Source organism: Meles meles, chromosome 21 (genome assembly GCF_922984935.1).
Source record: "Meles meles chromosome 21, mMelMel3.1 paternal haplotype, whole genome shotgun sequence".
NCBI lineage: Eukaryota > Metazoa > Chordata > Mammalia > Carnivora > Mustelidae > Meles > Meles meles.
In genome coordinates, this window is record NC_060086.1 from 26,809,840 (window position 1) to 26,866,946 (window position 57,107).

General features: G+C 46.8%; 1 protein-coding gene and 1 long non-coding RNA gene across 7 annotated transcripts; one reads left to right on the plus strand and one right to left on the minus strand.

Annotated features, from left to right (window-relative positions):
- Positions 1–6,376: 6,376 nt before the first annotated feature.
- LOC123933820 (cytochrome b-c1 complex subunit 2, mitochondrial-like) lies at positions 6,377–16,466 on the minus strand. 6 transcript variants are annotated; one of them, XR_006816683.1, is made up of 7 exons: positions 16,323–16,466; positions 13,928–13,985; positions 10,909–11,004; positions 10,016–10,099; positions 9,769–9,917; positions 9,468–9,532; positions 6,377–7,060 (listed from the first exon to the last, which is right to left on the minus strand). XR_006816683.1 is itself a non-coding variant. In XM_045993454.1 (6 exons), exons 2-6 carry the CDS (start codon positions 13,944–13,946, stop codon positions 7,753–7,755), a joined length of 363 nt encoding a protein of 120 aa, XP_045849410.1. In that variant the 5' UTR covers positions 13,947–13,985; positions 16,323–16,466; the 3' UTR covers positions 7,738–7,752. The 6 variants fall into 6 exon arrangements, 1 of the variants encoding a protein (XP_045849410.1); XR_006816681.1 differs by lacking the exon at positions 6,377–7,060 and adding an exon at positions 7,268–7,716; XR_006816684.1 differs by lacking the exon at positions 6,377–7,060 and adding an exon at positions 7,268–7,719.
- Positions 16,467–40,918: 24,452 nt separating this feature from the next.
- Positions 40,919–43,390, plus strand: LOC123933821. Its single transcript, XR_006816685.1, has 3 exons — positions 40,919–41,052; positions 42,245–42,718; positions 42,925–43,390. It is a non-coding gene; the product is annotated as an uncharacterized LOC123933821 (long non-coding RNA).
- The last annotated feature ends 13,717 nt before the right edge of the window (positions 43,391–57,107 follow it).

A 57,107-nucleotide genomic window follows, 5' to 3' on the forward strand; every position in this document is an offset into this window, starting at 1 on the left:
TCTTTGAGGCTGGGGAGGCAAACAAAAAAGGAAGCCGGGGTGTCCTACCCTGAGTGGGCCTGGCATCCCCAGCGTCTGGGCTTCAAGGGTGTATACATCCTCTCCACCAGAGGCCTGCTGCTAGTACGTGTTTTTCTCAAGGTCATCTTTAAGCACGCTTGCGTGACCAGTACAGATTCTCATTACTTATGTTCTAAGCAGTATATGATTCTGAGGGACGGTTACACTTTGCCCACCTTGCTGCCAGCCCTCTGCCCACCCCGCACCTGCTTCTTTTCTCTGTTCCTGTCTCTGCCCCATCTGCTCTGCCCCATCTGCCCAGTTCACATCCGCCTCCCCTCTTGTCATCTTGTCTCTGGCCGCTTCCCGTCTCTTCCCTTCTCCGTCTCCGCTCCTCCTCCAACTCTTCTGCTCAACGCACATTCAAGCATCTTTGCCCCTTTCTCTGCCCTCCTCCTCCTCCTCACTCCTGTGCCTGTCCTCTCTCCTCCCTCTGTCTCTCATCCATTGGGAATAGTTTGTTGGTGGCTTTACTCAATTTCAAGCAGTAAAGACCTCTAGACCCCTACACACACCAGCCATTCATCTGGGGGAGCCCTGAAGTTACAGACCCAACCAGTCCCTGTGTGCAAGGGGCTCTTAGTGAATGAGTCACATTTCTGCAACTTAATAAAGCTCTTATTGCGTATGTAACTTCCATCTGCCTGTGGCTTTGGGTGCGGCCCCCTGTAGGGGAATGCCAGTGACCACCTCAGTCTGGATGACTGAGCCACAGAGTGAGAGGGAGGCGGGAGGCTGGACCCTCAGTGGGCAGAATGGGCGGGGGCATGTGCTGGGAGACAGGGTAGTGCCACCAAGGGGGCGGCACCTGCTCTTCGCCCCCTGGGAACTGGCCCTTAGCTGTTGGGTGGGTGGGGCTTGGCTTTGTCTTCACCTTCAAGGGGACAGTCCCATCACTTCTCCGTCATCTCCAGGCTATATTCAAGGACAGGTGTGCTCCATAATCGGTGTGGTCCAGACCCCATGATTCTACTTGGTGACTTCTCAAATAAACGACAAGACTCAGGGAGCCTGGGGGCCCGGAATGCTTTTGCCGGCTCGTTGTTCTGCATGTCGGTTTCCCTCCCGCACAACTCATTTGCTGTGCATCTGGATTGCAGGGAGTACGCCTGGGGAAATGACATGGTTTTGCTCCTGAGATTTGAGACTATCTTATTTCACTTGATCATCTCTTATTGATGAGCTCCTTCTTTTCTTATATTAAGGAGACTATCTCCAACTTGCTGTGACAGCTTTATCGGCCCTTTTGTGGCTGCGTTTCCAGCCAGCTAAGAGAACTGCAGTCACATTAATTCGGCATAAATAACAGGACGATCCACTGGCTGGGGATGTCCGCAAGCCCAGAAGGCTGGCTCTTCCTGAAGCTTCCTCCTGCGGTGGGTAGTGTGTGTGTATTTGCCAGATACTCTGAGATCCGGAGCCACTATGTCCAATGCTGACCTGGTGGGGACTTATAAAAGCCTTTTAGGCTCTGTGGGTTCAGACTCTCTATGCAGTAGGAGGTCCTTCCTTTTGAGCTTGTACGTGCTGTAGGACAGACAGAAGTTTTGGGGTCAGAGTCACCTGATTTGTGTCTTGCCTCTGTGCATAATAACTAGGAAGTTGCTGATGAGTGAAAGAAAAGTTTTAATGTGGTTATGCTATTCATTAAGCACCTGTAAACATTTTACATGTAGCAATCCATCTATTTTCACAATCACTATAAGAGATTTATTTTCTTCATGAAGAAACTGAGTCATATACACACACTCAGGTAGTCACTTTGGTTCAAGAACACATGCTTTTGACATGTTTTGATTACATTTCACAATTAAACATTAAAATCTCAAGGTTGGAAAGGCTGTATAATGTTTATGCTGAGTCAGATCCCTTGAGGGGCGGGAGTCACAGGGCTGCTATGTAGGGCCCTTCAAGTTGGGCACTGCACAACTCCAGGACGACCATTCACTCAGACCAGGGATCAGCAAACCGTGACCCTTGGGACAAATCTCGCCTGACTTCTGTTTTTGTAAATAAGGCTTTATAGGAACACGGAATGACATGTTCATTTATTAACTATCATCTGTGCTGGCTTTCATGCTACGTTGGCAGAGCTGAGTAGCTGCAACACAGTACAGCCCACAAAGTCTAAAGTGTGGGCGATCTGGCTCCTTACAGAAACACTGGGCTGACCATTCTCCCAGAGGACAGTTTAAACACCCTTGAGTGGTTCCGTGTGGCAGCCCTGGAGCCGGAGTCTAGCAGAGTTCTGAACGAGTCGGCTCTTCCTGCCATGCAGGTAACTAGGAGAACATAGGAGATAGCAATCTCTCTTTCACAACTATGTACACTGGGCCCAAAGACTCGGGACAAGGATGGTCATGGAAGCACTGTTTGCTACAGGAAGGTGTAAAGATAATCCGAAAATCCACCTGTAAGAGATTTGTCTAAATAAAGGCAGTGCATTTATGCAATGACAGATCACACAGACCCATGTGTGCTGAAATCTGTCGCTAGCAATTCACACAACCGTGCATCTCTGTAACTGTGGAAGTGCTGCGGCCGCTGTATTTTGTTACTCTAAAATGCCACTTCCTTTGAGATGCACCATGGTTTTATGTGCCACTAAGAAGGAAAGGAATTGGCCACCATACAATGCCTTTAATTGTAAGATGCATCCTTATTTCAGAGATTTCTTAATTTGAGAAAAAAAAAACCATCTGTATCCTAGAATAGATGAAATATGATTTCTTTATGTATTCCTGTAAGAATACATGTATTTATGAAAATGCACAGGAAAAAGTTTTTATGGATACACATGCAAGGATATAGAGATGATCTATCCCCAGGAATGTGAGTGAAATTGAGAGAAGGGGGCTGAAACAGAACTTTCGCTTTTTAATCTTTATGCCGCTGAATTGCCAAAAAACTTTACGAGTGTGTATTACTTATTTTTTTTACGTATGTAATTCCAAATAGTATATTTTAAAGGAAAAATGCTAATTAATTAGATAATACTATAAAGTACGTGGCACAAAATTGGAGGAGAAATAATTTCATTCTCTCTCTCCTCTCTGGTCATGCAGCAAGAAATTTGTGCACTTAAGAGAGACAAAATATTGGGGTGCCTGGGTGGCTCAGTGGGTTAAGCCTCTGCCTTCGGCTCAGGCCATGATCCCAGGGTTCTGGGATCAAGCCCCGCATCGGGTTCTCTGCTCAGCAGGGAGCCTGCTTCCCCCTCTCTCTCTGCCTACTGGTGATCTCTCTCTCTTTCAAATAAATAAATAAAACATTAAAAAAGAGAGAGAGACAAATATTGGGAATGTTTTCTGAACACAAGGTGTATTATAAATTTAAGACGTCATTGCTACTTATAAAAGGCTTCTGTTTACAGACAGATATTTGGTCGATTTTAAATTTTATTTATTTTTAAAAGATTTGATTTATTTATTTGACAGGCAGAGATCACAAGTAGGCAGAGAGGCGGGCAGAGAGAGGTGGAAGAAGCCTCCCTGCTCTCTCCCTGAGCAGAGAGCCCTATGCTGGGCTAAATCCCAGGACCCTGGGATCATGACCTGAGCCGAAGGCAGAGGCTTTTACCTACTCAGCCACCCAGGCGCCCCAAATTTTTAGTCTTCTATTTTCTGTTCTTCCAGAAAGACAGTTCCTCTGTTAATTATAGTTGATAATGAACTCTACAAATACCACACAATGTGAAGAGGTTTTGGGTTCTTAGCTTCCATGAAAAGCATATCGATGAGAGTTTTTCCATGTGCCTTTCCTGCACACAGAAAATTTAGGAAACAAGTGACTTGTTAGCCATAACCACAGGAACTACATTATTCATACCATTTCCAAGTGAATGTTTGTACACAGGCATTTTTTTCCCCATATTCCTTCTCCATACTGCTGAAGGAGAACGGGGACAGGCCTGTTCAGAATAATAAATAACCCCCACATCATCTGCAAAGTGGAAATTTAACTGGGAAACTCCCCACATCCCAACCAGAATGGGAACATTTCTACAACTCGCACTGTTGTATTTTCCTCATTTTGGAAGACAAACTGGCAACTTGTTAAGTCATGATGTGAGTAAAAAGACTTTTTTACACGGAAAGGGGACATTTATGTGAACAAAATCGGGATGATCGATTCCCAAGTTGTAAGACTTTGCGGGTCACTTGGTCCAGCCCACTGGTGTCCTGTACCACAGTCTCCATGGCTGGGGCTCAGCTTTGGCTTGTGCACCGTAGGTACTTCAAAGGACTCTGTGTTCAACCAAACAGTGAAAGCGCAGTGCAGTAATAACTGTGATAGCAGTGCCGGGGGATGGGACGGCTGCTGTGGTCTGTAGGTCCAGCAATACTTCCTAGAAATGGCAGACACTGTTGGTTGCTCTATCAGTTAAAATGGCTTATTTAGCTGCATGTAATATAGTACTTTAATATCGGCTAAGTAAGAAAGATAATGAACTGATACAACTAGGAACTTCGGAGAGTAGCAATCACAGAACTACTTTAGTGGTTCAAGGATGTAATTCAGGAGCCAGGTGCTTTTCATCATCATACTCCCCCCGTATCAGCTTATTAGTTTTTCATACTTAGGCTTATTGCCCCATGGTTGCAAGGTGGCTGCCAAAGCTCCAAGAATCATGTCCTCTCACCATCAAGTCTAACGACAAAAATCAGAAGGGTAACCAGAGACAGGGAGGGAGAGAGAGAGCTTGAGCTCATTTCATGTTATTATACTTTTATCAAGGAGGGCCAAGATGAAGCCCCTTAGAGGACTTCCCCTTCCATACAAACGTCTGGAAACAGAGCGCATGGCTCCCTAGCTGTAGGGGAAACTGGACAGTGAGCATCTTGTTTGTTTGGCCTTTATAACACAAGGTGGACGAAGGTGGAGTGCTGAGAAGGACTCTTGGGTTCACCGATTGTCTGACGTCATCACCCGCTGTGCCAGTTGCTCTCCGTTCCTTTCCGGATTTGTTCAGGAATGTGATTGGCGGGGAGGATGGGTCCTCTCCAGTCCCCAGTGATGACTGGGTTAAGAGATTCCGTTCCTCCTGGTGTCAGGAATGGATGGGGATGGAGTTCTGGCCGGCGACGTGTGAGAAGTTATCCCGCAGAACTCTGAGGAGCTTCTAGGAGACTGAACCCCTGTGTTAGGGGGGAAAGGGAAATGCCCTCTTCCCCTCTTTCAGAATTTCAACAATTTTGTTTGATGTTTTGGCACTCGGAGTTACTGCAGTCCTTTTAAACCAGGAAAGCATTAAGCGTGAAGACAAAACCGCAACACATCAAAACGGAAGATTGGAGAGATGGAAAGGGCACTTATCCATCTGAACTCTGGAACTTCCTACCTCTATACTTTTTGTTCTGCGTATCTTTGGTTTGCTCCTAAAAGCAGAATTCTGAGGGCAGAGGGCTAATATGCCCCTTGTTGGGTGGTGTGATATCAGAGAACACGTGAGGGGGACAGGGAGGAGGAAGAGCCCGTATGGGAAAGCATTATCAAGTTGGCGGCCCTGAAGTGTGACTGTCCCCTAAGAAGCCCTGTAAACTGCATGTCAGGCCAGTGCCTCTAGAGGGCTGGAGTGGGGGGATGCTTTCCCCACCAGCTCTCATCTTCCAACGGTCACAGGTTCTCCTGCGGTGTGCTGATTGCCTCGGACTTCTGAGTTTGCATGCCAGGGTACCAGCTCAAGTCCCACAGCGCCCAACAGCTTGGCACTAACAGGGAAGCCTTGGGGAGATGAGAAGTGTGGGGTCCAGGTGAAGGGGTGAGTTGGGGCGCAGTCTGAGGGCACCTGCTTCTCATGGCATCTCAGGGGTGGTAGGAGTCGGGTGAAGCGGTGTCTCACGTGGTCCGCCCCTTGCATCAACAAGAGTGCCCTGTTGACCTCCGCTTTTGCAAACAAGATGTCCTTCCTTCTTCCCGGAGAGAAAATGTACAAGTCTGATTAGTCACAGAGTCCGCATGCAGCTGGGAGCCAGCTAAATTCTCAGACAAGTCTCTCAAGGCGGGAGAGTTTGTAAAACTATGATCCCTGCTCCTGCGGTTGGTGCGGAGCTACTCGTTCCTACGCCTCACCTTCACCCTCCGCTACCCTGCGAAGTTTCTCTGAGCCCTTGCCCTTGTTGGACCATGGCTCCTGAAACTGCCGGTCTTCTGTTCACATGGGGCATGGGGGCAGCACAGGATGCTTCAGTGACTTCTCCCAGCCCCCATTCTGTGTCTGCGCCCCGAGTGCCTCATGTACTCAGAATCAGGGAAGCTCACTTGCACTTGTCCCTCGTTTCTTTGGCTCCTTGCCCACCGGCATGAGGAACCCAACGCACTGAGAGGATGACAGTGGCACCTAGGAGGTGTTGCATTCAACAGTACATAGCCTGTTGTTTAAGGGACTTGGCGGTGGAGTGCCCGCAGCGGTGACCCGGAAAGGCCAAGTTTGCCTCCTGCAGAGCACAGCACCTTCGGGCCTCGGGCACACCTGTTACAGAGTTTTGCCCAGGGCAAAGGGCGGGAGGTGGGGGAGGGCAGGGAAAGGCTCCGGTCCACTCCCCCAAGGGTGATGCTCTGTGGCCGGGCACAATGGGTGGAGGGTACCCACGCTGGGGCGTTCAGGTTCTCCCTCTTGTATAGGTTACATTCCATTGGGGGTTGTCAGGATCCCCACTGTGCCCCTGACATCAGGCCAATCAAGGCCGGGTGTTGGAGGGACTGCGGGCCCAGCACCGTGTCATACTGACGTGCAGAGCCAGTTCGTTCCAGAGCTCCTGCGTGGAGGCCACCGAGTCTACATTCTCTGGGGTGTAGGGGGGGCAGCGTAGTTTTCACAGACATGTATCACGTACCAGAAAGCAGGAGGCTGGAGTGCATTTTGTTCATTCCTTCATTCAGCAGAAATTGTTGAGGGTGTCCTTTGTGGTGGGCCCTTCCTTTTGGGTGGGTGGAGGGTGTTCAGTGATCGGGAACACATGATAAGCAGGACTGACAGGATGTCTGAGGTACTCACCACCTGGTGGAAAAGACAGGAAGCAAATAATGACCCATGAATCACGCAATTGCAGTTCTGTGTTGAGTGCCTAGATACAATGTGCACTAGTTTGTAATTTAGGCAGTCAGTTTATGCTGCGGACAGACGGCTCGGACAAATGGTCTTAGGGTGTGGGAGGGTGTTCCGTTAGAGCAGGGCAGGAGTGTGAACCATTAAAGGAACTGAGAGAATGTCCTTGAATGGGGCCACATAGGGGCCCCTATAGGGTCGGGAAAAAGAACGTTTGGGGTGAAGACTTGCACTTTTCATAGGTTCTTGGCGACTCAGCAGAGTGACTTAAAGCATGGGGTCCAGATCCAAGCGGATCATAGCTCTGCCTCTTATGAGCCACGTTCCTTAACCATTGTACGTGTCATTTCCTGATGTGAGCGATGGGGATGATGATAATCCCACTTCACAGATGACCGGAAAGATGAAACGATACTTGACATTAAAGAAACACTTAGGGCCATGTCGGACATGTAGTGGTGTCAGTGGTGGTTGCTTCAGTGAATAGACAAATACAGAAGTTTTGAAGACCTGGAGGCAGTCTGTGGTGACTTCTGTGAACGTAAATGGACTCCACCCAACTTCATGGGCTCTCCAGCTCTCAGGTGCTGCTGACCTCGTGTGTGGCACTGCTGAATTAGAAATGATTTTTGTCAGAGGAACTGCTATTTGCTAAGAGACTCTGAAGTGCCACTGCAACTATCAGAGAGAAAGGAAATAGTTTTTAGTTGCACATTACGATTTCATTTACTTAAAATTGTTGTTGGTATTGATTTAATATTCGTTGGTAACAGTTTGTGCAAACCTGCTAACTTAAATTCAAATTTAAATTCAATTTTAAATAAATTAAATTAAATTAAAATAAATAGAGTGAAGTGAAGTAAGTCTGTCTTGGAAGAACAAAGAACGTGATTCCACTTTCAGGACGAACCTAGAGAAGTCAAAATCATAAAACGTACAATGGCCACTGTAGGGGGTTGCAGGAAGAGAGTGGGGAGTTTCTGTTTAATAGCTAGAGTTTCGGTTGGGGAACATAAAAAAATATTGTGCAGAAGGATGGTAGTGAAGGTTTCTTAATGCCATTTCACGTCAAAGGCCTGTACACTTAAAGCAGTAAATTTCATGTACATTTTACAACTTAAAAAAATGGCAATTAAAGCTGAAGATGTCTTTGTACTCTTCTCCGGCTGAACTCACTCCCTCCTTCCCACTCTAGAGACAAGCATAATTATAAGCACTACCTTTTATTTTTTTTTTTTAAAGATTTTATTCACTTATTTGAGAGAGAGAGAGAAAGAGAGGGAACACAAGCAGGGGGAGAGGGATGAAGGAGAAGCAGGTTTCTGGCCAAGCAAGGAGCCCGATGTGGGGCTTGATCCCAGGATCCTAGGATCACGACCTGAGCATCCCAGGCACCCCCTGTTTTTTTTAAAGATAGCACTATGTTTTATTAAAAAGAAAAAAAAATTCATACCTTAAAAAACATCTTGTTTTTCCACAAAACATTTAACTGGAATAATCTAGTTCATCCCTTAACTGCTGTGTCCTAGTCTCATCACATCACTAGATCACACTTTACTTATCCCATTTCCCCGCAGATGGCATTTAAAGTATTTCCAGGCTTTACAAAATAAACAGTATCTTTGCCCAGGTGGATTAAAAACTCAATTTGCAATATATGCTCCTTTTCAATATGACTAGATTTCTCTTGATTCTTTTCTACGTAGTTGTATCAATTTATTCCACTCATCGTAGAAAAGATTCTCCCTCTTAACACCGCCAACACGATACATAAGTCTGTCGGGTAATAGCATCACATTGTGATTCCAAGTAAAGATCAGTGCTTCTGGCTTCTGCCTCTGGGAATAGACGGTTCCTATCCTTTGTCCATCCATTTTCTATTTGCTTGTCTTCTAATTTGTAATTCTTTATATTTTCCAGATAGTCTTCTCCATGTTATGTATGTTGCAAATCTTACTGCCAGTTACTTGAATTTTCACTTTAAGGCATAAAGATGTTTTACATTTTGATGTAATTAAAATTCAGTAGCCTTCTTTTTTTTTTTTAAAGACTTTATTTATTTATTTGACAGAGAGAGATCACAAAGAGGCAGAGAGGCAGGCAGAGAGAGGGGAAGGGAAGCAGGCTCCCTGCTTTGCAGAGAGCCCGATGCGGGGCTCGATCCCAGGACCTGGGATCATGACCTGAGCCGAACGTATAGGCTTTAACCCACAGAGCCACCCAGGCGCCCCCAGTAGCTTTCTTCTTGTATCTGTTTAACAAATCCTTAATTGCCTTGATAGGACAGGAAAGTTCCCTTATAATCGAATATTTTCCGGTATTTTCACTATTCATTTACTGTTACTTGTTTTTAACAAACCTTAATTTACCACCAACTGCTTCGATTCCACGGGTTATCGTGAAAGATGAACCTCCTTTAGTAGTCTGGAAAAAGAAAGAACACAATTGTGTTTTTAGGAATTTCTTATGCCAAATTGGCAAACATCACACTACATCACAATCTAATGTCTAACTGTCATTAGATTCAAAAGAACTTTACCTACACAGCGGATCTTTTTTAGTTTAAGTATTATAAAACAAAACACACAATAGCTTTTCTTTTCTGTACGATCAAGATACCGAAGCATTCCTGAACAGAGTGAGACAGTAAAGATGCTTACCAAACTGGATGCAAGACGAAGCACATGAGAGGTTCCTAAGTTGCTGGAGTCCTCAGATCTGCTGCCGGCTTTAATGAACAAACTTTTCTTGATGCAGGAGCATAGTTTTCCAGAGAAGCCATCACTAAGCCGTTTGGTAATTTGGTAAACTGTATTTAAAATAAAGTGAGAAGTGATCAACGCTTTTATATTACCAAAGACAGACAGGCCGTGTGTGGGTTCCAGTGAGCCACTCAGTGGGCCTGACCTCAAGGTCCTGAGGCTGTGAAGGCACTCCTGCAGGGGCGGCCGCGGCTGTCACTTTGGGAGCAACTGTCAGGGAGTAAAATCTCTAAACACAAAAAGACAGGTTACACACATTTCTCTCAAGAAAAGTGTCTTGTATTCTGGTGCGCCCACGCAACAGAAGGTGTTCAGGGATAAAATAACTTCATGGGACTGGGAGGATTTAGTTAACTTATTACTTCCCAGCCACTCTTAAATCTCTACTTATTTGTGATTTGTAGAATGTGAAGAAATACCTAACCCTACATGCTCATTTGTTTAGAATGGAAAAAACCACTGTATTTTCTTTTCCCTGTTAACTATCTTATTAAAGCTTCAGGTAGTTCTTTCTGGCTCCAAAATGCTTTGGAATTTTTTGAAAAATTGTAGGACTGCCACATCCGTACCCTTTCATAGATTTTAGCGTTACTAGTTTCCTTATCTGCCCAGAGTCTCATTTTAGTTTACTTCCCAAGTGAAATGACTTCATCTCTATAATCATTTTAGTGACCTTTAAAAAAGACAAAGTATACCAAGGAAAATTCCCCTAAGACCTCAATGTTTCGCACAGTATCTTCACTCTCTTGGGTGCTAGAGTAAGACCACACAACCAAGGCTTTTATTTCTCTAACTAATATACATGTTTATCACCCGGAGATTAACAACATTTCTGGGCCTGGTGCTCCCAGCATACCGTCTTGCTCTCCCCACAACACACACACAAACATGTTTAATACACAACACCGGAGCAATCTAATCCCTTCCTTCCACACGGAGTCTGTTTGGTGGTAAGTAATCAGGCCTGTCCTACTCCAATACACTACTGTGCTGGGACACATCCTTCTGATAAATCGGCCCTAACAACAAAATGCTTACCTCCACGGTATCTGGCCTTCGCACCAGGTAAACCAAGCCCACCCCTCCTGTTGAGAAACTGTTCTGCAACTTGCCTTAGGACACGGTGACTCACACCTATTTCAATAGAAACAAAACAGAGCTAGGACCATACTTTTTAAAATACAAATTGTAAAACATGTTTTAAAAATAATATATGGTTATACAATTCAAGTCATTACAAAACCAGTAAAGAAAACAAGAGTCCCCCCCGCCATGCTTCTCTCCCAGAGATTCCCTTTATAGTTCACTAATACACACTCATCTAGAACTTTTTTCGATACTTGTATTAGTATCATCCTCATTTTCTTATTTTTAAAATGCTGTTATTTTATTTATATTGTTTCTAACTTGTCTTTCGTAATTTATATCTGAGTGTTCTAGAGCAAACATTTAATGGCTATAAAGAATCCGTTACACGGGGGCGCCTGGGTGGCTCAGTGGGTTGAGCTGCTGCCTTCGGCTCGGGTCGTGATCTCAAGGTCCTGGGATCGAGTCCCGAATCGGGCTCTCCGCTCGGCGGCGAGCCTGCTTCCCTCTCTCTCTCTCTCTGCCTGCCTCTCTGTCTACTTGTGGTCTCTCTCTGTCAAATAAATAAATAAATAAATAAAAATCTTAAAAAAAAAAAAAATTCCGTTACACGGATGTACTATATCATTTACTTAATCAGTCCCTTCTTGATGGATATTAGCATGTTTCCAATCATTGGCTGTTAAAACAATACTGCACTGTGCATCAAAGAACACTTTTTTTTTTGCTAAACTTAAAACTCAATTAACATAGTGTATTATTAGTTCCAGAAGTAGTTGAGTGATTCATGAGTTACACGTAACACCCAGTGCTCATCACATCATGTGCCCTCCTGAAGGCCACCACCCAGTTACCCCATCCTCCTCTCCACTTCCCCTCCAGCAACCCTCCCTTTGTTTCCTACAGTTAAAGAGTCTCTTGTGGTTTGTCTCCCTCTCTGATTTTGTCTTTTCGTTTTCCTTCCCTTCCCCTATGTTCATCTGTTTTGTTTCTTAAATTCCACCTATGAGTGAAATCATTTGATAATTGCCTTTTTCTGACGGACTTATTTCACTTAGCATAATACCCTCTCGTTTCACCCACATTGTGGCAAATGGCAAGATTTCAGTCTTTTTTGATGACTGAGTAGTATCCACTATATGTAATATACACCACATCAAAGAACACTTTCAAGAGTGAAATGGACCTACAGACTGGGAAAAAAATGTTTGCAAATGATGTATCTGATGAGGATTTAGTATCCAAAGTACATAAAAAACTCTTACAACTCAAAAATAATAAAAAACCAACCCATGGAAAAATGGGCAAAGGACGTGAACAGACATTTCTCCAAAGAAGATATACAAATGCCCAAAAAGCACGAAAAGATGTTCAATGTTATTAGTTCTTAGGGAGACACAAAGGGAATGAAATGCCACTTCACAGACGCTAGGATGGCCATCACCAAAAAGACAGATAATAGTAAGTGTTGGTGATGAAGTGGAGATACTAGAACCCTTGTGCGTCGGGGGAGGGGGGATGTCAAATGCTTCAACTGCATCAGACAACAGTTACCACAGGTCCTGACAATTTTACTTATGATATACCCTGAAGAAGGAACAGGTTAGAACAGGTGGTTCTAACTAAAACTTATATGTGACTGCTTTTATTTACAACAGCCAAAAGTTGAAAACAACTCAAATGCCCAAGTGATGAACAGATGAACAAAAAGTGATCATGGAGTATTTTAGCCAGAAAAGGGAATGGAACACTGGCACGTGCTACAGTATGGATGGACTCTGAAAAGATGCCAAGTGAAAGAAGTCAGTTATAAAAGGCCGTATACTGCCGAATTCCACTTATTTGAAATGTTGGGAGAGTCACCTCTACAGAGACAGGAAGGAGATTGGTTGCCAGGGGCAAGGAGGAGGTGCAATAAGGAGTGACTATAATGAATACAGGGTTTTTGGGAGGGCTGATGAAAATGTTCTGAAATTAGATAGTGGTAATAGTTATAACACCCTCTGAATAGAATAAAACTCATGGAACCGTATACTTTAAAAAGGTGGATTTTATGGTATTTGAATTGTACCTCAATTATGTGGTTATTTACAAAACAAATGAACCAAAAAACAATACTGCAAAAAATATCTTGGTGAAATTATTTTCTAAACCTGACCAACTGTTTCTGTAAGATAAATCCTTAAAGATAAAATCACTGGGTCTAAATGTATCAATATTTAAAATTTGAATATACTTAAAGAGAACGCCAAAATATACGACTTTCTATTCCCACCAACAATTTTTGGGAATGCTTAATTTCTCCAACCCTGGTTAATACTGGGCAGTGTCAATCTTTTAATTTTTGCCAATCTTATGGGTTAAAATTTTAACTATTAGGCAAGGCTATCTTTTTTTTTTTTTTTTAAGATTTTTATTTATTTATTTGACAGACAGATCACAAGTAGGCAGAGAGGCAGGCAGAGAGAGAGGAAGGGAAGCAGGCCTCCCGTTGAGCAGAGAGCCCAATTCGGGGCTCGATCCCAGGACCCTGGGATCATGACTTGAGCTGAAGGCAGAGGCTTTAACCACTGAGCCACCCAGGTGCCCCAAGGCTAACTTTTCTAATAACTGCCTACACACATATACACACACATTTTTCCTACGAATTGTTTGTTCGTGCCCTTCACCTATTTTGAATTACATTTTACTTCTTGAAAACAAAAAACTTGTAAAACCACTTTGCTTAGAGAAATTTGCCCTTTATCATAGGTTTTTCAAATACTGTAATAAGTAGTTTACATAGTTAAATGTTGGATTCTGCTTACTAAAACAAACAACCTACCAGTTAAGATCCTATCACACAGTGCCCGTCTGACATCCACAGAGGACTGAGTTATTAAATATGGTTCAATCCTGTGCTCACATAACTACAGCTTAAAAAGGCTACTCTTAAAGAAACAGACTGACATGCAAGCAATTCCCAACTTACCAAGTCCAATCAAAGCCATTCTCGCACTTGTGAAATGGTTCTGGACAAAGTAAGGCACCTGAGAAAATTAAGAACATTCTGTGAGGTTATGTTGGTATAGATACAAAAAGCTGTAAAAAATTAAAACTGCGGAGCAACAGAAAATACTCAGGCTTAAAAGCTACTGTAGTGAGCTACAGACTATCTAGTGCTGAATTATACTGCTTTTATTTTTTAAACTATTGATTAAAAGAACGAAACGTAACGTGGTAATGGTTACATGACGGTGAATACAGTGAAAACTACTGAACTGTGTGCTGTACTTTTTTTTTTTTTAAAGATTTTCTTTATTTTACAGAGAGAGCGAGAGAGAGAGCGAGCAAGTGTGAGCATGCCCATGAGTTGGGAACGGAAGAGAGAGAATCTCAAGAAGGGTCCATATCCAGTGTGGAGCCTGACATGGGGCTCGATCTTATGACCCTGAGATCATGACTTGAGCTGAAACCAAGAGTCAGACACTCAACCGACTGAGCCACCCAGATGCCCCTGAATTATACACTTTATATAGGTGAACTTTATGACATGTGAATTGTATCTCAGTAAAGCTGTACTGGGGAAAAAAAAAAAAAAAAGGATTAAAAAATGACCTGAAGAGGCACCAGCCTGTCTCAGTGGGTTAAGCCTCTGCCTTCTGCTCAGGTCATGATCTTAAGGTCCTGGGATTGGGCCCGGCATCCGGCTCTCTACTCAGCAGGGAGCCTGCATCCCCCTCATTCCCTGCCTGCCTCTCTGCCCACTTGTGATCTCTATCTTTGTCAAATAAATAAATAAAATTGTAAAAAACAAACAAACAATAGGCCTGAAAAAAATTAGAGCACATACTGGCCTGAATTTGAAAAAAATGAGACTAAGCTTATGACTTTTATTATGTGATTTTAGCAGACGTGTAGCAGATTTCTTTTGTCTTTATATAGATTATTAAAAACAAAGTACTATGAACATTTAAAAAAAATTATTAACATTTTATAGTGGGCTTAAAACCTATCCTCAACAGGAGGACTATTGCTCCCAAGGAGTGAAAATTGGCCCTCGGGGGCAAGAAAAACATTTTACTCCTTTTATTTATAAAACAAATATATATACATGTACATATGCAAACAGAGACAGTGTCTCTGACATTAAAAATTCACTCTGAGCCAGAGTAGAAATAATCGGCTGAAAAGGTTCCTAGGGAATGGGTCATAATGTTGAGAATCGTTAGGCTAAGGTAATGTGACTGAATCAAGTTACCAGAATGTGTGCCCTAAAGCGAATGGTGCCCACATCTCTTGAGTCAGCGTGGAATCCCATTTTTCCCCTACTGAATGCTGCCATCACTCAAAGAATTCTAGTACCAATTTCTTTAGAATTTCCTTTAGACCAAAGACATGTTTAAAAATGCTAATAACTTTGAGGTAACCACGGTTAATATCTTAGTATCTTTCCAGGATGGATACACACACACCTTACTTTCTAAAAATCGAGACTCTGTGGTATATCCTGTTCCTAAATTATGTTTTCTATCCTGAAAATATGCACTGCAAGATATTTAGCAGCATTTCTGGACTCTAGCGGCCAGCTGCACTCCCTCACAGGTTGTTCCAACCAAAAATGTACTCAGATATTGCCAACTGTCCCCTGGGGAAACGGGCCCAGCTGAGATTCTTAAAAGTGCTCCTCACCTCCCCTCTTGGGAACCATCGCTCCACTGTGGTAGCACCCTGACATCTGAGGAATTTGCCGCAAGGAACAACTATGTTTCGCTTGGGCTTGGTGGAGTCGTCTTAAGCAGCTCCTGAGGGCCGGCCAAGAGGCCCTCCCAGACTTCTCTAACAAGACTTCAAGAAAAACACGTAATCCTGGCAGGACACCATAATAAAGTTCTAGAATAGTGACAAGCACTATACAGGCATTAGCTCATTTCTTCCTTAAGATTTTACTCATAAGCCCCCTTAACGGTCACGGAAACCGATGTTCCATGATACACTAAGCAGCAGAGGCCAGAGCTGACAGGGCGAGGGTGGAGGGCTAGGTCTACGCCGGCCCCTGGCCCCCAGAGCTCACGGTTTCCACCTCGGGCACGCAAGTGCAGCAGTGACCTTCAGAGGTTTCGCCACCGACTCGCTTCACCGCCGCTCTCAAGCCCTTTCCCTATTCTCTTCAGGTTTTCCGGCGTTAGGTCTCTTTTGCTCGTAGCACGACCCGGGCCTCCAATGCCCGACCCACCCGGCTTGCAGACCACATGGCCCGCAGAGTCCGTCTGAACGGCCGACGGAAGCTCAAGGCCCCGGAGCTCCAAACCAAGCACCTCCGGTCCGTATCACCCTGTTGAGAAACGGCTCCCCAACCTTGCCCCGTGCCCGCCGGCTGTGCTCACCGAGAGGGACCCGGGTCCGCTTCGTAGCTTCTCGGCTCAAGCTCGCTCTAATCCACGGTCACGGCCGGCTGGAAGGAAAGCAAGACGGTGGCCGACGAGTGGCGTTTCCCAGCTCCCCCCGCGCGCTCTTTCCCACGCCGGCGCCGTGAAGAGGACTCTCTAGGCGGACCGCGCTCTACTGCTCCCTGGAGGAGGTCGGGCCAGTCCAATTCCTCCAATTCGCAGTATAGGCCGACACAACGTTCTGTACGGAAATACTCAGAAGATTACTTATTTTGCCACTTTTTGAATTCTCGTCCTGGCGCGGATATCCTGTATCCTGCACTCTGTAATCCTGCTCTACGTCTAGGTCAGCCCATCACACCCCCCACCCCGCCACTTTGGAGTCTCCCGATCGGATTGTCCCCTGACACAGCCCCTTTGCCCCAGACTCCGCCTCAATCCGGCCCCCGAGCCCTGGCACCTGCCGCTCCCCGCAAGTCTGTAGAGGAGATTGGGCCCTGTAGAGAAGAGTCTCCGTATCTGTTTGCCTTTCTGAAGAGACCTGGATTTCGAAGCCGGGCATGACTGCTTCTTGCGTGCTGAAGTCCTCACTAGATCATTAGCCTAATGAGGGTAGAGACCTTGACCAATGAACTCGCTGCTCTGACTCCCGGCACCCGCGGGAGACACACATGGATGAATCCTGAAGTCCCGGTAGTCCTCCCCGCTAAGGTCTCTGCTCTCGTGAAATGCATATTCTAGGCTGGGGCTACGTAGGAGACAAAAACCTAACTATAATTGTCATATGAGAAAAAAGGTTTTGAAGAGTAGGGGGTGTGTGCCGGGGGTAACTTCTGAGCTGAAACCTGCCTATGGGGAGTCATGTCACTATCCGGAGGAGGAAAGTTCATTTTTTCCATGAGTATTAACTGTGAATTCGCCTTGTGTCAGACACAAGATTAAGGCGTGGTCTTTGTCCTTCAGGAACTTACAGTCTCTGCGACTGCAGCAAGGTTGGGAAACCAACAGCATCAATACCATTTGGAGTCAGAAATGCAGAATCTCCATACTGAGTCGAAATCTGCATTGTACAAGATTCATGGGCACATTAAAATTTCCGGAGCGCTGGTGATGCTGCAGACATTTACAAGGCATAGACAAACTTATGTCTAGCTCCTTGGCCTGTGGCTGATTTACTTCACTCCTACAACTGTCTAACAGGATTCCGGGTGACATCTAAGACCCGACCTGGCCATTGAGAATCTGGTGCAAATCCAATTTCTGTGCCTTCAGGGGGCACCCGTCTCAGTCCATAAGACACAGGAGAGTGACCCAAAGTATGGCTGACTTAACACGAATGGTGCATGAGAAGCTTTTAAGTTGTTCATAAATGAACACTATTCCATGTCAACAGTTGTTCTCTGATTTTGAATAGTATGGCAAGCAATGCTGGTAATGAGTTACCTCTTTAAGTACACTGGCAAAAAGAGTAAAAGTAGGTTTAAACAACATTGAGTAAACGATAGGTGATAGATATGGCACAAATCATGAAGGTGTTATACCAATGAGAGAGGCTGGGGAAACACCGCTCTGATCAAGTCGCCCACCTGCTCAAAATTTTTCAATGATTCCCCGTGTTTTTCAGGATAAAGTTCAAATTCATTGACATGGGACATAAACCTCTGTTTCCAGTACTTTTTAAGCATTACCCCCGAATTAGTTGTACCCCTGTGAGTCCAGTCATTGGAACTACATCCAACAGTTCAGCGTAGATGGGATACACAAACACACACCGCTATTTAGAAGGTTCCCTAATTCTTCAATTATACCACCACTCACACCTCAAAACATAACTATGACCCAAACGAAAAATTCTGTTCAAATGTGTCAGGAATTGAAATATAATTCACAACATCAGCTAGGTAAATAAAATTCTAAGTTTAAATGTATTTTGCACCACTGCAACATTTCCTATTAAGCTGTTCACGCCAACGTAGGACTGCATCTTGTGGACAGACCTGACACTTTTTTTTTTAAAGATTTTATTTATTTATTTGACAGAGAGAGATCACAGGTAGATAGAGAGGTAGGCAGAGAGAGAGAGAGGGAAGCAGGCTCCCTGCTGAGCAGAGAGCCCGCTGTGGGACTCGATCCCAGGACCTGAGATCATGACCTGAGCCGAAGGCAGTGGCTTAACCCACTGAGCCACCCAGGCGCCCCAGACCTGACACTTTTTATCAGTGTCCTACCTACCATGGTGACTGCTGCTTAAATGAGGAGGAAGCTGTGTGTGTAGTTGAGAAGGGATGCCATTCTTTCTTTTTTTTCTCCAAATAGAGATCACAAGTAGGCAGAGAGGCAGGCAGAGAGAGAGGAGGAAGCAGGCTCCCTGCTGAGCAGAGAGCCCGATGCGGGGCTCCATTCCAGGACCCTGGGATCATGACCCGAGCCAAAGGCAGAGGCTTCAACCCACTGAGCCACCCAGGCGCCCCGGGGATGCCATTCTTAACATGTGTGGCATTGGTAGGTGTTGTACATTTCCACCTTGTGCTTTTCTTCAGCTCCCAACCAGTCTTACAGCTAATTACATAATTATGGTGATAGAGGAGGCTGGATCCATGAGCTCCGATTCTCATCTTGTGTTTTCATTCCCTTTACCTTTTGAATAATTAATGCTTGGAGTAATAAGACCCCATAATGGAGGGAAGTAGTAAAAGAGCTGAGAATGGAAGACATGGAAGGAGAAAATGGGTGACCAAGAGGATACAAAACAAAGGAGAAAAGAGGGTGGGAAGAAGAACATTCCCTAGATGAGGCTCCAAATTGATTATATCTTCTTACTCATTACTGTTGCTTATTAAGTATATTTTAAAAAATCTCTTCCTCCTTTAGAATACCCATGACCCAGACTAGCATAAAACAAGAGGGTAGGTGACAGAAAACCTTGAAGTTTCTCTAGGCTGCCTTACCAGCTCATGGCATATTTCTGCCACAATGCTAGATGAGGTCCTTCAAACTGTTTCTGCACAGTAGACATTGCAAGCCCTGGGAGAGAAAATGAACAGTCAGGAAGACACTAGACCCAGAAGACTAGAGGAATACATTGCTGGAAAGCTATGTATTTTCATACTGTAGAGTCAAATCTGTCTCTATGGAGCCCATCTTCCTGCCTTGAGCTGCAGTTGGGTGGGTGCGGGGTTGTGAAGGTGGGTGGGGAGGAAAGTCAGAAGGAAGGAGACTTTAGTGGGGGCAAAACAGACTCCAGGAAAGTTTTTTTTTTTTTAATTATATTCATTTTTTTGAGAGAGAGAGAGAGAGAGAGCACAGGCAGGGTGAGTGGCAGGCAGAAGGAGAGGGAGATGCGGACTCCCCACTGAGCAAGGAGCTTGGGATCATGAACTAAGCCGAAGGGAGACACTTAACGACTGAACCACCAAGGTGCCCCAAGAATGTGGTTTGAACTTGGGAACATCACTTGCCATGTTGGTGCCAGAGGCATTAATCCTGGCTCCTCCTAATCCATTGTTCCAATAGTCAGCATTTCCTTCCTTGTTCCTCTCAGAATCCCTTTCAGGAAAATACCACTATTGTCTGGAGTTTTTTTCTCCCTTCTTGGAACTTTACTGTCTTTTACTGATAATTAATTTTTTTAAAGATTTTATTTATTTATTTGACAGAGAGAGATCACAAGTAGATAGAGAGGCAGGCAGAGAGAGAGAGGGAAGCAGGCTCCCTGCTGAGCAGAGAGCCCGAAGCGGGACTCGATCCCAGGACCCTGAGATCATGACCTGAGCCGAAGGCAGCGGCTTAACCCACTGAGCCACCCAGGCGCCCCTGATAATTAATTTCTTAAGTCATGTTTTAGCTTCCTTAACATCCTTAACTGGATGAAAGAAAAACCATTATTGGCATTTTCAGACAAACAGAAATTAAAGATATAGTATAATGGAATCCCATTTACCCAATGCCCAGTTTCAAACAGAATCAGTATTTTACCTTTCTTTGATTTTAAGCTCCTTAGTGGAGAGAGGTATGATTTATAAATGTTTAAGACGACTAGAATCATAATTGGGGGTGGCATGGTTATTTAAATTTTTTTTAAATAAACACTTTACATTTTCAAATCACTAATTTTTGAATTAGTGCACTAAATTGTGCGCAGCCAGGCGCATGATTATTTTGATACCTCACTTAAATGGTCAAAAATCTATAGTCAAAGCTGCTCTAGTTAATGTTTACTCTCCCATTATCTCTTCGATCTGTGCATTTTATTTTATTTTTTAAAGATGATTTATTTGTCAGAGAGAGACCACATGAACATAAGTGGGGGAGTGGCAGACAGAGGGAGAAGCAGGCTCCCTCCTGAGGAAGGAGCCTGAGGTGGGACCCTGGGATCATGACCTGAGCCAAAGGCAGGCGCTTAACCAACTGAGCCCCTAGGTGTCCCATGGATTTGTGCATTTTGTTAAACAGAAACACACATCCTTTTTGTCTTAAAAACTGCGTTTCACTTTCCTTTGAGTTGTGTGAGATCTGAGTTTGCTATGCACCTTTTTTGGTTGATATCAGATGAAAAGAGGGAGAACCCAAGTGACATCAGTTGGGTCATAGGATTGCAAAGACAAGAAAGGAAGAGACCTCGGGGATTAACACCTTCCTGAGAAAGTCTAGATGCCAGTGCTCTACGTCTGAGGACGTTCAGTTTAGACCTCATGATATCAATAAAAATCTGAAATTGTAGAAGCAAGTTAGGCTGATGTAGCTTCCTTTAAATTATTTTATGACACAAGTAGCCAAGAGAGTAAAAATGACTTCTTAGGTGTTAAAATTGCCTTAATTTGGGAACCCCCTGGAAGGCCTAGCCCATTTTTTGTTTCAAAGCCAAACGCATCAGAATCATGGGGAGTACTTGTTAGTGCAGATTCCTGGGTTCAACACTGCTCTGAGTGAATCAGAATCTACTGGGTCTGGACTCCAGGAATCTTCATTTTAAAAACATGTCCCCCAGGTGAATCTAGTGCATAGTCATAAAGTCTGGGAACACCAGCCTAGCCTCTCCCCTATGTAATAATTAGGGTATAGCAGGAGTATATACCTTTACCTTTTTGTTGCTCAAACATAAAGCACAAAGGACAAAAAACTTATATTCATTTTTATACACAGAGGGCTGGTGGAGAGGTGTCAGATGCTAGTTGGAAACACCGTTCAATTAGATTTATAATTTGGGAGTTTTTTGTTTGTTTCTTTCTGTTTGGGCAGGGCCAGGAATTCTTGCTCCAGTGTGATCTAATGAAATAAAATTTTTTTTTAAGATTTTGTTTGGGGCGCCTGGGTGGCTCAGTCATTAAGCATCTGCCTTCAGCTCAGGTCCTGATCCCAGGATCCTGGGATGGAGCCCCACATCAGGCTCCCTGCTCTGTGGGAAGCCTGCTTCTCCCTCTCCCACTCTCCCTGCTTGTATTCCTGCTCTCGCTCTCTCTCTCTCTGTCAAAGAAATAAATAAAATCTTAAAAAAAAAAGATTTTCTATGAAAGAGAGAGAGAGAATACAAATGGGGAGGAGCCGAGGGAGAGGGAGCAGACTCCCCACTGAGCGGGGAGCCTGACATGGGGCTGGATCCCAGGACTTCAGGATCATGACGCCAGCCAAAAGCAGACACTCAACCGACTGAGCCACCCAGCCGCCCCATGAAATAACTTTCTAATCCATATTCATCTTTGATTGACTTCTTATACCAAATACCTTCAAGGCAGCAGAAAAAATCACTATTATTAAAGGCCCTCAGAGGGATAGGTGAGGGAAAATGATGGGTTGATTAGAAGGGGGAAATGGCTCTGTTCACTCCCACCTTTCATGGACCTGGAGACTCCCTAGAAAGCTAATGAATCCCAGTTAGAGAGGAAAAGTTTTGCCCTTCTACTTTTATTAATGTCAGCTTTCCAAGATACTGTGAATTTATAAACCTCACACCTGCTGAAACAGAACTCATCTATGCCCTCGAATTACCAGTAACTCCTAAGAAGGCAAAATAATTTAGGCTTAAGCCGTGTTCTAGAAAACTACTATGGTATGAGTTGGAAAGAAACTATATTTGCTTTACACAGTACCCAAGAAAGGGAAAAATAGCAATGGTCTCTGACGGCCAGGTTTGTCTGAAATCTCTCAGATGCCTGAATTTCAATGCTTCATATTATCTACCAACTCTAAGGTCAAACGCTTCCTGTGGTTTTGGGAGGGCCTGGTACCACACTCACCTTTCTCTAGGTAACGTCCTTGCTAGGCATGTGGTAATGGACTGTCCCTTGGTGCTCATGCTCTAGGGAGCTGATAAAAGGGAAAGAGGCACTTTCTGTGAGGGATAACTTGAAACAACAGCCATTTCTGGGCACGTGTTTTTTTGTTTGTTTGGTTTTTTTTGTTTGTTTTTTTAAACCAAAGCAAAGGCTAGACTCAATTCGAAGGAGGGAATAAATCAAAGCTCCTAATTAAAAAGAAACAGACATGCTGTTTGCAGATTTATTTTTCTAGTCACATGTGATGTTGCTGACTACATCCCCCTGTCCCTGTTCTATAAAAATGCAAAGAAGTGGGAATAGGAAAACTGTAGCTGTACAGGTCAGTTTTGTGTCCCTGAATTTGCACCAGGGAGAAGTTTCAAGGCAAAAAGATGCTTCTCTCACTTTATTCTTCACTGTATTTTTTTTTCCCCTGCAATTAAAGATCTGCCCTTTAGGGATGCCTGGGTGGCTCAGTTGGTTGAGCTGCTGCCTTAAGCTCGGGTCGTGACCCCAGGGTCTTGGGAGCCTGCTTCTTTCTTCTGCTCTGCCTGATTGTGCCCTCCCCCCACTCTGACAAATAAAGAAAGAAAGAAATAAAATCTTTTTAAAAATTTTCCCTTATAGGGTGCCTGGGTGGCTCACTGGGTTAAAGCCTCTGCCTTTGGCTCAGATCATGATCCCGGACTCTGGGATCGAGCCCCGCATCCGGCTCTCTGCTCAGCGGGGAGCCTGCTTCCTCCTCTCTCTGCCTGCTTCTCTGTGATCTCTGTCTGTCAAATAAATGGATGGACTCTTCTAAAAAATTTTTTTTCCCTTATATATTACTTATGGAGGAAATAATCCTCTCAGCAAGGAGTTAGAGTACTAGGGTCCTGACAATTCCATCACAATTAAAATAAAAACTTTTTGCCAAGATGCCCTTCAACGGACGAATGCATAAAGAAGATATGGTCCATATACACAATGGAATATTATGCCTCCATCAGAAAGGATGAACACCCAACATTTGTATCATCATGGATGGGACTGGAGGAGATTATGCTGAGTGAAATAAGTCAAGCAGAGAGAGTCAATTATCATATGGTTTCACTTACTTGTGGAGCATAAGGAATAACACGCAGGACATTGGGAGATGGAGAGAAGTGAGTTGGGGGAAATTGGAGGGGGAGAAAAACCACGGGAGACTGTGGACTCTGAGAAACAAACTGAGGGTTTTGGAGGGGAGAGGGTGGGGGGGTTGGGTGAGCCTGATGGTGGGTATTATGGAGGGCACGTATTGCATGGAGCACTGGGTGTGGTGCATAAACGATGAAGTCTGGAACATGGAAAAGAAATAAAATAAAATTTTAAAAAAGAAATACAATTTTTAGAAGTATAAAAAATAAAAAATTTTTGGAGGGCAGAGGATTTTTTTTCGTTATTGTTCATTTTGAAATCTCTGAATTTCATCTCAGGAAAGCCAGATAGGAGCCAGACACCTGAACTTTCTTTTTTTTTTATCCCCTCCGTGACCTAATTTGATTGGCCAAACCCTAACATACTTCCATACTGGGTCAGGTTCCAATTTTCTTTCTACTCCAGGATATGGTCCTTGCCATAATGAAATTTGTAAGTGAGGAAGACAGCCAATTAGACCACTTACATAGAGTAAGGAAAAAAAAAAAAAAACTATGGTAAAACAAGTATGGGAACAGATAACCAAAACATATCACTAGTCTAAACTCTGAAGTTGAATTGGTCTTTCTTTCTTTTCTTTTTTTTTTTTAAGATTTTATTTATTCACAAGTTCTTCTTTTATTGGGGAACAGACACAGGGTTTCTTTCTTTTTTAAAAAAAATATTTTTTTTATTTATTTGACAGAGATCACAAGTAGGCAGAGAGGCAGGCAGAGAGAGGAGGAAGCAGGCTCCCCGTGGAGCAGAGAGCCCAATGTGGGGCTCGATCCCAGGACCCTGGAGGACCCTGGGATCATGACCTGAGCCAAAGGCAGAGGCCTTAACCCACTGAGCCACCCAGGCGCCCCTGAATTAATGCAAATCTTATGCAAATGCATAATCTTAATGCATTTGCATTAAGAAATGCCCCTTTCTTAATGCAAATCTGATTATGTCACCCTCTTGGTTTTCAGCAGAAGTTTACTGAATGCCTACTGTGTGCTTGGCACTGTGCAAAGTATGGGGATATGATTAACCACAGAGAGAAGACACAGGCATGGGGACATACAGGCTGGTTATCTCTGACTAACAGTGGCCTGTCATTTACATGGAGAGGACATCTGCACTGTGCACACGTTTGTTTGTTGGTTATGGATATAGTTACATCCCTCACACAAACCAATTCTACCTGAAAAATGAGAAGAGTGCTGTTAGTTAGCATTTTTTAAAAAGGTTTTATTTATTTATTTAACAGAGATCACAAGTAGGCAGAGGGGCAGGCAGAGAGGGGCGGGGGAAGCAGGCTCCCTGCCATGCAGAGAGCCCGATCCGGAGCTCGATCCCAGGACCCTGAGATTGTGACCTGAGCTGAAGGCAGAGGCTTAAGCCACTGAGTCACCCAGGAGCCACAGCATTTCTTTTTTAAACATTGTTAAAAACACATGTTTTGCTATAGTCTATGATAAATAAGTCAGCTGAGGGTCCATTCTGCCACAGATTCGTCTGAGAAGAGCCCCGTGCATTCAACTGATGAACATCTGCACGATGTCCCTTCTCTATCCCAGCCAGAGCACACGCCTTCCATGTTGTTCCTGTCCATTGATTGCTTCCAAATCCAGACAACCCTTATTTCCAATGTTAGCTCAAAACAGTTGGTTCAGGCGTTCCAGGATCTGCAACCCCGCCCTTGAATCCCAGGTCAATCACAAGAGGCATAAAGTCCCAGCAGATGGCAGACTGGCTGCTCTCAAGGAGCTGCAGCTTCTGCTTGGCCTCATGTTGTGCCCTACTTGGTGTTTCTTGAACGTGCCTTGACTAAGGTATCCAGGAGAAATCTTAAATATTGGAATGGATAATTAGTACATAAGTTAATTACTTCGTAGCTAGGAAGAAGAATCTTGTAGACTGTCTTTAGAATCCCAGGGAGAAGAAAGCACTGTAATGGCATAATGACATAGAGGGGCCGAGGGCCTTACTAATGTCTTCATCAATGGGATGAAAAGTTTGGAAAACATCAGCGCTCAACAGAAGCTTCATTGAGAGGGTCATGCCTAAGGTTTAGTATCTGCAAAGTTGTTTCAATGAATATCTTCAGCTTTTGCACCTCTTTTACCGGCTTATTTGTCTTGATTTTAGCCTGTAGAATACATGCACTTTCCATGCTTACTCTTCGGATCCTTGTCTGGATTGCCGAGGGTTCCCTTTCTCTGCATCCTCACCGAAATCTGTCATTTCCTGACTTGTTAATGTTAGCCACTCTGACTGGTGTGAGGTGGTGAGATCTTTTTTTGTGTACATCAGAATGATTGGCATACACAATCTCGGTAAGATCAATCTGAATCCTTCTAGTCCTTGTCTGATTTGAGTGGGACAAAATCTTCTCTGATGGTAAAATGTAATGAGGTGAGTCTAGGCAAGCTTGTCTACTAAAGGTTCTAAAGATGTGTGAAGATCATATCATGGGCATGATGGGTTTAAATGGCTTCCTAAAACAAGTCTGTGCACTTAAAAAGAGAATTCCCCCATTCTGCAAACATTTGTTAAATGTCTACAATGTGTCAGATACAATGCTTGGTCCTAGAGGTATAAAGACAATTAGATCTCTCAGACAGATGCTTTATTCTCTATTTAACACTTAATATATTTTGTTCCGAACCATTTAAACTTTATGTCCCCAAACAAAAAAATTATGTCCTTTGTCAAAACTGTTGGTTTTCAAAAACCGTTTAAAAAAAAAAACTAGAAAAAAACTAAAGGCTGCCAGATTCCTTAAAATCTTAAAGCATTTTAAAACTCCATTTTAGGTCGCCAGGTTGGCTCAGTCATTAAGCGTCTGCCTTCTGCCCAGTGTCCTGGAATCCAGTCCCCGCATGGGCTTCCTGCTGGGGCGGGGGTTGCCTGCTTCTCCCTTTCCCACTCCCCCTGCTCCTGTTCCCTCTCTTGCTCTCTCTCGTTCAAATAAATAATAAAAATCATTTTAAAAAATCCGTTTTAAATACAAGTTTTTGAAAATAAGCTTACTTATTTTGTAGTTATTGCACGCACACACTATATTTTAACACTGAACATACACAGGACAATTTCAAGTAGAAATCAAATTAGATGACACTGAGTGACTTCAGTCCTGTACCCGGTAAAGGGGGGAAAGAGTCATTTCCAATTTTCCTCAGCATTTCAGGAATCCACCTAAATTTTCCAGAATTTTTACAAAGCTAGGGGACACTTTTGCATATCACTCTGGATCTCGGGGTTTCAGCAAGGTGGGGTGTGCCCCAAGGAGAAAAGGACGGGGTGGACAGGTGGGAAGGAGCTACAGGCAGGGAGCCTGCGGGCACTCACCTAACAGCTCCGGGTCTCCCCGGCGGCGACCACCAGGGCTGCCTCACTCCAAGAACTGCACAAGGCGCTTGCCTCACTCCAAGAACTGCAGGAGGCGCTCGCTCCTCTCTTGGTCCCACACCCGTCACCACCCCCACCTCCGAGCGGTGTGCTACGCTCCCCGCCAGCAGAGCCCCAGCCCACGGCAAACCCCACCCAAGACAGCACGCTCCCTCGGCTCCCGCGGCTCTCAAAACTCTCTGCGCCGCTTCTTTCCCCAAAAGGCGGGAGGGAACCAGACGCCCCTGCGCGTGCCCCGCGCGCTCTCACCCCCAGACCCCGAATCCCATTCACCCGCCTCTCTGCGCGTGCACCCCCCTCGCCCCAAGCGAGCGCCCCCTGCCTCGCCGCCGCGAGTGCGCCCCGCTCCTTCAGCCCCAGCGCGGGCATCCCGCTCCTCCGCCCCTCTGCGGTGCATTCCACCTTCTGAACCCCCGGCGCTCGCGCCCGCCTCTTCATGTCGGAGTGCTGGCGTCCGATCCTCTTCAGCTTCCCGCAGTGCCTCCCGTCCCCCTCAACCCTTGCCGGTACGCCTGGACCATTCGGCCTTTAGCCTATATACCCCTACCTCCTTCCGCTTTTCTGTAGCAAGTTCTATCCCTGTCCGTGCGCCCTACACCTTTGGTCTCCCGCCGTTTTAGTCTGCCTTTCTACTGACTTGTTCTCTATTTCCTACAACAGGTCCTCTTCTTGGGAGGTCCTCCTGCGCCATGCCCTCTTTATCCATTTACACGGGTTAGCACTACCCATCCTTGATTAATGTATGCCCTTAAGGTTATTACCTACCCATGCTTCAGAGATTGAATGCATTTCTGTGTCCCTGTCTGTATTTTTTTCTTTAGTTTAAACTTTGAGTCTTTGGATTCTGGAAGACCTGGTGTTTCTCTTCCCTAAAATGAATGGAATGAAAATAAACCTCTAATGAAAGAAAAAAAGGCAAGGGTCATGAATGGATTAAGGATATCAAAGATCTGAAGAGGGAAACACAACGGTAGTGTGTTTTCAAAAAAAAGAAACTGGATACACTAGATCTGGGTACAGATTTTCTCAGTGGAGTCCTGGAGAGGCCCAGTGTTTGGAGATGGCATGTGATTTGGAGATCTTAAAAATATGGGGGAGGAGAATATATAGAGAGTACCTATACATTACATTATATTACATTTATATATGTGCAATATACAATATGTATACACTATATATATGACATCATGTATGTATATGCTGATATATATGTATGACACCAGCATAAATATATACAATATTTACATTATATGTAAATTACCTATACTAGGGAAGGCAGGGAAGGCTCAGGTGCAGTCCCCCCCAGGGCGATGCGGGGCGGGGCCAGGACAGAGGGCGGCGGGAACCCACGCAGGGGGCGTCCCCGAGGGCCGACCCACCAAGGGGCTCCTCTGGGACTCAGGCGGCGCCCCGGAGCTGGGCTCCAGTCTGTGGCGTGGCGCAGTGCCGGGCCAGGACCCCCTGTGCCTGGTGCGTGGTGGCGGCAGGGGACGGGAGCACGCCCCCAAGAGAGCAGCCAGCCCTCCTGTTCCGACCCCGGACCGCACCCCGCGCAATCGCAGCGGCGGGAATGGGCACATTTCCCTGCCAGGGTCTGGTTGGTTAGCTGCGGCTTCAGCATGACGACGGCGGCGGGCAGCGGGGCTCTGGCGGGGCCGCTGCGGGAGCGGTTCCTAACCATCACCAGTGGACTAGCGCCAGGCCGGGACCCCGCGGGGCGGACTCGGGCCTCTGCCGCCCCACACCTGGGCCACTCTGTGCAGAGCGGAGGACCCCCGGACCAGGCACCTCCACCGGCCTGCGCAACCGCCTGCCTGGTCTAGGCGCACAACCTCGGGAAGCGACAGAGGCGCGGGGCAGGCAGCGTCCAGTGAGCCGCCAAACCAAGGTGCGGGCGAAGTTGTCCCTGCAGGACTGACGGGGCAAGCAGGGACAGGATACTCTGGAGTCTCTGGAGGCTGGAAATACCCAAAGTCTCCGTGAGGTCCGTTCTCTGCGCTGGTGTAGACATCTGTGAAATGCACAGACGATCCTCTCTCCTAGCTGGATGGTTGCCTGTGACTGTACTTTTCACCTCAATGAAAAAGACACTATTGCATGGGAAGCGCACCGCCAAGGGACTTTGTGTACTGTGATCCCACTTAGGTGGAAGTGGAGGGCCAGGTGCATTTTCTGGCGGCAGGCACCAGGGGGCAGTCAGGCAGGAGCATGCACTAGGGGCCCCCCAGGACAGCCAGCAAAGCAGGGGAAGGAGGGTAAGGGCACAGGCCTGGCGCGGGAAGTTGCAGGGAGGAGTGGTTGGGACCCAGACCAGTGGCCAGAGGACCTTAGCTGTTTGGAACTACCTGAGCAGCAGTGGCGTGTGGGAGCGCGGGAGCGCGGGAGCGCGGGAGCGCGGGAGCGCGGGAGCGCGGGAGCGCGGGAGCGCGGGAGCGCGGGAGCGCGGGAGCGCGGGAGCGCGGGAGCGCGGGAGCGCGGGAGCGCGGGAGCGCGCGCGAGGAGGGGTAAGGGAGGGGCACGCAGGCGCTGCCTGGAAACGCCAGTTGGCTTTGGATTCTTAGCCTCGCGCAGGCAGGGGTTCTGTGACACTTGGCGGGGTAGTCCGACTGGACTGGACGCTTTCCCACGGCGGACCAGGGCAGTTGTAGGACCGTCAGATGTTCTCCTGGGCTGGTCGCCTGGGCTGTGGCCTAGGCCGTTCCCTAGGGGCCGTGGACAACAACAGCCAGACCTCTTTGACCAGGGACATCTCTGATATTAACAGACATGTGCTGGGGAAAGGGACTTTCCCTGGGGACGCCATGGATTTGCCTGATGTCATCTCATCCCAGACCCAGATCAATAGACGCCTCCGTGAGATCGAAACACTAGAGGCTGAAGTGACTCATTGGATGACGTTGTGGCCGTGTTCCACCCAGGGACCCAATACCATGGACCCAGAAACTGTGTGGAAACTGAAGAGCCACATCAGAGACCTAGAGCAGCGGCTGATGCGGGAGATAGACGAACATCAGCTGGAAGTGGCGGTGTTGCAAAACGTCCACCAGCAGAAGCTAGCAGACCTCACTGACCGGCACCGCCAACAACTAATGGACTATCAACGACAGCTGGAAGACTTGCAGAACCGAGACGCTGCCAGGAACGTGAACGAGGACCTTCTTCAGAAAAGGGAAGTGGAGCTCAGAAGGTTAAAGCAACAACTTACACAAATGCAGCGAATGAACGACAGTTTGAACAACCTTGCTTCGGATCTCCGAGCAGAAAAGCAAAAGTTGGTTCTCGAGCTCCAAGATGCAAGACATCAGCTAGAGGAATCCGTTCTGCGCAACAACGAGGATTCTCTGAAGAACAACATTGCCGTGAGGGCTTTAAAAATCGAGAAAGGACGGTTGGTGGCAAAATTGTGTCGGGCCGAAAAGAAGCTGTTACAAGAGAAGTCTGAGCGAAGTCTCAAAGACTGCTTACCAGTAGATAATTCACATTTCTCTCAACTCGGTCAAGAGAAAGACCTGGAGATACTACATCTCCGAAAGAGGATCGAGCAGATGGACGCTGACCATCAGGAAACGAAGGAACTGCTGTCCTTTGCTTTGGAGGAGCAGAAGCAGTTGACAGAATGCATCAGAGAACAAGACGAGTACATCAAAGAACTTAGAGAAAGGCCAGAGCTTCAGGAGGAATTCGGTAAGTCGAACGAAACCTTGAGAAACCATGCCATTTTACCCCCATCCGTGGAGGACAAAGACATGTGTCTCCCATCCATGACAGACCAACATCCTCATGTGGACCAAGACCTGGAGCGCCTAACACAACAGAGTCGCGCTGTCCCTCTGGTTGACCCTAAAATCCTAGAGGAGATGGTAGAACTAGAAGGTGAGGTCTTCCAGCTCAACAGGTTAAAAGATGGTCTCGAGGAGGAAATAAAAGAACAACAGAAGATCATTCACAACCAGCAGCAGGGGAAGAGAGCACTGCTTCAGTCCTTACAGGAGCAGAAGGAGAAAGTGGACCGTCTTCAACACCGGCAGGAGGAGATGAACACTGAACACGCTCAGCTCCTTGCAGCGAAAGACGAGACGATTCGGATTCTGCAAGTCACACTGGAAGAGCTGAAAGCCCAGTTGCCCGACAAAAGCCCACAAATTCCAAGAGAACCCTGTGAGGATGAGGAAGTGCGAGCGAGCCAGCCTCTCCCCAGAGAAAACGGAAGTGAAGAGCGTGATCCATCTAAAGCCGAAATTCAAAGATTAGTCCAAGGAATCAAAGAACAGGAACTGGAGGTGAAGCTTCTCACTGAGCAGAACATCCGACTGACCGAGCAGGTGGATCGGCTCTCCAAAGAAGAGATCGGGAACCTCACTCGGATTATCCAGCAAAAGGATGTGGAGATTCAGGGTCTTTCCAGCAGCCTCTCTGCGGCTTCTCACAGCCAAAACAGGCAAGTGGAACAACTTCAGCGGCAGTTGCAAGAGTGTGCTTTGAAAAGCGAACAGGTCTTGGCCATCCTAAATGAGAAGACAAGGGAGAAGAGCGATCTGAAAAGGGACTATCAGGAAATGACCCATCGACTTGCTGCCAAAGAAGCAGACCTCCAGAGGATGCAGGAAAAGGCAGCTGTGTGTCAACGGGAGAGAGATGAGGTGGTGTTGGCTCTGACACAGAAAGAAACGGAAACCTGTGCCCTCCAGAAGGAGGTTCACCAGTTACGTGAGAGAGAATTGTTCCTAAGCCAGGAGCTGGAGAGAGCGCGGCACCTCGCTGCAGAAGCTGAAGATTCTGGTCGCCGGGAAGCCTTGGCCTCAGAAGACCAAGTGGCTCAGCTAAGAGAGGAAGTGACGGTCTTGCAGGGAAAACTCCTTTTGTCTTCCGCTGCCATGGAAGAGGCCAGCCACGGAGCCAGTCTGCAGGCAGAGTCGCTGCGGGAGCAGTTGCACGTGGTCACCGAGCAGAAGGAGGAAGCTGAGCTGCGGCTTGCTGCCTCCCAGGAAGAGGGAAGGCGCTATGAGCGAAGACTAGCGAACCTGAAGCTGGAACTGGCCGAATGGATGGAAAAGGCAGACGCCCTCGAAGGAAAACTGAAGTCGTTACAGGGACGATTGCATCAAACAAATGCCGACTTGGAGGTGAAGGAAGACCAACTCCAAGAGTTCAAGAAACAGAATGAGGTCCAGCAGGAAATACTGGAGGACACACAGAAGAAACTGATGACCTTAGTAAGTCAGTCCGAAGGAATGGTGGACAAAACCCTCCTAAGGAGACTCTTCGTGGGATCTTTCCAGGCAGCTGATGCGGAACGGCAGGAAGCGTTGAGGTTGATGGCAAGCACGCTGGGGATCCGAGAAGACCAGCTGCGGCAGCCGCACAGCCAGGAGCCCGCGGGTGTGCCCAGCGGGGTGACTGGGGGGCCTGGATCCCAAAGCGCCCCCAACACACCTGCGAAACCAAATCACCAGGCTGTGGCCAAACATTCCTTTTCAGAACTTTTTGTCCAGTTTCTAGAAGCAGAATCTCATTCAGCTTTTCCACCACCAAAATCCTCTGGTTGTGACGTGAAGCCCCCAGATTCAGGAGGAAGGGGAAAACTGCCTAAGAAACAAGGCCCACCACGACTGAACGCTACCTTGGGATCCACACCCCCCAAAAAAGATGTCAAGCCCCGCACCACAGCTGTGTCTCTTATTAACCCACCGGGACCGGAAATGGGTGGATCGCAGCACCTTCTTCTGAGTGCTGTCCCTGATGCTTTACCCACGTACACACCGCATGTCCTGTCACCGGCCAGGAAGGTTGGAAAGGCGGCCGAAGACCTCTCAACGAAATAGACGATTGTCAAGCCAGAGACGAGACCACGCTTTGAAGATCGCAAGTCACTCTGTGTGTCTACCTTATCCCCTAATGTCCTTTTTCAAAATTTCAAATGTTCACGGTTTTGCTTTCAGCTTAGGAAACATATTCTTTTTTGATTTAACAAAAAAGGGGTCTCTTAATGACTGCAGAAGTATTTGCCAAAGTGAAAACCCTGGTGACTCCTTTTTTTAAAAAGATTTTATTAAATTTTTTGATAGAAATTGAGGGCACACATACAGGGGGAGCATCAGAGGGAGAGAGAGAAGCAGGCTCCCCATGGAGCAGGGATCCTGACCTGTGACCTGATCCTAGGACCCCGGGATCAGGACACGAGGCAAAGGCAGACAGTTAATAGACTGAGCCACCCAGATGCCACAACAGTGCTGACTTTTGTAGGAGAGTCGACACTGATGGGCCTGGAGGCTGTGGTCCAAGGATTCTTCCAACAATGTTTGTAATGCTTAAGGTTTTCACAAGGGCTAGGTGTCTAGGTATACCTTATGTAGAGAACACATCAACTTGTTTTAGTGTTCCCCAAATTTATCAGATACACGAGCACACACTCCTTATATGGGAAACGAGGTGAATAGCACAAAAGCACAAGATGAATATAAGGTAAAAAAAAAAAAAATGGAAGTTCGCCTTTCCCAGGTAAGTCTCATTTCTCTCCGTTTATTTTTTATTTTCTAATTTTTAAAAATCATTTCCTTTTCTGTTGTCTGCAAAAGCACACTATGCATAACCTGATTTCTCTCGGGCCTTATGTATGTTGGCCTGTTTAGGAGTATACTATTCTATGACTTGCTTTCCCCCCACCCCCAAATCACTGTCATAGAGACCATTTGAAATGGGAATGAATTCCATCTTATTCTTTAATTGAAAACCCAGAAGCTTATGGTTCTACCCTAAATTATATAAGTAGCTCCTCTTGATCAGCCTTTAAGTGGTTTTTACCTGGAATGTCCATGGTCAGCTCCCTTCTTCATTTCTTTAAAAGCCCCTTCAAATCTTCATTTGTCCTTCAAGGCGAATTGCTCCATTTTACCTTGGAAAGGATCCATTCAGATCTCTTTAACGTCCTCATTCCATTAATTTTCCATTCTGCTGTCTCTTCAGCCTGCCAAATACGGTAATTCCTTCCCTGCCTTCCTGTTGTCAGTGCTCTGATTCACCCACTTCTGTCTCAGACTGGTGCAGTCAACTACCTACCGATCTTGCTGGTTCCACGCTTGGCCTCCCTTGAGTCCATTCTGCACACCGCTGTTAGGGTGGACTGAGATGACAATGTGATGTTCCTTCCCTGCTGTAATTACTGGAGGGTTCCCCCACTGCCTGGAGTTTGACATTTAAGAGACCATCCAAGCCCTTACCTTCGCGGTCTTCCTTCCTCTTCATCATTCACATAAAGGCTGCCCTTTAGCTCCAGCTGAATTCTTGCAAGCCCCCAATACATTACTATCCCAATCACTTCAAGCCCATGAGCCTCATCATTGTGCCTTGACAAAGGTACAAGTGAGAAAGATTTCTTTCTCTTCTTCACCTGTTGGTAAAGGGAGGGATTCCCACCCTACAGTTTTGGGATGTCCAGAGGCTGCACAGCTGAGCTCCATCGTAATTAATTCAGGGCCTATCATATGGTTATAGGAAAGGAGGGACACACACACCATGCAGGGCCACGGGGGATGTTGCATCTTGGAACGTAATGAACAAAGTCTGTGGGTGCAGACTATGTAGTACCAGGAGAGCAAAGATGAGCCCTACTTCCTGCAGGAGGGACTGATTGCCTTGCTGGATCATTGCACAGGCTGTCAGGGAACTGGAGCTTACTTGGGAAGAAACCGTGCCTGGTTCCTGTGCTAAGAAGGGCTTGTTGGCCAGGAGATCTGATCTGTGGGAGCAGAGTGGGAAGGGAACATGGAGTGAGGCCATTTGAGGCCCTCCAAAGTTCCCGGATGCCAAGACAACACTTGCTATTGAATCTTCATCTCAGGCTTTCCATCACAGTGGACTCTGATGTATGGACATCACTTTCAACCTGAGAGTCTTAAGGCTTAGGACAGGAGCTTCTCTAGGACGTGAAGTTGTCACGTGAGCAGGAGGGAGATATGGTCATCAAGCCCCAAATGTAATAACTTCCATTGATGTTCAAGCAGTTGATCCCAAGGGAATCCCTGGGTGGCCAAGGCGTAGAAGGAAGAGCTGACGTCCTCCAGCACCATGGAGTCAGGCAGTGACTGTGGACAGAAGCCGTCACCTCCACCTGCAGGTAGGATGTGCAGACTTTGGCTTCAGCCTGTAGCAAGTAGGCCTTGGTGACACTATGGAGCTGGTGGGGGTGCCATGCCCCAGAGAATAATAGACAGCTGGATAGGAAGGCTCAGAGTCTGTGGGAGACTGTGTTTCCAGGAGAGCGCAGTGCATGGCCAGCAATTGCTGCTTTCATGGTCTCTAACCAGGGCCAGGGAGGGCCGTTTCTTGCATTGGGTGCCCATGGACAATTGACAGATAGCATGGGTGGTCCAGGGACTCCAGGAAGTGAGATAGGCGGCTGCTACAGCTTTTTCACCTGGGCACGAACAGGTGGTTTTTTCGAAAGCTTTTATTTATGTAGTTAAGAGAGAGCTCTGGCTGGAAGAGGGGGTGAAAGGGAGAGGGAGAAGCAGGCTCCCCACCGAGCAGGGAACCCCCTGCCAGGCTCTATCTCAGGATCCCCAGATCAGGACCTGAGACAAAGGCAGACGTTTCATCAACTGAGCCACCCAGTCACCCCCAACAGGTAATTTTTACTTGCACAGATCCTAGAACCTTTTGTTGAGGGGAGACCCTCCCCACTCAACGTGGGCTCAGTGACAGGTAACAGCTGAAATGGGCTTCCGTAAAATTTGTAAACAAGGACTATGTTGCCTCCAGAACCCAAAAAGTACTGAAAGAGGTTGGACTTCTATATCCTGTTTTCTTTTTAAGGATTTTATTTAGTGACTTGATAGAACACGAGAGAGAGAGAGAGAAACAGAGAGAGTACGAGGGGCTGGTAGGGGCAGAGGCAGAGGGAGAAGCAGCCTTCCCGCTGATCAGGGAGTCTGATGCAGGGCTTCTTGCCAGCACCCTGAGATCAGGACCTGAGCCCAAGGCAGACACTTAACCGACAGAGCCACCCAGGAAGCCCCGCATTTGTAGGTCCTTAACAAGTTTGCCAAACAAATATCCTCACAGTAGGATGTCCTAAATGTGACGTCCCATCTATGTTCCTGGAGAAAGCTGGGTGCAGTAAGGTCCTGCCCACAGTTTGCCTGCGATAGCAGAGCGGCTTGGGTGCCCTGTGCATAACGAGGGAAATCCTGTCTCCTTCAAGGTCAAGGCACGTGTGACTGAGAGAATGTTGAAACAGGCACTGAACAGGACATATTGGCCAAATATATAATAGCAAAATATTCACCATCTTTAAATTGTTGGGCTGCCTCATGGTTTTTTATAATGACTTTGTTTCTTTATTTTAAGGAGAGAGAGAGAGAGATAGCAAGGAGCAGGGGCAGGGGTGGTGGTGGGGAAGGAAGGGCAGAGGGAGAGAAAATCCCAAGCGGACTCACCCTGAGCACATAGCAGGACATGGGACCCGATCCTATGACCCTGAGATCCTGACCTGAGCCAAAAGCTCAACCCGCTCAGCCTCCCAGGTGTCTCAAGTGTTTTAAGGGTACAGGGGTTTATTTAACCAGGTATGGTAAGACAAGCAGATATACAAGTAACTCTCACAATGCAAGAAGCATTTGTAGGCTCACTGATCCCGAGAAAGGAGGTCCTGAGAGCCATGGCGGGCCACCCAGGGAAGCACCAGTGTCGGTCAGGAGAAAGAGGGAGTGAAGGGACAGACAATACGGGCAAGACCCTTTATTGTGGTTTCCATGGCAAGGGGCAGGTGAGCCCAGGTAAGCATGTTTAAGACTGCCTAGTTTGTGTCATCTCAGGGGGTTCCGGGACACAGTGGTGTCTGTCTGGAGTAGTCTATCCCTGGCCCTGGGGTGATCAGGGCAGGGGATAGTGGCCCAGAGTAAGAGTTTCTTACAAGAGGTGGTTGGGGGTAAAGGCTCTGAATTGGTTGGTTTACATGTGAAAGCTTTGCCAGTAGGCAAGCTGTTGACCATCTCTAGGAATTAAGTCAGCCTGCCAGGGACAGTCCCTCCAAAGTCAGCAAGGCCTGAGATGTCAAAGCATTAAATACAGAAGGTAGAATCTATGGTTATTATACTTGCTTTAAACAGATTTTGAATTAAGTCCGTGAAGGTTAGCCAACCGGTGCATCTTAGCAACATTAGAGTTCATTCAGAACCTATGTTGTAGAGGCACAGAAGGCAATCGGCCTCCTTTTAATTTTGCCAATTAAATTATTTTAGTAAATTTTGGATTTCCTTTTTATTTTTTATTTTTTAGAGATTTTATGTATTCATTTGAGAGAGAGAGAGAGAGAGAGAGAGCAAGCAAGTGTGACAGAGCAGGACCCAGGGGGAGCAGCAGGGAGAGGTAGAGGGAGAAGGAGACTGACTCCTTGTCCAGCAGGGAGCTTGACATGGGGCTCTATTCCAGGATCCCGGGATCAAGACCCGAGCTGAAGTCAGAAGACTAACCATGTGAGCCACCCAGGTGCCCTTGTAAAGGCTGGATTTACAATTGGGTCAAATTTCAACCTATGTTGAATTAGTTGGTGGGGGGGGGGCAGGTTTTGCCTCCTGTATTCAGTTTTCTCTCTTCCACTCCTCCTTTGCTTGGGTTTGTGTCTTTCTGGATATACATGTGGGGCGGGGAGTGTCTTTTTGCCCTGCTCCTCTTTCTCGTTTTTTTTCTTCCAGAGAGTCTCAAATCAGCATCATCAACCTTGGAGCTTCTGTTGTGGCGATGGCTGTATGATTTCAAGTGGCATAAGTCAAGGTGGGAATTGATCCCCTCACTGTGCCACAGGGGTCCCCCGTATATCCCCCCCAACCCGGAGGATCAGGATCTTGTGCCAAACAGGTTCAGGCAATGGAGTGGTCAGTGGAAGTGCACGGGACCCACAGCCTATTCGCTGATGAAGCAAACCCATCTTCTGCTACAGCCCTACCTTCTCTCGGTGTGGACTGTTTTCCCTGCCGCCTTTTCCCCCTCTACAGATTCCCTCAGGAATCTATCTTTCTAGCCACATAAAGTCACGAGTTTTTGTTTCTGTCCCCATCTAATCACACAGGGTGAACACGTTCTGGGTGTTTATGGGGAAGGGGACTGGGTGGGTCAGCCCACAGGTGGCTGTCCTCTTCCTGTGGGAATGCCAGTCCATCTCCCCAGTGTTGGAGTCCACAGCCAGCAAAATCATTCTCTCCATGGCCAGAGTCAGAGCCTCAAGCCCCTGGATCACCAGAGGAGTCTATCAACGAGTTGGGGAGCAACAAAACTACGAGAAAGGCAAGTGTGCTGGGGAGGGGTTTGGCACTGGGAGAGAAGTGGAACACCAAACGCCCCCCTTCCACTCTTCTGTTTTTCATTAGCTCGTGGTCCCTGGGTTGCCATGGATGTGCACCTCAAAACCCTGAGGGCTCAGGAAGACACATGGTAACCGGGAGAGGAGCGGCAGCTCAGGAGACGGGCAAGGCCACTCCCATCGCCAGAACCACAGTGACTCAGGAGGCAGCCAGGGAGCCATTTTTACTTTTCCCTGGGGTTGGGGCCTCCCTCCTTTCCACCCACAACACAGAGGGTCACCCCCAGGACTGTGCTTGGGGTGTGCTTTCCCCCATAGGATCTGGACGTCAGCGTCAAGCAGTGGCCCAACACCCAGTCCCTGGAACTCAAGCACACCAGGCAGCATGTCCTGCGGTTGCCAACCTCAGGGGGGAGACTTGGAGACCAATACAGGCCACATGCAGGTCACATAGGTGACACCTCCCTCCTAGATACAGTCAATTCTCATTCATTCTCACCTTGTTGGCAAGGATGGGACATTAGTTTGGAGGTGGATGGCGACTTCCATGTGAGATAACAGAACACGAGCCAACACACAAGCTGGCCAGCGATGGCCTGTTCCCTCCCAGATCGTGAATTCTCACCACTGAAGGCAGTTAGTTAGCGAAGGAGCAGGTCAAGCTGACCTCCGTGTCCTCATTTAACATAGGGACATCTTGTTTTTGATACCACTTCTTGTAATCACCTTCTGAGGAGAGAGAGAGATTCCTGCTCCAGATTTGTGGGGATCCCCTGACACCTGACACATGTGATTGACAACAGTTTACTAGTCACATATACTCACACTTCAGGGCAGGAGGATACCACACACCACGCAGGACTGCACAGAGATCACACTTGAGAACTGAGAGAACCAGTAGGCCTTGGAAGGCAAGACTTGCTTGAAACAAGAGGGTGTGGCAAGTCCTGGTTGCCATGGGAGGGTGTGAGTGCCTTGCTTGAGGAATTCAGTGGGTTTCTAGGGAACTGAACGCTGCTCCCCCAAAACCAATAGGCACGATGTCTAGTGCCTGTGATGAGAAGAGTTTTTGGTTAAGAGACCTCCCCTGTGAGGGAAGAGGGAGAGGAGAGCATGCATGATGCCATTTGAGTCTCTCCTTGATCTTGCAGGTGTCAGGACAGCCCTTAATACGGAATCTGAATTTCAGGCCTTATGCCACAAGAGGGTATGACAGTTCTTCTTAGAACTAGTAATGGAATTTCACTGTGAAACAGTATACAGGATAAACATGTAAAGGTAAATTGTATTGCTCTATGTTAGCGATGAATATGTAGGCTCCACAATCAAACACACATTCACAATTACTCGTTTAAAGAAATTACTACGGGATAAATCTAGCACTACCTGTCCTGGCATCACATGCTGAAAGCTATTTAGCACTGATATAGCAAATGAAAGATATAAATAAATGGAGAGATACACCATGTTCGTAATTTGGAAGACTAAGCGTTGTAAAGATGTCATTTGTTCCAGATTGCTGGAGAGATTTAATGCCATTCCTATCAAAATCCTGTCAGCTTCATTCGTTTTTGCAGAGATTGAAAAAAAATTCTAAAATATTCTAAAATGAAAGACAAAGGAATTAGAGTAGTTTCAAAAAGAATTTTGAAAATAATACTAAGGTGGGAACACAGTCTACGGAGTTTCAGAATTTATTAGTAGTTATAATCAGGAAGACTGTGTGGTATTTGCAGCAGGACAGACACATAGAACAGAACAGAGCAAAGAACCCAGAAATAGTCCCCACAAATATGCTCATCTGATTTTTGAAAAGGGTGCTAAAGAAATTCCATGGGAGAAAGCTGGGTTTTGTACTGACTCCAACCATCTAAAGCTTGTGATGAACTCAGAGAGGCCAAACTCAGAAAACAGCAGCAGCAGAGAAGGAGGACGGTGGTGGGACTGAGGGCCTACCAGGTGGGAATGGGAAAGGAGAGAGCGTGTGCGCCCAGGGTTGTGTGGGCGGGGCCCAAAGAGCTGTCCAATGATGCTTTCCGAAGGCCGAGGGAGCGGGGAAATTGTCCAACCAGCGTGTGGGCATAGCACCAATGAGCGGGAAGGATAGCTGACGTGGGCGGGTCACTGAGACCAACTGCCATTTTGCAGCCTTCTGTGAGCCTTGCCTGGCACCTCTGGGTCCTGCTTCTTGGCCCCGTGGGCGCAGCACCTCAGAACCTCCAGACCCATGGCCACTGGATGACGACGCCCTCTTTCACCTCCCGTACTTCCTCCTCAAGGTCGACACAGAGGAGGAGGGAGTGAGCGGCCCTTGGGAAGATGCTTCTCTGCACGGAGGTACCTGTAGGGCCTGGTGTCAGGGCCTGTGTCCCCGGGGGCTGGGGCCTCGCTGGGAGGCGGGCCTGTGTCTCAGGAATACACTGGTTTGCCAAAAGGTCGCTGTCAGCTTGTGCGCCCCTCATTTCACAACTGTGAAGAGCCCAGAACGGGGACTCATTTACGGAGCTGCTAATTATGTGCCCGGCCTGGAGACAGCGAGAGTGGAAATGCGGCCGAACCAGGCAGATGAGGTTTCAACCTTGTTTGGCTCAAGTCCTGCTACAAGACCGACTTGAAGCCAGTAAGTGTAGTGTTGATGGGGGAGAAGTTCCGTTCTCCTTCTTGAGTAGGTTACATTCCACTATGGGGTGTCAGGATCCCCACCGTGCACCGAGATCAGGCCAGTCAGGGTGTGTGTGTGTGTCTGTGTCTGTGTGTGTGTGTGTGTGTGTGTGTGTGTGTGTGTGTAGGGGGAATGGCCTTCTTTTTGGGTGGGTTGTGGGTATCAGTGATTGGAATACATGATAAATAGGACTGACAGGATGTGTGAGGGACTCACCACCTGGCTGGAAAAGACAGGAAGGAAATAATGACCTGTGATATTCGTCATTACTGTTTTGCATTGAGTGCTGAGAAGTACAGGGTGCATCAGAGTTTGTAATTTCCTGAGTAATCTTTAAGCTGAGACCAGGAGGCTAAGAAATGAAGGCAGATGTGGGAAGGTGTTAAGTTAGAGCCGAGAAGGATGTGGACTGTTCAAGGAATTGAGAGAACGTCCTTGAAGCTCGGGGCATGTGGGGACTGTAGGACGGGGAAAATCAAGGTTTGGGATGAAGACTTGGACTTTTTGTAGGGTCTTGGAAACTAATCATAGTGACTGAAAACATGGGGTCCAGACCCAAGCAGATCCTAGCTCTGCCTCTTATGAGCCGTGTTGCTAAAGCACTGTACGTCTCAGTTTCCTGATGGGAGAAATGGGGATGATGATAATCCCACTTCATAGATGATCGTGAAGATGAAGTGATATTTAACATGAATAAAACACTTAGCGCCATGTCTGACAGGTAGTAGGGGTCAGTGGTGGTTGGTTCCAGAAATAAATAAACACATGGATAAGTTTTGAAGACTCGGAGGCAGTCCGCGGTGACATTTGTGAACAGCTTTCAGGTGCTGCTGACCACGTGTGTCACACTGTTGAACTAGAAGTAATTTTTCTCAAATGGACAGTTATTTGCCCAGAGAATCTGCAGTGCCATTGAAATGACGAGAGGGAAATAAAATGCTTTTCAGAACCATGTCCCAATTAGGTGTCCTTAAAATTTCCTGATAAATTGATTTAGTATTTGTTGGTAACCATTTGTGCAAACTTGCTTAAAGTAAATTGCTGTAGAGTAACTGAGACACAGAATAAGGTCAGAGAAGTAGTATAACTAGAGCTTGGCTTTTCTTGACTCTCTATGGGATAGGTGTTTTCTGTTTTGTTTTTGTTTCAGGTAGGAAACATCGTTATTATTGGCCTTGATTCATTCATCATATAGTGTCCAACATGGATTCCGTATCCAGATAATCTGCCTGGTGCATTACTATGCTGTCCCCTCTAGTTCAGACACCAGGCCAACCCCACCAGCCCCAAAAGTTCATGCTTGGGGTGCTGATTGCCAGACTGTCCCAGGAATGGGCCCCTCGGTCCCTGGCCTCTATTCTGGCCAGGAGTTCTGGGGAGAACAAGGCTGGAGCCTGACACTCTCTTTGGTTTTGTGATCATTTAAAAAAAACCCAAAAAAACAGAGGAGACAAATGTTTCACAGTCTTTAAAAAAAATAGGAGTCTGAGGAGAGAAGCCAAGGTCCTCCGCTTGGGAGCCCCGTGGGAGGCCGAAGCATCCGTGTCCCTTGAGGTGTGCTGACCCAGCTGTGGCGTGGCCGTCCTGGCGAAGTCACTGGCCAGAGCCGTAGGGCCAATTGAAGGTACTTGCTGACAGCAGCATGTCTCGGATCAGCGTCTCGGTGGGTGTCTTGCCCACCAGGCGCATGAAGAACAGCTGGGAGTTGAGGGAGGCTGGGAGGGCGCGCAGGGCCGGGAGCCGCAGCAGCGGACGCCCGAGGTGCTGGGGCTGGGACGGGGAGTGGGCCCGCACATGCTCCGTGAGGGCCACCTGCGCCTTCTCCTGCAGGTGTTCCTCGTGCGCTGGTCGGAGAGGCCACAGGGGTCAGGCGTGAAGAGCGGGATGGCTTTGAGGCAACCAAGTGGACCTGCAGGTGCCCCAGCTTGTCCACCTGCTCCTGGAAGACGCGCACCTGGTCCGTGAAGGGCACGGCATGCAAGCGGGCAGCCCTCAGGCAGGGCCCCAGATCGCTAGCCACCGCCACAGCCGCCCACTCTGGGATCTGGCCTCGTGCTGCAGCCGGTTTTCTCTGGGATAGTTTTTATAATTTCTCTGTTCTTCTCTGTCTCAGTTTCCAATGCCTTCCTGTGTCTGCAGCCTAAACATTGTAGGGGAAGTTTGGGTTTGGAATTGCAGAGACTAATTAGTTGTACCCAACCCAGTGCAAACCAGAAAAGCATGAAGGACTTTTTTTTTCTTTTTTTTTTTTTTTAAAGAGTTTGTTCATTTGACAGTGAGAGATCACAAGTAGGCAGAGAGGCAGGCAGAGAGAGGGGGAAGCAGGCTCCCTGCTGAGCAGAGAGCGGGATGCAGTGTTGGATCCGAGGACCCTGAGACCATGACCCTAGTGGAAAGCAGAGGCCTTAACCCACTGAGCCACCCAAGCGCCCCTTGTGGGGATTTTTTAAAGAAAAGATATTTGCTTAGGTCCTACTTTAGACTCACAGAGTCAGAGCCCTCCGGGATAGGCCCCAGGGTACAAGGACCAAGCATGTTTACCATCTAGACGCGTTTCATGACAGCTCTTTTGGCACTGGGCTTTCCATTATCTGAAAAAACATTCAGCGAGATTGGGAGAACCCATAAACTGACGTTCGATGACATTTAGCAGGGCTCTGCCCTTCAGGGTCTGGGATATCGTGATCTGCATGTTTGGTGTAATGTGTTACACCCTTAGCTCTTGTCAGAATGTTATGGATTGGGGTGCCTGGGTGTCTCAGTGGGTTAAAGCCTCTGCCTTCGGCTCAGGTCATGATCCCAGGGTTCTGGGATTGAGCCCCGCATCGGGCTCTCTGCTCAGCAGGAAGCCTGCTTCCTCCTCTCTCTCTGCCTGCCTCCCTGCCTACTTGTGATCTCTCTCTGTCAAATAAATAAATTTTTAAAAAATAAAATAAAATAAATTTAAAATTTTTTAAAAAAGTTATGGACTGTTTTTTCTTTTGTTTTTTTTTTCTTTTGTTTTGTTTTGTTTATAAATTTTATGCATTTAACAGAGAACGAGCCAAAGAGTATAAGCAGGGGGAACAGCAGAGAGAGAGGGAGAAGCAGGCTCCCCGCTGAGCAGGGAGCCCAAAAAGAGGCTGGATCCCAGGACCCTGAGATCATGACCCGAGCTGATACCAAGAGTTAGATGCTTAGCCAAACTGAGCCACCCAGGCACCCTTACAGGACCTGATGTCTTAGGAAAATAAGTTGCAAGGCTAAAGAAAGAGAAGGGAGAAAGCGAGGACTTAATTAAAAGAGGCTTGTGAGACCTCTTAACCAATGGCAAGGTATGGGTCTTATTCTCACTCAGGAGAGTATTACACTCACTCTGTATTAACAAATACAGAGAGTCAAAATATTTATGAGATAATCAGATCAATTTGAACTGTGACTTGACATGTCATGATATTGAGAAATTATTTTGAAATGTTTAAAGAGTGATGATAATTTTGTGGGTATATCTATGTGTGTGTCCATCAAGGGCAGTTTTGTTCCCTGGGAGATGTTCAGCAACGTCTAGGACATATTCGGTGGTCAGAAACAGGAGTGAGGAAGACACTCTCCACATCTGGTGTGTGGAGACCAGGGGTGCTGCTAAGCATCATAGTAAGCTCAGCACAGGGCCCTCAGCAAAGAATGATGGGGCCCAAGATGTGGGGAATGCCAAGGTTGGGAACCCCTGTTCTGGAGACACATGTTGAAGCAGCCATGGGTCAAATGATAGGATGAAGATATTTGCTTCAAGGGGCGCCTGGGTGGTTCAGTGGGTTGAGCCGCTGCCTTTGGCTTGGGTCATGATCTCGGGGTCCTGGGGTCGAGTCCCTCGTCGGGCTCTCTGCTCGGCAGGGAGCCTGCTTCCCTGTCTCTCTCTCTCTCTGCCTGCCTCCTTGCCTACTTGTGATCTCTCTCTGTCAAATAAACAAATAAAATCTTAAAAAAAGAAAGATATTTGTTTCAAAATGTTATGGGGGCTGTGGGGATGGGCCGTGTGTTGAGAATTATTTAAGTTAGTGATGGGAGTTCCTTATACCATTTTCTCTACTTGGGAGTGTGTATGTGTATCTGTCCATATGGTTTTTTTTTTTTTAATATTTTATTTATCTGACAGACAGAGATCACAAGTAGGCAGAGAGGCAGAGAGAGAGGAGGGGAAGCAGGCTCCCTGCCGAGCAGAGAGCCTGATGCGGGGCTCCATCCCAGGACCTTGGGACCACGATCTGAGCTGAAGGCAGAGGCTTTAACCCACTGAGCCACCCAGGCACCCCTGTCTGTATGTTAATATCGTGTGTGTGTGCACGTGTGCATATAGTATGTATGTGTATTATATACGATTGTAAATTTCCATAACAGAAGCTCACAAGCTTGCTACAGGTGACATAGAGACTGCTCACGTGGGGCCTGGGGCCAGCAGGTGGGGAGGGTGGACAAGCTGAGACGGTGGGTTCGCAGGAGCAGCAGCAGTGGTGTCCTTACTGGGCTCGGTCTACAGGCGTCCCGCCAAACAGAGAGCCCGATATGGGGCTCGATCCCAGGACTTTGAGACCATGAACTGAGCCAAAGGCAGAGGCTGAACCCACTGAGCCACTCTGGCGCCCCCCCATTTCTTTAAATAAGAAATTCTCCTTCCTACTTAAATAAATGCAAGTGGACTTCTGTCCCCTACAACCCGGAGAAGCTCGGCATAGTTTAGATGATGCTGTGCTCACCTAACCACCTTTTTGCTATACCTGCTCTTGCTCACTGCTGTGCAGAGGTTCCACAAACGTCTGTTTCATGGGCACATGATTGTCATTTGGCTCCAGACAAGGAACGAATGTGCTGTTCATGGCAGCAGAGGCACTCTGGTCTTCTTGGTCTTTCAAATAATAATTGTAAGTGGACATACTTATTGAGAGTTCTTTCTGTCGTACGTGTCCGTCTTTCATAAGTTTTGCCAGCAACCTTCAGTCTCTGAACACCACTGACTGTAGGGTCCTCGGTACTTGGGTTTGTGAGGCACGAGGAATGAATGAATCCAGCGGGGCCCCTTGAGAGACGCCTGCTGGACTCTCCTTGTGGGTCCTATACCGATGGACACAGGCCATTCCAGCTTCATTGAGGAAGGTGGCATCTAAGGTGGGAGCGTGTACAGGCAGGGTAGCCTGGGTTTTCTGAGAACAGGCTTTGAGGCCAATAGCCTTAGACTATCACCTGAACTCTGCCCCGTGCTCCTGTGCTTCCTTAGGCTTGTTACCTAACCTCTCTATGCCTCGGTTTCCTCATCTGTAAAATGGACTGTTTTACAGATTAAATGTAAAAAATGTGTTTACATACATAACTTCACAGAGAAGATGGCTCATGGGGAACACTCGAGAAGTGGTATTTTTATTGTTACTCAACACTGTGGTTAATATTATCATAGGGAAGTTCTTCTGGTGTAAAGAGCACAAAGCAGGAGATGCTCCGTGTAGAGGATAGTCAACCTTTTGGCCCCTTCCAGGCCCTGCGGTTGCCGTGATGCCATTTACCCATCAGCTCAGTGATCTCATGCTTGGGTGACCCCTTCTGGGCCAGCACATTAATTATGCAGCCTTGGTAGCTTGCAGAGGCCTGGTCTGGTGGAGAGGGTTTGTGTGTTTGAGCGCTTGGGTCCTGGCTACCTGGACTCTACCACCTTCTACATGTGTGACACTCGGGACCTAATCACCCCGTGACAGGAAAGCAATTGGGCTATCCCATAGGGTTGTTGGTGACCATTAGATGGAAGGACACATACAAAATGCCTGGCACATGCCACGAAATGTTTTACCTCATTGCATTTTCTTATTTTTTTACTAGCTCCCAGAACAACCCATTTCTGCCCGTTTCTGTGTCAGAGAGGTGAGGTGATTCGCTGCAGGGCTTACTGTTAGGCGAGTAAGTTGAGAAAAAGACCTTGCAGGTGTAGGAAAGAGCATGAGTAAAAGCAGGGAAGTGAGAACCCGCTGTGAAGCTGCAGGTAACCCGGCATGGCTAGAGAGCCAGATGTGGGTGAGGGAAGGGCGCGGGATGAGTTTAGGAAGGACTTTGGATGCTCTGTGCTGAAGGATAGTGGATCTCTGTGGGATATTTAAGTTGGAGTGACCCCGTTTAATTTGCATTTTCAGAGCATTGAAGAGGGGAGGTTGGAGGAGGAGCCAGAGAGACAGAGTGACTCAGGAAGAGGATCTTCTCTTGTGGATCAGGGCAGCAGTGCAGAGGGTTTGAAGCAGGACACTTTCCTTAAGAAAGGCACAGCCCACTGGGGAAGAAGAGGCCTGCACGGGAGGGAAAATGACATAGTACAGTGCCCAACACAGATGCCAAGAGCCTCTAGCCTGGAACTGCCCGTCACCCAGGTATACAGTACCAGGCCCCATACACACGGAGCAGTGTATTCAGATCAGATGGGATCGGAGCAACAGATGCTCCCAGTTCTGTCTTGGTCAACAGAACTCAGGAGTTAGCTTCCTCACGTCCTGCTTTACTATGGCTGGGACCAACATCTTAGTCAATGATCCAGGAGAGAAAACTTATTTTCATTTGTGAGCTGCTACCTGCCTCCAGCCTGCAGAAAAGAGTGCAGCATTTTTTGTCATCACGTACATGTGACTTCAAGTACACACCCTGCCACGTCACTGTAGGACCGTGTGAAGCTCACCTCATTTCTGTGTCCTTGGTTTCCTGATATAGACAATGGGGGTATTATGCTGTCTTCTTCCTGGAGTTGTTGTAAAGATGAGATAGTGCATGGGTATACGTTATCCCAGAACATAGCGTGAAGTGCAAAACGAACATCAAGCACTGTTTCTTGCCTTGTCATTTGCAGCCTTATTCCCAGGTAGGATAGTTTGGGTTCCCATCCTGACATCAAGTCGTGAGAGCCATTTCATTCTCTATATGGATTTCAGTGACTACAAGAGAGTCTGAATACATGACCACACGCACTTGAACTGTCCTCAGTGGTTGGAGCCTCTGATTTCTAGAAATGGTTCAAGGCTCCCCATTGGGGCATAGCCCACGTGGAAATTGCTGGGGAGCTTTCTGGGACTTGGTGACCCTTCTCACTGTGATAATGGCACAGCTGAATTTCCCAGCAGGGATCATTAATGACAGCAGCCACTGATCCCACAAAGGATGGAGCTGAGCTCTTTGCCAGGCCTCCAGGACAATTACGATTCTTGCTTATGATTCTTCATTTCAATCCCCTAGGGGGAGGAAAAGCAAACTCCCCCTTTTCCATGGAGTGGGTCATGGGTAGATATAGACCATGGATTAGCTTCCAACTTCCTTTACCTCTAAAACTCAGCCCTTGCTTCCTTGCAGCCTGCCCCCCAAATCATAACAAATGCTGACCTGCTGGGATATATGATGGGGTTGAGAGGGAGGAAAGGCAAAAGGGGAACAAGGATATATCCCATATCTTCTCACATATTCACCGTATGTGAATTCCAGGTTTTCCTCTTCTCACATATTCACCGTATGTGAATTCCAGGTTTTCCCATAGATTCCTCACCACGCTATGTGGTAGGCACTGTCATTCCCATTCCCACTGTAATTTTAGGTGAAGAAAGTACAGGGGAGAAAGGGGAAGAGGTAAAGTGCCCCTGACACCCAGCTACTAAGAGAGTCAGTGGTACATATCGTCCTTCTTCCTGTTGGTTCTTGCAGTTGTTTCACGATTGCATTTAAACAGGTGGGGAAACAGGCTCGAGGATACTCAAGGAGCCTCAGTGAAAAAGAGGTAGCGATGGATTTTGACCTCAGGTCTGTGGTCTTTAACCCTCGGCTACCTCCAGTACAAACAGCATCCTTGTTACTCCGAGTGTGAACCTGCAGCATCTGCCATCACCTGAAAATTGTTAGACGTGGCTTCCTAGGACCCACTTAGATCCACTGAGTTGGAGCTGCATTGCCACACAACCTCCAGGGGATTCCGGGTACTCTGATGTTTGAGAAGCAGCGGTCTGCATAGTTTATCCCGGCTGTGAAGGACGCTTGTTACGGGCAGAGGCACTGTGACAGCCCGTCTCCCACGCTGGCCCCAGCCGTCCCTTCCCTCTCCCTGTGTATGTGACACTCCTCACACCAAGGGACGGAACTTGTGTCCCTTGAATCTGTACTATACCGTGACTGGCTTTAGCCCTCAGAAGGCACCGAAAGAGATGTCCCGGGATTTCTAAGCAGTTTCTGCTTCTTACCTCTCAGATTCCAGATGCCATGCTGTGAGAAGCTCAGGCTGCACTGAAAAGACACGGGGCTGAGACATGAGGCACTCCACTGGACAGTCCCATCCGAGCATCCACCTGACCCCAGCTGCTGGCCAGGTGAGTAAACCATCGTAGGTGGTCCATCTGAGTTGTGCCATGCAGATATCTGCATCCCCAGCCGACACCGTATAGAGCAGAATAATTGTCCAAACATAGTTAATCCACAGCATCAGGGGAGGTAGTGAAATGGTTCTTGATTAAAGCCACTACGTCTAGAGCATCAATACCTAACTGAAAGAGAAATCAGTACCTGAACGTAGGGCACAGAGGTCACCTAAAGGTAAATCAGGTAGCATTGGCTTTGGAACCAGGCATCGGCTGGCGGCCAGAGCACCTCAAGGGGACTGTAAATGGAGGTGGGAAGGGCAGGGAGAACGTTGCTCTTGGAGGCAGGAGAAAATGGGACTCAAAGAATGAACTGCCAGAACCATTAGCAGAATGTGCCCTGCAGGAACCTGGAGGTGGAAAGAGTACCTCCTGAACCGGTCAGTCTGGTCAAGGAAATTTCCAAGTCAAATGGTGAAAGTGCCAACTACTTTTTTCAAGATTTTATTTATTTGAGAAAGAGAGAGACAGTGAGAGAGAGCATGAGGTGGGAGAAGGTCAGAGGGAGAAGCAGACTCCCCGCGAAGCTCAGAGCCCGATGCGGGACTCGATCCCGGAACCCCGGGACTATGACCCGAGCTGAAGGCAGCTGCCCCACCAACTGAGCCACCCAGGCTCCCGTGCCAACTAATTTTATTAGCTCAGAGAAAATTATTTTTATTAATTGAATTGGAATAAAGTTAAAATGTAATAAAATTCCTCAACTGCACTAGAAAGGAGATTGAGCCGACGCATGGTTTGGATGTGTTAGCTATATTTTGGAAATACACATTTGATCTATAAATGCATAACTATTAACATTAAAAAGATGTTACTACTCTTCAAAATCATCTTAGTTGCAGCATCTCAGGGTACCATGTTATTAACGATGAGGTCTGTCCAGACCATTTTAAGAAGGGAAATAATCACCGTTAATGTTTCTTTCCAATTTATTTTTCCCTCTCCTCTCCATTTCTGTTCCCTTCCTCTTCCTCATTCTCTCCCTCTCTTTCTTCCCTTTCTCCTCTCTCTCTGTCTTTCTATTATGTAATAAATATGAGATGGGGCAAAGTGTCATGTCCTAGGAGAATTCCCTCCTAACACATCCTTGGGTGTTTTCCAGGAATCATTTGAATGGGTGCTTCAGCTTTTGCCCACCAGGATTCTCTGAAATGGCTCATGACCACTAATTCATTCAGCGAAGGCTCTCTGCATGAAGAGGCTGGAAATGTACTGTCTGTTCCAATGCCCGCCTCAGACTATACCCTGTGATATTGTCCAGCCTAGGTTTCTTGTGATCCTGCTCTGTTCCAAATGGAAATCACGTGATGCCTCCCTAAGTAACTCGGTTTTTCCTTCCAGAATAGGAAGAAGTTAAAACCTGACATTCTCCTCTTCCCAATATTTACACTTCTTTGTCTTAGTCCAGGTAGTTTAATCGGACTTTATGAATCACAGTGGTAATAGTAATAGTAGTAGTAGTAGTACCACCCCACCCCCACTACTACTGGTCAGAGTCATGATTACTGTCATTTGTTGATCACTTCATATGAGCCAATGGCTGTGCTAAGAACTTCAGATTTTATTTACTTACCCATTTTAGAGAGAGAGAGAGAGAGGTAGAGCGTGGGTGGTGGGAGGAGGGGAGGGAGGGAGAGAATCCCCAGCAGACACCACGCTGAGCACAGAGCCCATTGTGGGTCTCGATCTCACAACCGAGCTCATGGTCCGAGCTGAAAACAAGAGTGGGAAGCTTACCGAAGTGAACCACCCATGTGCTCCTGTTCTAAGAAATTTAAATAGTAATTTATTGAATGCTCACATCCATCCTATGAAGTTGGTGCTTTTATTATCTTATTCCCATTATATAGATGAGGAAATTAAAGCAGAGAAGGTTGATGTGACTTGACCAAGCGGGTTGTCTCTTGAATCCCCACTTTTTTTAAAAAAGATATATTTTGTATGGAGAATGTGAGCAGGTAGGAGGAGGTTTAGATGGAGACACCCTGCTGAGCGTGGAGTCCAACACAGGGCTTGATCCCAGCACCCTGAGTTCATGACCTGAGTTGAAACCAAGAGTGAGATGTTTCACCAACTGAGTCAGTCAGGAACTCCACTGAATGCACACTTTTAACCAGTAGGCTTCATGAATGTCTCCATTGATGGGGGTCACATAACAGACATAGTGTTATCTGGGGAAGGAGGAAATGTGGAAATTAGGAAAAAGAAGAAAATCTCCATAGTTTATGGGTTGTTAGGATGCTAGGTCACTTTATATCACTTGTGTATAATGGAAGAAAGAAGAATTTAAACTCAGTTGGAGAAAATCTCCCATGTAGAGGTTGTGACCCTGTGCCCTACTCATTCTGGGGAAAAAATCCATCTCTGTGTTGGTGTCTGCCTCCTATTCCATGCGTGGGATTCGTCTAAATTATTTGCGCTGGTCTTCCCACCATGTTTAGTGTGTTCTGAGGGAATGTGTCCAGTCTCCTGGTCTTGCTTGAGGTTTTCTTCTTCGCTTTATAGTCCTTCCTATTTTCCTTAATGATTTTATTTATTTATTTGTCAGAGAGAGCGCGCACGTGCACACACACAAGCAGGGAGAGGGAGAGGTGGGCTCCCTGCTGAGCAAGGAGCCCCATGTGGGACTCTATCCCAGGACCCTGCGGTCATGACCTGAGGCGAAGGTAGCCGCTGAAATGACAGAGGCACCCAGGCGTCCCTACATCCTTCCTATTTAAAGCCTCCAATGCCCATTTCCCGTTGGGTCTGTTGAAAAAACGCAACCTCCCTCCCCGCACTTCTCCGTCAGCTGTAGGCACGGTCTTTGAACAACTCTCTAAGCAAGGCTTGATGACTTCCATTCTCCAAGGGCCTTGTTGCGTTTGTTTGTCTCTATTTTTCCATCTTCAGCTCTATCTCAGGGTTTAGGTGAATTCAGGGAATGATGATTGCTGGATGGGAAATTTAGCCAACTGGCTTTTAGGGAATTGCTTGTTCAGTTGGTGTTTGGTCTACTGGTTTGTCTGGGTATTGGCCTGATTGTGTATCTCTTAGCTCTTCAACTCTTTTTTTTTTTTTAAAGATTTTATTTATTTATTTGACAGAGAGAGATCACAAGTAGGCAGAGAAGCAGGCAGAGAGAGTGAGAGGGAAGCAGGCTCCCTGCCGAGCAGAGAGCCCGATGCGGGACTCGATCCCAGGACCCTGAGATCATGACCTGAGCTGAAGGCAGCGGCTTAAACCACTGAGCCACCCAGATGCCCAGCTCTTCAATCTTGATCTTTCTCCTTTGGAAGGAAAGAAAGAAGAAAAGAAAGGACAAAGAACCAAAAGAAAAGAGGGAAGAAAGGAAGGAAAGACGTAGGGAGAAAGGAAGGACCATCATCCCTGAGGTAAAACTAATTAACTGACTTAGCTGAGCTAGACATAAAAAGGTGTCATATGGACGTAGACCATTCCTGACACATCAAACATTTTGGCGTTTGTTCTCAGGAGAACCTTTTCTCCCAGTTCATTCTTCCTTTCTCCTTTGCTTTGCCACTGTCCATATCCAACCGCCAGACCAAAATGTGCTTCTGAACGTTCTGAGTCTCTGAGAAAAACTAGGTGGACGTATCTTCTTAGAGTTTTTCCTTCAGCACACGCCAAGAAATCAAGGGTCTGCAAAATGCTTCCCAAACAATTAGAATGGGAAGGGCTCAGTGATGACGACGATGGTGGTGGTGGTGTCAACATCAAATGATATTAAACAACTCTGTATAGACCGCCAGTCATGAACCAGACTGTATGCTCAGCCCTGTGGGTCCAGAATTGTGTTAGAACAACTACTATTTATTTTTAGATGTATTATTTGACAGAGAACATGGTGTCACTTTAAGGTGACTTGATACTTTTGTATTGCAATACAGTTGACATTGTACTGTTAGCTAACACCTCTATCATGTTACATAATTCTTATTTCCTTTTTTTAAAAGATTTTATTTATTTATTTATTTATTTGACAGACTGAGATCACAAGTAGGCAGAGAGGCAGGCAGAGAGAGGAAGGGAAGCAGGCTCCCTGCTGAGTTGAGAGCCTGACGTAGGGCTTGATCCCAGGACCCTGAGACCATGACCTGAGCCAAAGGCAGAGGCTTAACCCACTAAGCCACCCAGGCACCCCCATAATTCTTATTTCTTCTTGTGTTCAGAACAATTAAGATCTAGTCTCTCAGCAAGTTTAATGTTTCTGATACCATTGTGGACTGTAATCACCATACTGTGTATTAGGTCTCTGGGACTTATTTATCCTTCAGGTACACTACGTGCCTTCAAAAACACCTCTCCCATTTCCCCGCCCCAGCCCTTGGTAATCACAACTTCACTCTGTTTTTACAGGTTTGTTTTTGTTTTTGTTTTTAGATGCCACATAGAGGGGTACCATTCAGGGGCACCTGGGTGGCTCAGTCGGTTAGGGTTCTAACTCTTGATTTCAGCTCAGGCCATGATCTTAGGGTTCTGAGATGAAGCCCTGCATTGGGCTCCAAGCTCAGTGTGGAATCTGCTTGAGATTTTTTCTCTCCCTCTCTCTTTCTCCTCTCTCCCTCTCTCTCTTTCTGTCTCTAAATAAGTAAATAAAGTCTTAAAAATAGAGCTACCATACAGTATTTGTCTTTGTCTGTCTGACTTATCTTAGCACGATGTCCTCAAGATCTTCCTTGTTGTTGTAAATGGCAGACTTTCCCTGGCTGAATCATAGTCCATTGTAGCTCTCTACTACATCTTTATTCACTCATCCATTGATGGACACTTGGCTGGTTTCCTTGGCTCTTGTGAACAATACTGCCACAACCATGGGAGTACATGTCTGTCTGGTCTTTCACTGAGTACTTAGTACTGGAAGGACAGTTTTACAAACTGTACCTGGATTAAGTCACTTGATTTCCCAAGCATGCCAGCAGGAGCCACTATGATCATCCCCCCAGAGCATGAGGCCAAGAGCAGCCCAGTAGCTGCGCACAGCTAGCAAGTAGGAGAGCAGTTTTGCAAAACCAGAGCCAGTCTCCTGAGCCCCGCCCTGTCCTGCCCCTTCTCTGCTCCTCCAGGGCCTGCATTCTACCCTGGGGTGGCAGTTTGGGTGGCCAGGCTGAGTGGTGAGGAGTGTGAGGAGCCACAGTGAAGGGGGACTGTCTAAATCCTTCTCTCAGAATCACCATGTCTAAGCACGATCTTGCGACATCACTAGGCTGAATCGTGTCTCCCCAGATTCCACTTGCTTAGCCTCCACCCAGGATGGTACCAGCCAGACAGCCGAGCCATGAAGGAGGGGCTTGTGGTCTCTGCGGGACCATCGGTTTGTCTCCATTAGGCTTCACGGGTCTTCCTGGAAAACTCCAGCAAAAGGTCATGAGGGTGGAGCCCTTATGAATGGGATTAGTGCTCTTAGAAAAGAGAGCCCAGAGATCTACCTAGCCCCTTTGACCCTGTGAGAATACAAGGAGAAGTCTGTGCCTCTGAAGATGGCCCTGACTTGACCATACCTGCCCCCTGATCTTGGACATCCGGTTTCCAGAACTGGGAGAAGTAGATTTCTGTTGTTTCTAAGTCACCAAGTCTGTGGTATTTTGTTACAAGAGCTCAAATGGACTAAGACACCCTCCTAAGCAGTTTGTACTTCTTATTTATAGTACTGAGATAACGACTAATTATTATTATTATTATTTTTGAAGATTTTATTTGTTTGAGAGAGAGAGTGAGAGAGCACAAGCAGGGGGGAGGGTCAGAGGGAGAGGGAGAAGCAGGTTCCCCCTGAGCAGGGTGCCTCTGCAGGGCTCAGTCCCAGGACCCTGGGATCATGACCTGAGCCGAAGGCAGACACTTAACCAACCGAGTCCCGCAGGCACCCCGGTAGTGACTACTTAGTGTGCACGTAGTGATTGAGGATGTCTGCCATCCAGCTAGACCGCAGCCCTCCTACGCGCAGCACCCTTCTCTGGTGATGCACTGCCATCTCTCTCTCTCTCATGCCTGGCCAGTGCCTGCCGGAGAGTAGATACTGAATAAATACGTAGTGAATGGATGTTGAAGACGAGGCTCAGTTATTTCAAAACCTCTTGATTTTCAAACCCTCTGGGGAGAGTTGGGAAGGAATTTAAACAACCTTCCTCAAAGAAGGACAGGTTGTGGAAAGCCGTGCAGACAAGCCACTGAGATCACGGGTTTGGAGAGTTTTGCTTTCCACCTGGGAATTCTGAGGGGATGGGTGCTTTCCCCTAAGCTGGTCATGTTTGAGACCACTCAGTCCCACTGGAAGCCCACTGTCATCTCTTCCTCCACTCTGGCCCTGATGGTAGGCTCTCGAGGCTCAGGCAGCTGTTAATTTAAGGTAGCAATTAAGTGCAACCAAATTGCTCTTTAAGTACCATAAAAGAGTCAACAGGAGAGCTTTCCTCTGCCAAACGGAATGAATCCCCAAAGCTGGACGAATGCTCCGAGCTTGACCCAAAGAGAGTGGATCTCAGAATCAACTGTGAGCCTACCCACAGCCCTTGGAAGTGATGAAGAAGGCCGTGAACTCAAAGGGTCTGTGGGGTACCTCGCCTGTGTTTCTTGTCCCTGAAGCTCTTGGAAGTCTCCTGCGGTCCCAGTGGTGCCATCAAATCTGTGAAACAGGAAGATTCACCCGAGTCCATTTAAACATCAAAGTGGCTTTACTCAGCAATTCAGGAGACAGGCAGCATCCCCTCTAGCAAGTAGAAAGGAGCTCTGCTGAGCTGTGGGAAAGGAAAGGTTTTTAAAGGTGGAAAGGGAGTGGAAAAAGGAAATGATTACCAAAGAATGCCTTGTCTTAGAGGAGGTCACCTTCTTATGGGGAACAGAAGGAGTCAAATGGGTGAATCATCTCTTTAGTGCTGACCTTCTAATTCCATGGTGACTGGTTAAAGTTTGCATTCCTGGGGGGTTGAAATGGTGGTTAGTTTAGGTGTTCGATCTTGGTTTGCTGATGTTGGGGTTTAGTACAAGTGACCCCCTTTGGGGCATGCTGTCTCTTTTTAAACACAGTGTACAAGCCTTTCACCTTCTTGGTTAAGTTTATTCCTAAATATTTTATTCTTTTTCATTGTATTGTAAGTGGAATTGTTTCTGAATTTCTTTTTCAGGTTGTTCATTGGTAGTGCAAGGGAATGCAAGTGATTTTTGAATGTTGATTGTGTATCCTACAACTTGGATGAATTAATTAAGTCTAATATGTTAATTGTGTGTGTGTGCATGTGTACTGGAATCTTTAGGGCATTCTACGTATAAGAATGCAAGCAGGAATGATTTTTCTTCTTCCTTTCCAGTCTGGATGCCGTTTATTTCTTTTTCCTGCCTAATAGGTCTGGCTAGAATTTTCCGATTCTGTGGTGAGTAGAAGTGGTAAAAGTGGGGATCTTTGCCTTGTTTCTGATCTTAAGGAAAAGGCATTTTCTCTTTCATCACTGAGTATCATGTTCATCATCACTTTTTCAAAGATGGCCTTTATTGGGGCGCCTGGATGGCTCAGTGGGTTGGGCCGCTGCTCGGCTCAGGTCATGATCTTAGGGGTCCTGGGATCAAGTCGCACATTGGGCTCTCTGCTCGGCAGGGAGCCTGCTTCCCTCTCTCTCTCTC

What these genes read in the sequence shown, in the direction of transcription:
- LOC123933820 (XM_045993454.1), bottom strand. An exon ending in GAAGGCCAGATACCGTGGAG is followed by an intron (nt 9,918 to 10,908) that starts GTAAGCATTTTG and finishes TTTTAAATACAG; the next exon opens with TTTACCAAATTACCAAACGG. An exon ending in TTCGTCTTGCATCCAGTTTG is followed by an intron (nt 9,533 to 9,768) that starts GTAAGCATCTTT and finishes TTCTTTTTCCAG; the next exon opens with ACTACTAAAGGAGGTTCATC.